The sequence below is a fragment of the Jaculus jaculus genome, chromosome 19 (assembly GCF_020740685.1).
Source record: "Jaculus jaculus isolate mJacJac1 chromosome 19, mJacJac1.mat.Y.cur, whole genome shotgun sequence".
Classification (NCBI taxonomy): domain Eukaryota; kingdom Metazoa; phylum Chordata; class Mammalia; order Rodentia; family Dipodidae; genus Jaculus; species Jaculus jaculus.
In genome coordinates, this window is record NC_059120.1 from 20,554,143 (window position 1) to 20,615,090 (window position 60,948).

A 60,948-nucleotide genomic window follows, 5' to 3' on the forward strand; every position below is an offset into this window, starting at 1 on the left:
GATAGAGAGAAAGAGGGAGGGAGGGAGGGAGAGAGAGAGAGAGAGAGAATGGGCGTACCAGGGCCTCCAGCCACTGCAAACGAACTCCAGATGCATGCGCCCCCTTGTGCATCTGGCTTACATGGGTCCTGGGGAAGCAAGCCTGGAACCGGGGTCCTTAGGCTTCACAGGCAAGTGCTTAACCGCTAAGCCATCTCTCCAGCCCTGATTTGGGTTTTTGAGGTAGGGTCTCTCTCTCTCTCCTTCTGATGTGGAATTCACTATGTAGTCTCAGGCTGGCCTTGAACTCACAGGAATCCTCCTACCTTGGTCTTCTCATTTATTACCCTCCCTCATGGGTCTCCCACAGGCCCACTCCAAACTTAAATTTTTCTTAATGCAAATAAAATCTGGTTCTTAGATAAAACAAATATGCTCAAAGCCAACCTAATAATCTACTTAAGCAAATATCTAGTATTCAAAAGATATGTTTTGGATGAATAAATGAGAGGAGTGAGACAAGAGATGATTGTAAAAGAACATTTCAGAAATAGTGTTTTGTGGGCTGGAGAGATGGTTCAGCAGTTAAGGTACTCACCTGCTAACCTTAATGACATGGGTTTGATTCTCCATACTCACATCAGCCAGATGCACAAAGTGGCGCATGCATCTGTAGTTCATTTGCAGTGGCTAGAGGCCCTGGAACACTGGTACTCTCTCTCTCTCTGTGTATCTCTCTGCTTGCAAATAAATAAATAAAATATAAAAACTAAGTAATGCTTGACAAATTTTTATTTGAAAATATCATGATGAAACCTAACATTTTGTATGCTAATTAAAAGAGGAAAAATAACCAGGTGTGGTGGCGCATGCCTTTAATCCCAGCACTACGGAGGCAGAGGTAGGAGGATCACCATGAGTTCGAAGCCACCTTGAGACTCCATAGTGAATTCCAGGTCAGCCTGGCCTATAGTGAGACCCTACCTTGAAAAAAAAAAAAAAAGGAAAATAACATGAAGAAATTATTCGGTATGATGGCACACACCTGTAATCCCAGCACTGGGGAGGCAGAAACAGGAAGATGATAGCAAATTCAAAATCAGCCTGGGCTTCATATGGAGTTACAGCCTACTCAGAGTTACATCGCAAGATCAAAAAAGTAAATAAATAGATAAAAATAAAAATAGGGACTTGGAAAATGGCTCTCTGCCTCTTTCTCTCACACTCTAATAAATAAATAAAATAAATATGTTTTCTATAGGTGGCAACAAATATTGGGGGGAACCCGAACAAATCAGTTGGACAAGAAAAGAGAGCCACTGCCTAGCACTAAATGAGTCATCTCGGTCACATCTGCCAGGGCTCAGGAAACGTGTCTTGCAAGGTTCAGGGAAGCTTGCAGAAGAGGGGACAGAAAGAATATAAGAGCCACAGAGTGATGGGAAGGTGTATTCTGAGGCATTGTCTTCCTTCCCAGCCCACAGAAACTGACTGGTGCATTCATAACTCCACAGCGAATACCAGTAACCCCACTGAGGAAGGCCCTCGGTGCAACGGGGGCAAGAGGAGAAAGAATATAAGCATGTAACCTGATGGGAATATGACCCATATGCAAGATGTCCTTACGATAAAGTTCTCAACTAAAAGAAATTATTTAAACAAAGAAAAAAAGGGCTTAGCGGTTAAGGCGCTTGCCTGTGAAGCCTAAGGACCCATGTTTGACTCCTCAGATCTCACTTAAGCCAGACACATGTGCAAGGTCACACATGCACACATGTCTGGACTTTGATTACAGTGACTGGAGGCTCTGGTGCACCAATTCTCTCTTTCACCCTCATAAAAAGGCCAGGCTATTGGGTGTGCATCCAAACAATATATAAAAAAGAGCTCAAGGCTAGCCTCACCTACTTAGTTTCAGATTTAAAAAAAAAAAAAAAAGCTAACAATAACCTTTTTTTTTTTTTTTTTTTTTTTTTTTTGAGGTAGGGTCTCATTTTAACCCAGGCTGACCTGGAACTTACTCTGAAGCTCTAGGCTGGCTTCAAACTCATAGCGATTCTCCTACCTCTTCCTCCTAAGTGCTGGGATTAAAGGCGTGCTCCACCACACTTGGCCCAATAATAACAATTTAAAACATTACTTACTTTTATTTACTTATTTAGTGTGTGTGAGTCTGGGCACCTGCATGCCATGGCACATACATGGAGGTCAGAGGACAGCATAGGGTTGGTACTCACCTTGTGCCTTGTTTGAGACAGGACCCCCCATTGCTGTTCACTGCTCCCTTCATGAGCTCCCAGAAAATTAGTCCATTTGCACCCCCATTCTTACAGAAGCTGCACGGGGATTACAGAAGCTTGCCAGAGCTGCCAGCTTTTACAAGGGGCCTGGGGATCCAAACCTAGGTACTTGGAGTTGTGTGGTAAGTGTTTAACCACTGAGACATCTCCCCAGCCACTAAAAAAACTATTTTTTAGTATAATGTTCAGTCATGTTAAGCACGTTCATGTTGCTACTCAACAAATCTTCAGATATTTTCATCTTTCAAACCAGAAACTATACCCAGTAGCAGGATCCCGTCTCCCTTTCCCTCTAGCAACCACCATTCATTTTCTGTTTCTGTGAGTTTGACATCAGATCACGCATACAAATGAAATCATAATTTTTTGTGGGACTGGATTTTTTCCCCACTTAGCATAATGCCTCTAGGTTTGTCCATGTTGTGCTATGTACCATGATTTCCTTCTTGCTTAAGAATGAGGAATGTGGGCTGGAGAGATGGCTTAGCAGTTAAGCGCTTGCCTGTGAAGCCTAAGGACCCTGGTTCGAGGCTCGATTCCCCAGGACCCACGTTAGCCAGATGCACAAGGGGGCGCACGCATCTGGAGTTCGTTTGCAGTGGCTGGAAGCCCTGGCGTGCCCATTCTCTCTCTCTCTCTCTCTCTCTCTCTCTCTCTCTCTCTCTGTGTGTCTCTTTCTCTCTCTGTCACACTCAAATAAATAATTTTTTTAAAAAATGAACAAAAAAAGGGGATAAGGAATGTGTTGCTGCATGTGGACTCCACACTTTGGTTTCCCTTTCATATCGATGAACATCTGGGTTGCTGTCCTGAATAATGCTGCAGCGAACATGGGTGGTGGTTATCTGTTTGAGGTCCTGCTTTTAATTCCTAGGGATATGCCCTAGAGGCAGGATGAATGGATCCTGTGGCAATTCAATTTTCAATCTTCTGGGGAGCCTGTATGCTATTTTTCACAAAGACTGTACCATTTAGTATTCTTGTCAACACTGTACAAGACTTCCACTACCTCCACGTTCTTGCCAGTATGCGTTACTTTCTGGGTTTTGTTGGCAGTCATATATTTTTTTCTCTTCTGTGCGTGCATGTTGGTGTGGGGTTGGTGCAAGTATGTGGGTGCATGTGGAGACCACATAACAACCTCTGGTGTGGTTACTCAGTCACCTTTTATTGAGACAGGGCTTTCTGCTGAACTAATTAATCTAGACTAGCTGGCCAGAGAGCCACCTGTCTCCACCTCCCCAAAGCTGGGATTACAGGCATGGACCTCCATACCAGGCCTTTACTTTTTTTTTAAGCTGGATTGTGAGGATTAAATTTAAGTCCTTATGTTTGCTGGAACTATCTCCCCTGTCCCTTTTTTCTCTTTCTGTATATTTTTAAAGTAAGTCCTGTTATGTAGGCCTGACCTTAAACTCAAAGTCCTCTTGCTTCAACCTCCTGAGCACTGAGATAGCTGTCATGTGCCACCATGCCTGAGTCATATGTAGTTTTCACTAGGTGGATTCTTGCTGGATCTCATCCTCTGAAAAATATGTAAGACTTTATTGACTCAAAGATTTGAACATCTGGAACACATGCAAGTAAGTCTCAAAAAAAAAAAAAAAGTAAAACTATTTTCTAGTGATGAGGAACCAGTATCTGAAAGCTGGAATTATGGGAAAGCATATCCAGAAATGAGAGTAAGGTTGGGGGTGTGACTCCATTGGAAGAGTGCCTGCTTCGCAAACACGAAGCCCTGGGTTTGAACCTCCACACTGCATAAAAGTGGGCATGGTGGTACACACCTCCAATCCCAACATTCAGGAGCAGGCAGAGTTCAAGGTTATCCTTGGCTACATGGCCAATTCAAGACCAGCCTGCTGGGTTATATGAGGCCCTGTCTCAAAAGAAGTATGTGTTGGGGGTGGTGCTGGAGAGATGTCTTAACAGTTAAGGCATTTGCATTCGAAGCCTAAAGAGCCATGTTTGATTTCCCAGTACCCACATAAGCCAGATGCACAAGGAAGCATACGCATCTGGAGCTTGTTTATAGTGGCTAGAAGCCCTGGCATGCCCATTCTCTGCCCCCTTTCTCCCTCTCTCTATATCACAAATAAATAAATAAATAAATAAATAAATAAATAAATAAATAAATAAATAAATAAATAAATAAAATATGTTTTTAAATGGTGGGGCCAGTCAGCATTCTGTTATGGATAGGCGAATGGCTTGAAAGGCCAACCACTCCCCTCCTTAAGGAAACAATGACAGAAAGGGGAAGTCATTCTCTTCTGTGCCATCGCCACTGTAAGTGACAAGAGGAAAAAGTACTGCAAGACTGAGGGGAATAAGGGAAACAATGTCGGGTACATATGATCAAACACAATAAACATGTACAAAAGTCAAATAAAACAAAAGGAAACAGTCACAGTGAGAGCTTTCTTTGGAGGTGCCAGCTGTGAAGCACAGTGGCGGGTGACTCTCCACTGAGGCAGAGTCGTCTCTGAGCCCATGGCTTTGGGAAGGAGGGACATGGAGCAGTGGGGGAAGGAAAGGGACAGCTGTGTAGCCAGCCAGATCAACCCTGGAGATGAACAGAGAGACAGATGTTGTAGCCTGATTGTCCTCATATCCAACCAACAACTGCAAATTGGAAATGATAGGCAATCAATGTGAAATAAGACAATCTTGTCTGCAATTGCTTAACCATTCATGGGGTCGCCATTACACAGATTAGCCAGGCCTGGTGGACACACCTATAGCACTCAGGCAGAGGCAGGAGAAGGACTGTTGTAAGCTGGAAGCTAGCCTGGTGACTATAGCAAGTTCCAGACCAGCCAGGGCTACACAGGCTACATAGTGAGACCCTGTTTCAGAAGACCCAATCAAGAGGCTGGAGAGATGGCTCAGCAATTAAAGATGCTTGCTTATAAAACCTGCCAGCCAGGATTCAATTCCTCACATGCACATAAAGCCAGACACTAAGTGATGCAGGGATCTGGTGTTTATTTGCAATGGTAAGAGATGCTGATACACACACACACACACACACACACACACACACACACAAATGAATAAAATTTATATTTAAAAAGATTAGGGGCAGGAGAAATGGATTAGCAGTTAAGGTGCTTGCCTGCAAAGCCAATGGACATAGGTTTGATTCCCCAGGATCCACATAAGCCGGATGCACAAGGTGATACATGCGTCTAGAGTTCATTTGCAATGGCTAAAGGCCCTGGTGTGTCCATTATCTCTTTATCTGCCTCTCTCTCTCTCTCGCTCTCGCTCTCTTTCCCTCCTTCTCAAATAAATAAAATAAATTTAAAACATTTTTTTAAAGATTAGACCGGGCTGGAGAGATGGTTTAACAGTTAAGGTGCTGGCATGGGAAGTCTAAGGACCGTTCAACCTCTTTCCAAATCCCACCGGTAAGCCAGATGAACAAAGGTGAGGCAAGTGCAAGGTTGCACATGCCCAATAGGTGGCGCAAGCGTATGGCGTTCGATCACAGTTTTTGAGGCCCTGGCATACCAAATCTCTGTCTCACTAAAAAAAAAAAAAAAAAAAAAAAAAAAAAAAAAGATTAAACAGAATTACATCTGTTTTTGATTCAGCTACTTAAATAATCATTATATATTTGAATATTGAAGCTACTATTCACATTTTTATATTACAAATCTTACAGTATAATATTTTTCAAGATAGTAAGCTGACTTTTCAACCATTCTTGAAATTTAAAAAAATTATTTATTTATTTGCAAGCAGACAGAAATAGAAGAGAGGCAGATAGAATGGGTACACCAGAACCACTAGCCACTGCAAGCTGCAGATGCATGCACCACTTTGTGCATCTGGCTTTTCATGGGTGCTAGGGAATTGAACCTGGGTCATTAGGTTTTGCAAGCAAGTGCCACTGAGTCATCTTTCCAGCCCCATTCTTGAGATTTTATGGAAATAAATATGTCAAAATAAATAGCATGTTGTTCACTGATACTCAAAGAATTTTTCCCATCAATATTAATGTGATATATTATCTTATAATATTTACCACCTTCAAGTATACGTATACTAGCAATCACATAATTTTATTTAGTCATCCCTACATCCTTATCAGGTAAACATGATTACTGAAAAACTGAAGTGCAAACAACCTGCCCAAAGACGTAGCTAATAAGAGGTTAACTGAAATTCAAAATGAGGCAAATTCTCTCCAAATCTCAGCTCCTTAAACTCCTGCACTAGGGAACATGGCTCTATTTGATACAGTGTTTTCAAAATATTTTTCCACATCTTTTTAGGGTCTCCAAACACAAAAAAAAATTTTTTTCAAGTAAGAGTTCAATTAGTTCCCTCTGGACTTGGTCCCTGTGGGAAAAGTTCAAGCAAACAAGCAATGCCAATACCTCGTGCAGCTGTAAAGAATAAACATGAAGACAAGGCATTATCACACGCCCAGGTGGTGGGGTCAAAAGAACATTCCCACACAGGAGATCCGGCTTGAGAGAGCAGAAGCTTGTGGACAGGGGCCAGGCCAGGTTGTTATGAGTTTCTTCTTGCACAACATCCCTAAGTCCTCTCTACAGAACAGAGATGCCTTCCAAGGCTCTGACACCACTCAGGAGCTGTGAATATTTTGAAAGAAGCTGCAATCCCAGATTCTGTAAGCAGCCAGCTAAGGACATCACTTCCCATCCCTCCTCCTTTCCCTACCCCTTCCCCTCTTCTTCCTCTCCCCTCCTTCTTTCTCTAAGAATTTAAAATTCAGGACTGGAGAAATGGCTCAGCCATTAAGAGCACTTCCCATATAAGCAGGAGGGCCTGAGGAGGCCTGAGAAACAGCTCCAGTTCCATCCCCAGAACCCACATAAGCAGCTAGGTGTGATAAACAAAATAAAATATTTTTTGAAAGGTCTTGGGAGATGGCTCGGTGATTAAAGGTGCTTGTTTGCAAAGCCTGTTGGCCTGGGTTCAATTCCCCTGTACCCACATATAGCCATATGCACAAAGTGGTGCATGTATCTAGAGTTTATTTGCAGTGGCAAGAGAGACCCTGGTGTACCCATTCCCTCTGTGTGTGTGTCTTTGCACTTGAAAATAAAATAAATAAAACAGCTGGGTGTGGCCACACATATCTGTAACCCCAGTCTTTGGGGGAATAAAGACTCCCCAGAAAAAAAAAGCAAGCTTCAGAATCACTGAGTCAGGTTCAAGTACGAATGGGCCAACAGTGGCAAAGGGGTACATCCTCTAGCCACCCAGGCACAGGCAAAGGGACCCGCATGAGCACATACAGGTGCATATACCATATATGCCTCCCACACTCATGCAAGAAAAGAATATAAGTTTTAGATAATGGTTTTGTATGGGAAATTCGGATTTATTAAGAGTTTTGAAATAAACCTTACATGCAAACAGAAGTTCTTATGCCTGGCTCATAATAAGTATAAACAATATGTCATTTCAAATTATACTGGGAGAAAAACAATAATTGAATAGCTTTCTGAACTGGTAATTAAATACATTTGGCAAATGTAAAGACTCAATGTAACCTTGAATATTAAAATGATAGTGAAACTCATGCTAACTTGGGAACATATTTTGAAGATGTATAGAGTATTCCAGTGCTTAAAAGCACTAGCTTTGATATTAACTTTAGCCTTAGATTTTGATTCCACAACTTATCAGTTGTATAACTTTCAACTTTCAAAACCTACAAGTGAGTTACCCATCGTGGCACATACATTCACGATGGAGAGACAGAAGGGTCTTGAGTTTGAGACCAGCCTAGGCAACATAGAAAGACTCTGTGTCCAAAAACAAAGAAAGAAAGAAAGAAAAAAGAAAGAAACTAAAATAAGTCTCTCAGTATGGTAATAAACACCTGTCATAATAGCCCTTGAAGATGGAGGCAGGAGGATCAGAGGTTCAAAGTCATCCTCTGCTACATATGAAATTCCAGGCCAGACTAGACTACGTGAGACCCTGCCTCAAAACAACAACAGCAGCAACACACACACATACCCAAAAGCCTGTGTTTGAGCACAGGGTTTCTATGAGAATTGAATATAAAATATGACAGTCTTAGCCTACTTCTAGCACCAACATTGTGCCAACATGTTATAGCTATTATTAGTTCATTGCCTTGGGGTCACTTCTTTTGGCATTAGTGCCTATAGAATAAGCCTATTAATATGGCAAATGAAGGTAATTTAGTTGACTATCCACTTATACTCTGACATAACGTAAAATCATCTTTGCATAATCCTCAGGATTAGTTGATTTATTTGACACTTGTCTCTAGGGCACAGAAAAATGTTAGTCATTCAGGCTTTCTAAATGTAAGATTCCAAAACCAATAAAGACTTACTACTCATTCAAAACAGATTCTAATAAGATTTTCTATTACTTAGGACTGTTTACCATTTACTCTTCCTTACACCAAATCAGTCATTCTCACCTCTACATTAAAAGCAGAAATCAAAGTTCCTTTGTGGGTGAGTGATAGAAATCCAACTCAGATGAGCTTAAACCCAAGGGAACACACTGGCTCCAGTAATTGGGAGCTTGTAGGGTGGATCTAGCTTCAGGCAGAGCTAAATGCTGCCAGAGCCTGGCTTCTATATGTGTTGGCCTCATTTACAGTCAGGCTAATGCAGTCCCTCCAACTTGAAGGGCCAGTGAATCCTTCTACTTTCCTGATAGCTGCAAATCTTAAAGAAACAAATCTTAAAGCAGACACGCCTTAGTTCAGACTAGGTGGAGCACTACAGTTATCCCAGTAAGACCACATGGCCAAGGTAGACTGAGTCCCCCCCCCCCGCAAAAAAAAATAAATAAATAAACATAAGTTCTGATTTCTGTCAGAGAGTTGGTAGAATGAACAAGTAAAATGATAGATATTCAGAACAGATAGTTTGGGTTGAGTTGCCTAAAACAAAGACTCCAGCTTGGTCATCATGACATCCATTAAAAAATGCATCTATTTCATGAAACCACATAAAAATGTTTCGAAAGGGAATTAGGGTGGACCGTTCTTGACTCATGATTATTCTCCATGCTAACTGAGCTCCACATGTGGTGAACATCTGCTTCCCCAAAGTAAAATGACCCTCAGATGTTCTGCATACTAAGCAGTGCAGTATAGTATCTGTATAATTACATGAAAAAAGGGAATGATATTTCCATATTGAAAAAGCAAATGAAACCATTATTCAATAATATTAGTCATGTACAAGTACATGAAAAAGTTAAAAAAAAATCCTCCCTATTAAAAAACAAGTTTGGTAATTAATAACTAACCATCTAAGATAAAACTTTTGCCAGTTTAAAAAAAATGAGTTAATGCCATAATAACTTCCCATAGTACTAAAAATAAAATAAAAGGAAAGGAAAGCATTGCATTATTTGCAATAGCAAATAACTATGGTTGGTTTGGTCAGTTTTTCTAAGTGAAATGGCATCATATTTGCAAGAGAAAAGACCTTATTTGGAATATTTTTAAAAAATACAAAAAGGAAAATCCTAACTCTCTGCTTCATCTCAAAGCTGAAATGACTTTTAAACTGATTTCATTCTTCTTTCTCTTGGCAGAAGAGGTGAACCAAGGCCTTTCAAACCCCAGGGTTCTGTGGAGACCTCACCGAGCTCCGCGAACATGATCTCATTCTCCAGCTTGGTTGTGCTCCAAATCCCGAAACGAGGGCAAGTTTAGGATCTGGGAGGGGGGAAAGGATAAATATTTATATAATACAACTTTTAAAAAATCCCATGACGAACAATTTTAGAGTATACATACATTGAATATATACATGCACCACACACACACATATTTTTTGCACTTAGTACCTGAGGATATACAACCCAAATAGGGCATAATGACAGAATACTTGCTGGCTGTGGTGGTGCATACTGGTAGGAAGTTGTTGAAGAGATGGATACAAGAGCATCAGGAGTTCCAGCCTGGGCAACACATTTATTTTGGGTTGGAGAGATTGTTCCATGGTAAAGGATGCTTGCTTGGAAGGTATAATGGCCTGGGTTCATTTCCCCAGTGCCCATGTAAAGCTAGAGCAACACATGCATCTGGAGCTTGGCTGCAGTGGTAGGAGGTCCTGGTGAACCCATGTCTTTCTCCCTCTGTCTGTCTGTCTCTGTCTGTCTCTGTCTCTCTCTCTGTCTCTCTCTCTCTCTCTCTCTCTCTCTCTCTCTCTCTTTCTCTCTCCTTACAAATAAATAATAAAAAGTTTTTTTAATATTTTATTATTTGTTTACTTGAGAGATAGAGAGAGAAATAGGCAGGAAGAGAAAGAGAGAACAGATGCCTAAGGGCCTCCAGCCATTGTAAATGAACTCCAGATGCATGCACCCCTTTGTGCATCTGGTTTACATGGGTCTTGGGGAATCAAACCTGGGTCCTTTGGCTTTGCAGGCACGTGCCTTAACCACTAAGCTATTTCTCCAGCCCAAACCCAATTTTTTGTTTTGTTTTGTTTTTTAAGGTAGGGTTTCACTCCAGTCCAGGCTGACGTGGAATTCACTATGTAACCTCAGGGTGGCCTCAAACTCACAGCAATTCTACCTCTGCCTCCCAAGTGCTGGGATTAAAGGCGTGTACCACCAAACCCAGCTCCAAAAATAATTTTTAAAAGAAAAGAAGTTAGAAAAAAAAAAACACAAAGGCTTCTAAAACCTATTCAAAGGAAACATACACACAAAGCAGATGAGCCATCAGTAGATACTGTCCCTAGAGTGATGCACCCCCAAGGTTGAAATCTCATCTAGAAGACCTCAAATCCAAACATTTGCTGATTAATGAACATGACTGGAAGGGAGACGCTGCATGGATGAGAGTTTCTGCAATGAATGAACATCTTTTGGTGACTCTCTAGAGCCTGTTCAAAGAAGAACGGACTTGGGCTGGAGAGATGGCGTAGCGGTTAAGCGCTTGCCTATGAAGCCTAAGGACCCCGGTTCGAGGCTCGGTTCCCCAGGTCCCACGTTAGCCAGATGCACAAGGGGGCGCACGCATCTGGAGTTCGTTTGCAGAGGCTGGAAGCCCTGGCGCGCCCATTCTCTCTCTCTCCCTCTATCTGCCTTTCTCTCTGTGTCTGTCGCTCTCAAATAAATAAAGAAAAATTAAAAAAAAAAAAAAAGAAGAAGAAGAAGAACGGACTTGACTTGGGATCTGGAGATCTGAACGGGGCTGTCTCAGGGCCCCTCAGTCCCACATACCTGTGCAGGAAGAGCACTAACCACTGTGCAATCTCTCTAGCCCAATAATGGATTTTATATGTTCCATTATACCTGGTAATTAGGTAGAATCACTACATGATAATCAAAATTTTGTGTTGTTTTGAGACAGGTAGTCAAGACTGACTTTGAACTCACTGCGCAGCTAAGGCTGTTCTTGAATTCTTCATCCTTCTGCCTCCACCTGCCAAGTGCCTGCATGAAAGGTATGCGCTACCATGTCAGCATAACAGACTAGTACTTTCTTTAATAGTCTCAAGACTTCACTAAATTCTGAGATTTTCAGTGCCATACTGGTGTCATTCATATTTAATTACATATATATATATATATATTCCTTTAGAGATTACAAGCTTCTCTCTTTCCTTCCACTGTTCTGTAGTCTGCCCATGTGTTGTTCAATTTGCTAGCACTAAGCGTTACATACTGGGTGTTTAGAAAGGATCCCTACGTGAATGACTATGGTCTGAAGATGAGGCTTGGTTGGTAGACAGCTTGCCTAGCATTTGTGAAACCCTGGGCTCTATCCACAGCAGCACATACAACCATGCATGTTAGTGCACACTTATAATTCTAGCACTTGGGAGGTAGAGGCAACAGGATCAGGAATTCAAGGTTATTCTTACTATATAACTAGTTTGAAGCTAGTCTGGGCTACATAAGACCCTGTCTCAAAAAAAAAAAAATTAAAGCCATGAAAAGTTACACAAAAGAGTAATCTTATCCTGGTATCTGTTTGTAGCAAGCATTTACACTACTGTCAACCCTTCCCCCCCCCCATACACACACTCACACACTCACACATACGCCCATTTCGTTCTAAGGAAAAGTAAGAGAAGAGCAATTTCAATAGCAATAAGAAACAAGGATCTGAGGCTGGGATTATACAGGATAAAACTAACTAATTAAAAATAAATTCAGGAGCTGGGCGTGGTGGCGCACGCCTTTAATCCCAGCACTCGGGAGGCAGAGGTAGGAGGACTGCCATGAGTTCAAGGCCACCCTAAGATGACAGGGTTAATTGCAGGTCAGCCTGGACCAGAGTGAGACCCTACCTCAAAAAAACAAAAAAATTAATAAATAAATAAATTCAGGGATGGGGAGATAACTCAGCAGTTAAAGGTACTTGCTTGCAAAGCCTGATGGCCCAGGGTCAATTCCCAAGCTCCCATGTCAGCCAGCATTCAGTGTTTGTTTGCAATGGCAAGAGGCCCTAGCATGCACACATACACACATGCACACACATGCAAATAAAATAAAGAAGATTCATTTTAAAAAGATATGATAAATAATAAGCCATAAGGAAATTTATTTTAAAATAATTTTTGATATGCACATATTTTTACCATTTATGAAAGACAACAGCAAGTTTATATGCTTACAAAAAGATATTACCTACTTCACTCAGATCTTTTGAACTTTACTTTTGTTGAAGTGTCCTCTGCTTGGACATTACGCCAAAACTACCTTAATTTTAACTAGTTTGTGATTTTTGACATAAGATTCTATTTTGTTTGAGATATACCCTTCTTATATAGTCTTGTAGAATGTGGACACTTTGTTTCTCTGGTCAGAAAACTTCTAATAAGTAGTCATTTATGCTCCAAACAATTTTACTAGACCTCATGCAATGAGGTCTTAGACATATGAATGAAAACTTGGAAAAGACATGAATAATAATACAATTCTAACCCTGGATTAGCTGTTGCAAGCATTGAGTGTTTTCCATGCGCCCTTTTTTTTAAAACTCTCTGATTACTAAAAAAACTTCTTGCTAAGTTTCAACTGCTGACTCAAAATATCATTTGAGACACAAAAGTAAGCAGTTTGATTTATTTGTATTTCTACATTCACAAATACACAGAAATACAGCATGTATCATATAAACTCTTTAGAGGAAAGAAATGTGTTCACAGTGGAATGTCTCTGATGTTTACATTAAATCTATGTAGATCCTAATCTCCTCACAGGGTCTTAAGACTTCCTTTCTCTCTGAGACAAAGAAGAATCCTTGATTTAATGCTTAGTTTGTTCATTAATCATGCTTGCACTGTTTAAAGAAATAAAGCCCAATATATTTTACAAGGTAAAAACTGCTGACTTTGTTTACTTAAAATATGGTCGAATCAAACACGAATGAATCACAGAAAATAAATTTCAATGATCATGATATAACAGATTAAAAACATACTCTGTCTGTGTTAATAAAACTTTCAAAGGGATTGCAACAAATTCTGTCAAAGCCTTAGAAGTTTCTGTTTTGGCAGTTAAAAGAGAAGAACATAAAACATTTTGTGAATTTTTTTTTTTCTTTGTGGATAATTAAACCCAAGCCATGAGGAAACAAATGTACAGATGTACACCATATTTCGTCACTCCAAAGACTAGAGCCATAGACTGGAGATTTCCTATTTGGAAGAGACATTTGAACTACATTGGAGACATATTACTGACTTTTCCCCTAAATTTTGGCAATTTGATCAAGCTAAGCTTCTACGGTTTGTTTTTGTTGTTGTTGTTGTTGTTGTTGTTATGGTTTTGTTTTGTTCTGTTCTGTTCAGGTTTGTTTTCCTGAGATGAGCTCTCACAGATCCCAGGCTGGCTTTGAACTCCTCTGTGTATTTCTTTGAATTTCTGATTCTCCAGCTTCCACCTCCCGAGCGCTAGGATTACAGGCATGTGTCACCTGGTGCTAGCTTTTATCTTTTTCCTCCTTTCAAGGAAGCCAAGCATTTTCAGATAATCAGCGCACATTTTTTTTTTTAATTTTTTATTTATTTGAGAGCGACAGACACAGAGAGAAAGACAGATAGAGGGAGAGAGAGAGAATGGGCGCGCCAGGGCTTCCAGCCTCTGCAAACGAACTCCAGACGCGTGCGCCCCCTTGTGCATCTGGCTAACGTGGGACCTGGGGAACCGAGCCTCGAACCGGGGTCCTTAGGCTTCACAGGCAAGCACTTAACCGCTAAGCCATCTCTCCAGCCCATCAGCGCACATTTTGAAGGTGTCTAAATACTGTTTCTATATACGTTATAAAAGCATCCTTGCATGTTGTCATCTTTGGGATAGGCAGTCACAGAGAAATTCTTCATGCTGGTTCTAACAAGGACACAGCACCATTTTTTCCATGGGCTTGAAATAATTTCTGTCAATTTCTTTTTTTTTTTTAATTGTTTATTTTCATGTGTGCACGTGAGCATACCAGGGGCCTCCTGACACTGCAGATGTCAGATGTGGACACTACTTTTTGTTCAGTTTACATGAGTAGCTTGGGAATTGAACCCAGGCTGGCAGGCTTTGCAAGTGAGCACCTTAACTGCTTGAGCCATCTTCGCAGCCCCAATTTCTGTTGATTTCTTGAAGTTAGGTACTAATCCTCATAAGTGAAAACTATTAGATAATATTCTCCTTCCTGTGTTCAAGAAATGAGCTTTCTCCAAGAGAGGAAAACTCAAAATCAATATTATTACTAACACATTTCAAACCTAAAGTACCACATGGACAGCCAAGTGTGGAAGCTCATGCCCGTAATCCCAGCATTTAGGAGGCTGAAGTGGGAGGATCAAGTATGAAACTACTCTGAGCTACACAGTGAGTTCTAGATTAGCTGGGGCTATAGAGTAAGTCCTTGTTTCCAAAAGAAAAAAAAATATATTTAAAAACCAAAGCAAACAAAAATAACTACACAAAATTGACCCGCCTTGAGAATTCTTATAAATCATCTGGTAACTCAGTAATTAGTGGTAACACATGTCATGTCATCTGTTCAGCCAGAGACCATGCTGGATGCAAGGGTCCCCACCAAGAACGAAGGTGCCTGCCTTCATGGAAATTGAAATCCAGTAGGGAACAGACATAAATCAAATAATCCCTCAGTTCACCTTCTCATAAAGTGAGCTCTGAGGGTATGGTTATGTGGTTAAGAGTTTTCCTCTAGGCTGCTTTGGCCCTCTCGTGGAAGGCTGTCAAGCAGAAATGATTAAGCTTCAGGGTCCCAGGGTCGGGTGACGGTTCTTTTCTACTTGGTCTGCCCAGCTTAGGTCCCCAGCTTCATGCTTTTGTTCTCATACTCCCATCATACATTGCGTCAGAACCTGAGTTGAAGAAGACGCTGAATGGGATGTTTAACATCCTCACTAAGTCAGGGCTGGTGACACGTGTTTTTAGTCCCAGCACCCAGGGAGGCTGCCATAGGAGAATCACTGCAAGTTCAAAGCCAGACTGAGGTTACAGAGTGAGTTCCAGGTCAGTCTGGGCTAGAGCGAGCCCTTACCTCAAAGCCAAAACAAACAAATTCTTTAAAATATAAAGGGAGGGGCTGGAAAGATGGCTCAACAGTTGAGGAGCTTTCCTGCAGAGCCTAGTGACCCAGGTTCAATTCCCTGGTAACCAAATAAAGCCAGATGCACAAAGTGGCGTATGCATCTGGAGTCCATTTTCAGTGACTGAAGGCCCTGATGTGCCCATTCTCTCTGTCTGTCTCTTCTATCTCTCTCTGCTTGCAAATAAATAAACAAAATTATTTAAAATGTAACGGGAGAGATGGGGAGATGGTCTCAGTAGTTAAATGTGCTTGCTTTCAAAGCCTTGCAGACTGAGTTCAATTCCCCAGCACCCACATAAAACCAAATGCACAAAGTGGTGCATGTGTCTGGAGTTTGTTTGCAGTGGAAAGAGGCCCTAGCTCATGCGTACACAGTCTCTCTCTTTCTCTCCCTCCTTCTCTCTCTCTCTCTCATAAATAAAAAAATAAAAACATTAAATAAATAAAAGGTAAAGGGCTGGGCATGGTGGTGCACACTTATTTTGGGAGGTGGTGGCAGGAGGATTAGGATATCAAGGCCACACTTGGCTACATACCAAGTTTAAAGCCAGCCTGGGATAGCTGGAGACATCTAAAAAAAAAATTTTAATAAGCCAGGTGCACATCTTTAATCCCAGCACCCAGGAGACAGAGGTAGGAGATCACTGAGAGTTCAAGGCCAGCCTAGGACTATAGAGTGAGTTCCAGAACAGCTTAGGCTAGAGTGAGACCCTATCTTGGAAAAAAAATATACACTGCTGTCTTCCAGACACTAAGAGGATAGGGAGAGGGGATTATGATCATGATATATTGTTTATAGGTATGGAAATTGTCAATAAATTGCTTAAAGTGGGGTGGCTGGAGAGATGGCTCAGCAGTTGAGGTGCTTGCCTTCAAGTCTAAGTACCTAGGTTTGATTCCCCAGAACTGACACAGAGCCAGATGCACAAGGTGGCTCATGCATCTGGAGTTCATTTGCAGTGTCTAGAGGCTCTGGTGTGCCCATTCTCTCCCTCTCTCTCTCTCTCTCTCTCTCTCTCTCTCTCTCTCTCCCTCCCTCCCTTTCTCATAAATAAATAAAATTATTTTTTTGTTTTTTTTTTATTTATTTGAGAGTGACAGACAGAGAAAGAAGAAGAAAGAGAGAGAGAGAGAGAGAATGGGCATACCAAGGCCTCCAGCCACTGCAAAAGAACTCCAGATGCATGAGCCTCCTTGTGCATCTGGCTAATGTGGGTCCTTAGGCTTCATAGGCAAGCACTTAACTGCTAAGCCATCTCTCCAGCCCAATAAAATTATTTTTAAAAAACAGCTCAAAAAGAAAAAGATTGTGAATTACCTCCCCAAAAATATTCTTTTTAATACCTAAAGGAATGAATTACTGCATTCTCTAAGTATTGAAGGCCTAACGCTAGTAAACAGATGGACAAACTATTTGAGAAGTCAGAGTAGTACTGTTTGCCCGGAAATTATACTACCTGTTGGGCACATTCCTCCCATAATTTCCATCTTTTTTTAATATATTATTTTATTTTTTTGACAGAGAAAGAGGGAGATACAGTGAGAGAATGGGCATGCCAGGGCCTCCAACCATTGCAAGTGAAGTCCAGACGTGTGCACCGCCTTGTGCATCTGGCTAACATGGGTCCTGGGGAATCAAACCTGGGTCCTTTAGCTTTGCAGGCAAACGCCTTAACCACTAAGACATCTCTCCAGCCCATTTCATTTCCATCTCTTTTTAACATGTAGTCAACTCAAGTAAGAAAGGTAAAAATAAAAAGGGGGTAAAATATTGATATTTTTCCTACAAATAAATTTGAAATAGCTCATGTCAGTCTGGAGAAATGGCTCAGCAGTTGAAGGTACTTGTCTGAAATAACACATGCCACTGTTTACAGAGCTTCTTTGGCTCTATACTAAGGGGGTGCATCAGTTTCTATGGCTTAAATGTAATCTAGGGGCTGGAGAGATTTTCAGTGGTTAAAAGTGCTTGCTTGCAAAGCCTAACAGCCTGGGCCCAGTTCTCTAGTACCCACATTAAAGCCAGATGCACAAAGTGGAGCAAGTGTCTGGAGTTTGTTTGCAGCAGCAAACAAAAAAAAGTCCCTAACACATTCATCCTCTCCTTTTCTCTCCCTCCTCTCTCCCTCCCTTCTTGCAAATAAATGAGTAAAAATATTTTTTAATGTAATCTATTCATCAACAATGGCCAGTATGCATCTTCCCTCCTAAGCCCTCTCCTTAGAGCTCCTCCATTCAGCTATTAATCGCCTGCCCTTCTCTGCTCAGATGTCTCCTAAACATCTCAAACTTAATGCGTCCAAACTGGAACTTTCCTCTGTTAGCTTTCTATGGCTGTGGTAACAATAAACCATAAAACACCATAAACATGGTAGCTAAAAATGACAGATTTTAGCCGGGCGTGGTGGTGCACGCCTTTAATCCCAGCACCCCGGAGGCAGAGGTAGGAGGATCACCGTGAGTTCGAGGCCATCCTGAGACTCCATAGTGAATTCCAGGTCAGCCTGAGCTAGAGTGAGACCCTACCTCAAAAAAAAAAAAAAAAAAAAAGAGGAATTTTTTTTTTTCCTACCATCCTGGAGGACAGAAGCTTGAAGATGAGGCATCAGATGTCGAAGTTACTGCTCTTGCTGCTGGAGACGCAGCTCAGTTAGTAGGATGTTTACCTAGCATGATCAAAGCCCAGGATGAATCCCCAGAACCACACAGACCACATATGGTGACGTACGTCCTTAAACCCGGCTCTTAGGAGGTACAGGCAGGAGGAACATACGTTCAGTCATTCTCAGCAACCTGACAAGTCTAAGGCCAGCCTGGGCTCTATGGCACCCAGTCTAGTGGAAACCCCTTCTCGCCTCTTCCTCTTTTTTTAAAGTTTACAGAGACATCTCTTTCTTTTTGTTAATGTGGATGTATGTGCGTGTATGTTCATGTGTATGCAGGTGGACATGTGTGTGAGTGCATTTCCATCTGTGTGTGTGTGTGCGCGCACACGCGTGTGTCCAGAGAGAGAGAGACCAGAAGACAACCTTGGGTGCTGTTCCTCAGGAATGCTTTCCACTTCCTTTGATACAGGGTCTCTTATGGGCCTGGAGCTAAACTAGCTGGCCAAAGAGCCCTGGGGATCCCGCTGTCTTCTATAATTCTCACTGGGATTACACTTTTCATATTTTTTAATATAGATACTGGAAATTGAACCCAGGTCCTCATGCTTGGGAGGCAAGCCCTTGATCAACTGAGCCATATCTCCCGTCTTCTCTCTTCCAGCTTCTGATGGCTGCAGGTATAACTTGTGGCTGTATTGCATCCATTCTTGTCTCTGTTTTGTCTATGTCACTCTTATAATGATACTTGTCCTTGAATCTAGGGCTCACCTAGATAAGCCAGGAGAATCAAATTTGGAGATTGCTTTTTCCCAAATAAGGTCACAGTCACAGGCTCCAGAGAGCTACAGCATACAGATGTCTTTTGGGGGCCATTCCAGACATGTCCCACCATGCTCATTTTATGCGGTGCTACGGCTTGAACCCAGGGCCTCATGCATGCTAGACGAGCACTCTCCCAGCTGAGCTACATCCCCAGCCCTGGTGCAAGGTTTGGATGATCAGTCTTAACAACACACTGCAGAAATGACTATAAAGGTTCAGCTCGTTATTCTGAGGACATTAGGACACTGGTGTTTATTTAGAGAATATTTGGTAGGGGCTGTCACTATAGCTCAGTAGTACAGTGCATGTGCCAGGCCCTGGGTTCAACTGGTAGCACCAAAAAAAAAAAAAAAAAAAAGAAAGAAAGAAAAACAGAGCTAGAGAGATGGCTTAGCGGATAAGCGCTTGCCTGTGATGCCTAAGGACCCCGGTTCAAGGCTCGATTCCCCAGGAACCACGTTAGCCAGATGCAAAAGGGGGCACCCGCATCTGGAGTTTGTTTGCAGTGGTCAGAGGCCCTGGCATGCCCATTATCTCTCTCTCTTCCTCTCTGCCTCTTTCCTGCTCTGTCTGTCACTCTCAAATAAATAAATAAATAAACAAAAAAAAATTTTTTAAGCAAACCACATAGCCAAATGTCCAATAAATGCTGTGTTGATTATTTGTTTTTTTCCCAGCAAGAAAACTGAGGGCTGGGATGGCGGCTTGGCAGTTAACAGCTCTTGCTTGCAAAGTCTGCCAGCCCAGGGTTCAATTCCCAAACTGCCCACATAAGAGGCAAAAGGTGGTTCAAGCATCTGTCATTCATTTGCAGAGGCATGTCTACACACACTGAGGTGGTTTGAATGTAAATGGCCCCTTAGCATAAGGTATTTTTGGATTAAGCTCCCAACCTAGTCTCCAGCGGGCACAGCCCTGCTGGAGCAGGTGTGTCGCTGAGGATGGAGCTTGAGCTCAGCCCTAGGTGTGCGTTCAGAGCCAGCCTGTGCTGGCCGGGGCTGGCTGTTGTCTGCTATGGATGCATGATGACGCTTCCCCTGGAATCTGTACGCCTGAAATAAACCCTTTCCTCCCATAAGCTGCTTCCGGTTGGATGTTTGTCCCAGCAATGAGAAGGTAACTACAACACATGCGCACACAAGTGCAAGCATGTGCATGCAAGTAAAAATGACAAGAAAAGGAAGCTAGGTGTAGCATGTGACTACAGATACCCAATGAGCACAGCTAGCAATGAGCACGGGACCTGCAGCTTACAGCCCTATTCTTCCCCCAGTGTCTGTGACGGTAACAATCACCTTGCCAGCAGAGACTTGAGTTTCCAAGCTTCCGCCATGACCATCCGTCATCCGTCGTGTTATCTGCCTGCCAACTGCACTCATTTTATACGTGGGGAAAGTGAAGCTGGGAGGGTTTAATTGCTTGCTGCAAGTCCCACTACCAGTAAGTTGCTAAACTAAGGCCACACCCAAGAATTTAGCCTCTGCAGCCTAAATTCCTTCTCACTTTTCAAGAGGCACCATAGCACAGCACAGCAAATGATGTGAACTTTGTAGAATTACATTTCTGCGGTTGGAAACCTGTGTTAAAATGGCAATAACTAAGCTGGGCGTGGTGGCGCACATCTTTAATCCCAGGACTCGGGAGGCAGAGGTAGGAGGATCACAATGAGTTCAAGGCTACCCTAAGACTACAGTGAATTCCAGGTCAACCTGGGCCACAGTGAGACCCTGCCTCAAAATAACAAAAACACAAAAACAAACAAACAAAAAGAAAAAGACACTAATTAGTTGCTTATGATAAACTTAGATCTGGGCACTTGGGAGGCAGAGGTAGGAGGATTTCTGTGAATGTGAAGCCAGCCTGGGATTGCAAAGTGAATTCCAGGTCAGCCTGGGCTAGAGTGATACCCTACCTGGAAAAAAAAAAAAAAAAACACAAAACAAAAAGAAAGAAAGAAAACACCATTACCATCACCACCAACAACAACAAAGGCCAAATAATCAAACTTAGACAAACTACTAGTAATATTTAATGAATGTAAGTGATAGTTTACATACAGGATATTTTTCTGCTATCTGCTTAGAATTCTTCCAGGTACATCTATCCTGGACTCAGCATGTGTGCAGGTCCTCTAAGGCTAAGGTGAATTTTATACTCCAGCTCTTCAGAGAAAACACATGCAACAAAACCCAATCCATGAAGGGGAAGAAATTTCCAGGTACCCAGAGTCATGTGACCAAGCACCCTGCTACTCCCGGGATTGTCTGCTGGGACACTGCAGACACTTCCTAAGTCCAACTGGTTTCCTCCTTAAACTCATTTGGAAGTTCAGCCAAACCCTAAAAGGGATGCATTCCAGGATCCATCACAAATCAAAAGGTTACAAAACATTTACAGTTTGGTCACATTATTTTTTCTTGTTGTTATTGTTATTGTTGTTGTTGTTTTATTTATTTTATTTTATTTATTATTTATTTATTTATTTATTTTGGTTTTTCAAGGTAGAGTCTCATTAGCTCAGGCTGACCTGGAATTCACTATGTAGTTTCAGGGTGGCCTTGAAGTCACTGAAATCCTCCTATCTCTGCCTTCTGAGTGCTGGGATTATAGGTGTGCGCCACCATGCCCAGCTAGGTTTTTTGTAGTATTATTATTATTATTATTATTATTATTATTATTATTATTATTGGAGGCAGAGTCTCACTTTAGCCCATACTGACCTGTAACTCACTCTGTACTGCAGGCTGGCCTTGAACTCATAAGTTCCTCTTACTTCAGCCACCCAATCGCTAGGATTACAGGCGTGTTGCCTCCCCCAGCTTGGTCACATTTTAAAAGCTGAATTTGTGTTTTCAGATTACTTTTCTGGGCAAATTTAGAACTGACAGGTTTCTGAGAGAATTACCTTTCCCTTTTGAGAAGAGCCATGGGGACAGAAACTCTGCTTTTAGCACTGCTGTTCATTCTCTTGAGCAAGTCTCGTACCTTCAGAGCCTGTTTAAGAAAGCAAATGAATAAATATACTTGCCTTTCCTACCTCACATAACGAGACAGGGTTTGTTAAAGTACTTACTCTGTAATAAAGCACTCTTCAAATGTGAAGTTACTACTGCCCCCAAATGGTGAGAAAGGAAGGCCGCATTGTGAAGTCTGTGTGCATATTCTGCCACCTAGTGGTCACAAGAGGACATTATTTTTTAATATATTTTATTTATTTGAGAGACAGAGGGAGAATGGGTGCACCAGGGTCTCCAGCCACTACAAATAAATTCCAGACGCATGTGCCTCTAGCATCATCATCGTCATCATCATTATTACTACTGTTATTATTTTGGTTTTTCGAGATAGGGTCTCATTCTAGTCCAGGCTGACCTGGAATTCACTGTGTAGTCTCAGGGTAGCCTCGAACTCACGGTGATCCTCCTACTTCTGCCTCCCAAGTGCTGGAATTAAAGGCGGGTGCCACCATGTCCGGCTTCCCAACATACCTAGTTTTGATTAACCCTCCTCTCACCTCCTCCTGTCCTCCATCCTTTGCCCTCTCCCCATATAGACCACTCTATCCCCAGTATTCTGCCCTCTACTTACATATCTATTATACCCGCCCCTAAAGCTCCCCGCTTTCCCCATCCCTCATGGACCCCTTGAGGTTTCATATGAACAAGCCACCCCCAACAACCCCACCTGAATTGGCACACACACTTCTACACTAGTCATTTTCAACCCTTCCTCTTGATTTTTTTCATTGAATTCATCAATATAAACACTATAAACTTCATTGAGAGCAGGATCTTTGCTGTATCTAGGTTTTTCAAACAACACCCTGTAGTTACTTTCATGTTGAATGAATACATGCTGGGAAAAATAATTGTCACCCTCCCCCCGCCCAAAAAAATGGTGTTTTAACTGGGCATGGTGGCATTGATCCCAGCACTTGGGAGGCAGAGGTAGGAGCATACCTGTGATTTCAAGGCCACTCTGAGACTACATAGTGAATTCCACGTCAGCCTGGACCAGACTGAGACCCTACCTCGAAAAACAAACAAACAAACAAACAAAAAACTATATATGTTGGGACTGGAGAGATGGCTTAGGAGTTAAGGTGCTTGTCTGTGAAGCCCAAGGACCCAGGTTCAGTTCTCCAGAACCTATATAAGCCAGATCCACATGGTGGCACATGCATCCAGAGTGTGTTTGCAGTGGCTAGAGGTCCTGGTGCACCCATTTTCTCTCTCTCTCTCTCAAATAAATAATTTTTTAAAACTAGGTATGTTATGAATAAGCCATTTGGAAAACTACTTCATTGCTAGTTAAATAATATATATGTTAAAAGAGAGTTTTGGCCAGGCATGGTGTTGCAAACTTTTCATCCCAGCTCTTGAGAGGCAGAGGCACGAGGACCACTATGAGTTCGAGGCCATCCTGAGACTACATAGCGAATTTCAGGTCAGCCTAGGCTAGAGAGAGACCTATCTCAAGAAAAGAAAGAAAAAGAGTACCCTGTGTGTGGATAATCCTATGCTTAGAAGCCATATATTGTTAAAAGAAATTTTCAGTGGCAGGGATGCGATACGTTTGTTGGTCAGGGAGATCCCTGATGCCCCACCCCCCAAAATTACAAGCTATTGTCAAGGCTATTAGTTGCCCACCAGAACTAGATGGTAAGACCCTATTGCTAAGACACTACATGCTTGGGCTGCAGGCCACGGAGAAATCAAACTGAAGCTAAGCTGGAAGTCTCCTCCTTGTCAGGATGTTGGAAAGAACTAAGTAGCCTATTGGGGGAGAAAAGTCATCAATAGTCTTAGTCAGCAGTGGACCCTACAACCTTTACCCCTGGCCAGTCAGGCCAGGTGTACCAACTGCTATGATGCTGGCTTGTCTGCTCTGGGGAAAATTGACTGCTCTTTGAATTTGAAGCCTGCTCCATGGGAGTGAATTCCTGCCTGGGACTGAAAACCGAATCAAAAGCCCAACTGGGGGGATGGCTCCGCAGTTAAAGGCAACACGCCTGCATAGCCTGTTGACCCAGGTTCCAGTCCCCAGTATCCATGTAAAACCAGACGTACAACACAAGGCACATGCATCTGGAGTTCATTTACAGCAGAAAGAGACCCTGTCATGCCCATAATATCTATGTCTAAAAAAATAAATAAACAGATTTTTTTAAACTAATCAAGGCCTTGAGAGATGGCTCAGTGATTAAGACGCTTGCCTGCAAAGCCTAACGACCCAGGTTTTACTATCCCCCAGAACCCGTGTAAAGCTAGATGAGCAAAGTGGCAACATATCCGGAGTTCATTTACAGTGGCTAGAGGCCCTGGCACATGCGTTCTTTCTCTCTCTCTCTCCCCTTGCAAATAAATAAACAAAATTAAAAAACTAAACGAGGGCTGGATACATGGCTCAGCAGATAAGGGACTTGCCTGTACAATGAACCTGCGTTAGACTCTCCATTACCCAGGTAGAGCCACATGCACAAAGTGGTGCATGCGCCTGGAGTCTGTGAAGACTGGAGACCCTGCCGTGCCCAGCTTCTCTCTCTGTGGTGGTCTTTCTCTGCTTGCAAATAAATAAATAAAAATGCTCTTTAAAAATGGCACAAAGGAGCTGGAGAGATGGCTTAGCGGTTAAGCCTTGCCTGTGAAGCCTAAGGACCCCGGTTCAAGGCTCGATTCCCAAGGACCCACGTTAGCCAGATGCACAAGGGGTCGCACGCGTCTGGAGTTCCCTTGCAGTGGCTGGAAGCCCCTCTCTCTCTTTCTCTGCTTCTTTCTCTCTGTCTGTCGCTCTCAAATAAATAAATAAAAATAAACCAAAAAAAATGACATAAAGAAGAAAGGAATTGCCTATGGGGTCAGCGCGAGAAGGGCCCACATGGCGGTGCCAGCCACCTGCGGCTCCTGGGCATCGAGTCCCGGGTCTGCGGCAGCCGCAGCGGGCAAGGGCAGCGCCACCAGCTTCCAGAGGAAGGGTCCCAAAGCCTGTGGGATCCACGGCATCAGCCCTCGACTGCTGACCATTGCGGGCACGCGACCGTCGCTGCGGGAGGACTACTGCTGGCATCCGCCGGGCTGCCAGCCCTGGACCAGCTCTTAGGTGGGTTCAGGATGGAGATCCGGGCTCCGGCGAGGGAAAGTTGGGGAGGGTCCTGTCGGGGACGCCGCGGCCCCCGCGTCCCGTCCCGTCTCGTCCCGCCCAGCCCCTCACGCCTCCCCTCTCCCTGCGCAGACGGGGACCGAACCGCCTGCTCCAGCTAGGGATGGGGCAGGAGGGTGGCTTTGCGGATTCCATAGAGCGGTGCCCACCCAAGTTATGATGGGGTCCCCGAAATGATTCCCAGCGACAGGGAAACGTTGACATACGGAAAGTGTTTGGCTTAGGATCCTCTTTGATCTATGGAATACATCATTTTACCCATTCTGGCTGGGCTAACCTGTAAACTGTTTGTCATTGTGAGAAAGAGGCATTTTTAGAAAATGGTTTTTTAAAAAAAAATTATTTCTCCCTCTTCCATCACTAGACTTTTTATCTCCTTAAATCTTAAACCATACTGACTTTAAGAAAATAGGTGTTTCCAGGCGTGGTCGCACACGCCTTTAATCCTAGCACTTGGGAAGCAAAGATAGGAAGATTGCCAGGGGTTCAAGACCACCCTGAGACTACATAGTGAATTCCAGGTCAGCCTGGGCTAGAGTGAGACCCTACCTCAAAACACCAAAAGAAAGAAAGATGTTAAACGTATGTTGACTCTAAGTAGTTAATGCTAGTCCTTGCTACCCCTCTCTTTATTAAATATGATCATATGAATATTTATGTAGATATTATACATACATATTAAACATATATATGTGTATAAGTATTAGGATTTCTTTTATAATCTCTAGAATTTTTCATGAAAATCCCACTGAGACTGCTTTTTGAAAGGATTTACTAGATTAAGTTAATAAGACATAAATTACTTTGTTTGAATTCTGATTCCTTAAAACTGTTGTCTCTTTCGTTTCATGATTTTCTTTCATACAGTTTGTCATGTGTTTGTTCAGTGCGGTACAGTTGCATAAATATGACACCGTCATTGTTTGTTTGCTCTTATGCTTCACTTGATATTTTTCTCTGTAATATCTCTAATCTACTTCTCAAGTACATTCAGTGGAGAAGACAAGAACCTACCAGAAGTATGGATTTTGATTCTGTTGTTTCATGTCCTTAGCAAACCCTGGTTGTTCCTTCATTAGTGGAAGTGTTGTTTATATACTTCATTCAGGTCTACCGTCCTCTTGAATTGCACGATACTAGAAACAGAAATGACTTAAAATGCATAGGTAGCAACTATTTATTTCACTACTTCCCTTGTGAACTTCACTTGGTGTCCTGCTTTTGAACTTAAAGTTTAAAAATAATGGCCAGTTTTAATGAAGCATTATTCAGACAGAAATTAATGTATAAATGTTAGTATCACTGCCCTATACAATCGAGTCAACCCTTCTACTAATCCCACTACTCTTTGGATGTCTGCATTTATCTTAAGTGAGGATTTTCACTTAGTACTAAATAAAGCCACCAAGAAAAGACCATAATTCTGACATTATGTCTTCAGTGATTCAATAAAATAACAAATTAGGCCTAACACAGCCTGGCAGCACTTAGGGTTTTTTTTTTTTTGGTTTGGGTTTGGGTTTTTTGAGGTAAGGTCTCACTGTAGCCCAGGTTGACCTGGAATTCACTATGGAGTCTCAGGGTGGCCTCGAACTCATAGCAATCCTCCTACCTCTGCCTCCCGAGTGTTAGAATTAAAGGCATGTGCCACCACGCCTGGCTTACTTAGGTTCTTAATAAATTCTTGATTGAATAAAAAATAGTGTCAAAAAATGTAGCAGGGTGTGGCAGCACATATCTTTAATCCCATCACTTGGGAGGCAGAAGTAGGAGGATTGCCATCAGTTCGAGGTCACCCTGAGACTCCATAGTAAATTCCAGGTCAGCCTAGGCCAACCCTATCTCAGAAACAAACATGAGATTGTGAAGTGTGCAGAATGGAGTTTGGCATTTGAACTCCAAAAAATGAATCAGAAATTGAATAGTAGAAATTTTCTCAAAACTCCTGACCATGAGGGCTGATCATTAGGTTTAAATTTAGTGGTTTCGGCACTTACAGTGCAGCTGTTGTAAAATTTTAAAACTATCAAGGAATTTTGAATCAAATTAATGATTTAACTGTAGTACTTTTAAGAACCCACCACAGGCAGAACTCAGTGCACCCACTGTGGGTTTCTATAGAGAGATGAACACTAATTTTTCAGATTTGTTTGGGGAGTAGAGGACTTTAGTATTTGTAACAAGCTTAAGCTAAAAATTAGATTTCATTAAGGTGAATGAAATAATAGCAATTGTGAAATTTTGTAATATGTTTGCGTGAATGCAGTTAATTTTAACGTACAGAGAAATTGAAAAGGTTGTTAAAATAGGAGTTGCTACATTTGGAACAATAAACAGGTCCAAAAGTTAAAAAAACAAAAAACAAAAAAAAGCATCAAGGAATTTACAAACATTATTTGCAATTGGATCCGAAAGGTGCTAAGAACATTTCTATGATTAATGGCACAGTTGCACTATCCACACACTATTAGGAGATAGGTTGCCAATATTCAAAATACTAAACCCCTGTGTGCAACCTGGAATTTGGGAAGTGGCTGCACAGGGATCAAGGAATTCAAGATCCTCCTGAACTACATAGACCAGCTTGGGCGTTGTGTAAAATATATATATACACGCATATACCTCAAAACAAAAGTGCAGGAGATCCTTTGAGGCTTTGACTCCCAAAGCCACAGCTTTCTGCGCGATGGCCTTCGTTGTCGCTGCCGTCGCTCAAAGCCTCGTGGGCAGGCCTCACACTCACGCCTCTCTAGTGGTTTACGGCTCCGGCGAGGTCACATGACGGGCCCTGACCAATCAGCGCGCGGCTCCCCGGCCAGCGACTATAAAAGGGCCCTTCTCGGCCGGCCCGTCAGCAGTCATTAGGGAGCCGGCGGTCTCTGGCGTGGGGACGACGGATAGTGTGTCTGCTCTGCCTGCACTGCTTCATCTGGTGCAAGCCGACGGGGGTGACCCAGCTAAGGTCTTCTGAATGAGGTAGGACAGCTTCGAGGGCGGGCCTGGGCCTGGGCTCGCCTCCAAGCCTCTCCCCGGGTGGGAACAGCAGTTTTACTCTCCCCTCCCCGCGCCATGGCACAGGGCCGTAGGCCTAGACACGGCTTTCCTTAGGGCTTCGCCAACTTCATGCTCGTGACTCCCCCGTGGACTGTTCCCCTCCCCGCTTTTGTTCCTTCTTATGCCTAGTTTTTCTGTGAAGGAGGGGTGTCAAGAGGGAGGTTGAGATGGGAGGCTCCAGGGGCAACGGCCTTCTGTCCATCTTGAAAAAGATGCCATCATTCTTTCTTCCGTGTTGGGTTGATCGAGTGAGTCCAATGCAACCTCTGCGGGGTGGGTGGGGGGCAGGGGGAGGGGGCGGGGAAATGCAGCTTTAACTTGAGCTGAAGTCGCTGTTGTTTTTATTCGGGGTTGCAGACATTTGGGATGGGGAGACCCTGGCCCTGGAGTTGATCCAATCATTTTGTTATTGGAATATGCTAAAACCTTCTGCTGGCTCTGCCTGACCCCAGGGTGTTGGTTGAACTATGTTAACAGAAGAAGGTACAAGTATGTATGTGCAGGTTACTTAGGGCCAGTGTGGCCAGAAAAGCATCTTAACGGAAGAAGTGCCCCAACTAGATCTTGAGGAACAAATACAAGTTAGGCTAAAGAGTGATAAGGGAAGCGTCTCATAGAGAAATGTTTCAAAGGCATTCCTTTGTGTCCAGGGTAGGATAGGGACAATCCTTTAACTGTATATTTGGCACAAGTATCACCCTATGGCACAGGCTGGTCTCTGTTTCAGCCTCCCAAGTGCAGTCATCATTGGTGCTTACCACCATGACTGGTAAGAATTGCAATTTTTTGAGTGTCAGAGTATAACATTGGGTCAATGATGTAGCAAGAGATGAGTCCTGTGAGGTGGGCAGGGGCTTTTCTTTTCTTTTTTTTTTTCAAAGTAGTATCTCAATCTAGCTCAGGCTGACCTGGATTTCACTGTGTAGCCTCAGGGTGGCCTCGAACTCCTGGTGATCCTCCTACCTCTGCCTCCTGAGTGCTGGGATTAAAGGCATGTGCCACCATGCCTAGCTTCTCACAAGGGGCATTTTATAAAGTAATTTATGTACCCTGAAAGATGGTGTGTTGGAGTTTGGTCTTAGCAAGTTGTTGGACAAAAACCATGACAGATTGGGTGTGGTGCCAAGCTTTAATTCCAGCACTTGGGAGGCTGAGGTAGCAGGATCACTGTGAGATCCAGGTCAGCCTGTGAGACCCTACCTCCAATAGATAAATAAACAAATAAAAACAAAATAATCTAGAACATTGACATTGCATAGTTTGGGTGGAAAGTGACCAGTGATCAAACAAAAGCTGTGGGTTTAGAGAATGGAGAGAGACTAGAAGCATAGTAAACACCCAGAATATGTAGATTTGTATTTAGCAGCCATATTTATATGAAGGTATTTGATACCTTGGAGTGGCTGAGTTTAGGTGGAGTTTAAAAGGAAAGTTGGCAGGTAATCCTATCACTGGGCAGTTAAGGAAAAAGAGCAACCCCTACACCTTTACACAGCAAGTTTGAGGATAACTTGGGTTGTTTGAGACCCATCTCAATGCAATAAAAAAAAATGAAGGCAGGCCGGGCATGGTGGCGCACGCCTTTAATCCCAGCACTTGGGAGGCAGAGGTAGGAGGATCGCTGTGAGTTCGAGGCCACCCTAAGACTCCATAGTGAATTCCAGGTCAGCCTGGGCTAGAGTGAAACCCTACCTCGAAAAATCAAAAAAAAAAAAAAAAAAGGAGAAGAAGGAAGAATCATGGGCAACATTAGTGGATTAATAATAGATGAAATTATAAAGAGGATAACTTAATTTGGAAGCACATCCTGACCATCATGTTTATTTCCTAGCATTCTGTTCTTACCCCCACACTAACATTTACTGTATTGGTCAAAATAACAATAGATGAAATTATAAAGAGGATAACTTAATTTGGAAGCACATCCTGACCTTCATGTTTGTTTCCTAGCACTCTGTTCTTACCCCCACACTAACCTTTACTGTATTGGTCAAATTATAATTGCCCATTTAAAAGTCTCTGAAAAGAGTCTGTATTTCCAGTTCCTAGCCTAGAGCTTGGCACCATTGTTGGCGCTTTATAAATATTTGATAAATAAGCAAATAGAATTTGGAGAACAGTATCCTGGAAACCTGAGGAGAATTTTAAGGGAGTCACAGTAACAGTCTAGTGACACATGTTACTGAGAAGCCAAGGACAAGATAAGGTTCAGAAAGAATCCACTGGACTTAACAAATCAATATGGCAAGTTCTAACCTAGTGTTAACCATGTTTTAGAGGAATGAGGAGGAAAAACCAGGGGGAAGTAGGCAGTAAGGGCAATGTAGTAATTTTTTGTTCATTTTGGGAGTGTGCTGGTATGAGGTATGTAAGTAGAGATTGAGGCTACAAGGAGTAATGGAGTAAGGGAAGAATTCATTGTCAGACTCAAACAGGAACATTTAGGGTATTTCAAATCCTGGGTTTGAAGAGGCATTAATGACATCGTGTAAGATCCAGTTATTGTGTCCTGCAGGAAAGAATTTTTATTTATTTTTGGTTTTCGTTTTTCATAGTAGGGTCTCACTCAAGCCCAGGCTGACTTGGGATTCACTGTGTAGTCTCAGACTGACCTCAAACCCAGGGTGATCCATCTACCTCGGCCTCCTGAGCACTGGGATCAAAGTCTGGGGTCATCACAAAAAATACTTTCTAAATTGGAAAATGCTTAATCTTATATTACTGAATAGGGATAACCAAACCTCCAGTCCAGTAAACCCTGAGGAGGCAATCACATTCATTTTTGCCATGCTCAATCCACCTGCAGCCCTCCGTCACAGAGTACTTTGTAAAGTTTATTACAATTGTCAAACATACAGAAACCAGATCAAATCGTACCGTGATTAGATATGCTGAACACCCAGTTCTGTATCTTGGCCATTTGAGGTGCCCTCTTTGGGAAAATAAATCTTTTCAGGTTTTGTGACCATTTATTAATTTTTTTACTATTGTTGTGTACATTCCTTATGCATTTTGGGTGTGAGCCCTTTTAAGTGTATAAGGACTTGCAGATATTTTTCTCACATTTGATGGAGCACCCTTTCATCCTTTTTTATTTTTTAATTTTTTTGTTTATTCTTATTTATTTATTTGAGAGCGACAGAGAGAAGAGAGAAATAGAGCATGGGTACACCAGGGTTCCAGCAACTGCAAACAAACTCCAGACGCGAGCACCCCTTGTGCATCTGCCTAATGTGGGTCCTGGGGAATGGAGCCTCCAACCAAGGTCCTTAGGCTTCACAGCACTTAACCGCTAAGCCATCTCTCCAGCCCCAACTTTTCATTCTTGTTCCTTGTTTCCTGGCTCTACAGAGTTGTTTTATTTCTCCATATAGTCCCACTTACTTACTTTTGCTTATGGTGTCTGCTTTTGGTGTCATACACCCCCCCACAAAAAAAAAATCATTGCAAAGATCAGTGTCACAGAGCTTTTTCCCCTGTGTTTTCTTATTTTAGTTCCTACATGTCAGCCATTAATCTGGTTTGAGTTAATTTTCATATTTGGTGTAAGACGGGGTTCTCACTCTTGCATTTGTACTTCTAGTGTTCCTAGCATCATTTACACATTAGCTGAGTTTATACACGTGGGTTTATTTCTGGGCTCTATTCTATTCTATTGGTCCATGCATCTGTTTTTATTTTAGTTTGTTTTGATTTTCTGATTTCATGTCAGAAGGGTAATGTGCCAGCATTGTAACAAGGTTTGTAGGAGACACATTTCACCCAATAGTGTGACTCATCATCATACGAATGAACTGGAAAGGGATCTAATTTATTTGAGAATAGGTCTTATACTCAGACCGGCTTCCAACCCATTATGTTATTGAAGGTGATCTTGAGCTCATCTTCCTGGGATTACAAGGCATGTTCTTCCAGGTTCCCTCCTTACATATATACACACACACACATATATACATGCACACATATATATGCTTCGTTTAAAGGAAGCCAGGTCTGGTGGCGCATGTTTGGCATCTCAGCATGAGGAAGTGAAGGATCAGACAATCAAGGCCATTTTCAACTACATGGTAAACTCAAGGGTAGCATGGGATACCCAAAACACTCTCAACAAAAAATTTTAGAGGCGGGGGGATAACTCAGTGATAGAGTGGTTGCCTAGTATGTGTAGGAGACCTTAAATTTAAGCCTTAGCACTGAAAAAAAAGAATAAAACAAAATCCTTAGCAATAAAAATCAATGAGGTAAAGATTATATGCTATAATCTAGAAAATACTAATGAAAGAAATTAAGAAAAGACAAATAAAAAGGTATACCCTCCCATGTTCACAGACTACACAAATTAATATTGCTAGAATGTTTACATTACACAAGTGATCTACAGATTCAATGCAATCCATATGAAAATTTCAATGTCACTTTGTAAAAATAGAAAAATAGAAAACAAAAATCTTAAGAGCCTAGCATCCCAGCACTCAGGAGGCAGAGGTAGAAGGATCACCAAGAGTTTGAGGCCACCCTGAGACTACATAGTGAATGCCAGGTCAGCCTGGGCTACAGTGAGACCCTACCTCAAAACCAAAGAAAGGAAAAAGAAAAAGAAAAAATATTAAAATCCATACAAATCACAAAAGATCCATAACAGCATTACACCCCTTCTGATTTCAAACAATATTATAAGGCTATATTAATCAAAATAGCTTGGTGCTGGCATGAAAACACATTCATGAGCCAGACCTGATAGAACTAAAGATAAATAAATTACTTTGTTATAATTAGCCTGAAAGATGGAAAAAACTAATTGAAAAAAAAAAACTTTCCTCCCTTCATTAAATCAATAATTATTTGATACCTACATACTAATAATACCTTTACCATTCCTTATTGCTTGTTTTTATATTTTTATATTTTTATTTACTTGTTTGAGTGAGAAAGAGGCACAGATATTGAGAGAGAGAGAAAGGAAGGGAGAGAATGAGTGCATCAGGGCCTCTAGCCATTGCAAACTTCAGATACATGTGCCACCTTGTGCATCTGACTTATGTGGGTCCTGGGGAATTGAATGTAAGTCCTTTGGCTTTTCAGGCAAGTAACTGCTGGGCTCAGTTACTTGTAACTGCTTATTTTTATTAGGAATCTGTAGTCTTTTCCTGTTAAGACTTAAATTTGTTTATGAAAAGCAGAAGGAAATTCTGTATAATATGGAAATAATTTAAACCATCTAAGACTAAGACACACATGAAAACAAGTTAATATTTGTTTAAAATATGATTATGGATTTTCCCCCCAGTCCTAACGTGTTTTTGTTGTTGTTGTTGTTTTTCTGTTTTTTGTTTTGTTTTGTTGAGACCTGGACTCAGAAAACAAAACCCATTTTCTCTTATATTTACCACTTCCGCTGTTATAAATACCAATTTGTAAGGAATAGGTTTTTGCTCTGTTTTGTTTTCAGGACATGTACTTGTAGACAACATTAGAATACCAGGGTTTGAAGGCGTTTAGAATGTCTCTGCCAAGTAGACAAACAGCTATTGTTAACCCTCCTCCACCTGAGTACAGAAACACTAAGAAGAATGGGCGCTTGACAAATCAACTACAGTATCTACAGAAAGTTGTCCTCAAGGCTCTATGGAAGCATAGTTTTTCTTGGCCTTTTCAACAGCCTGTGGATGCCGTGAAGCTCAAGTTGCCTGTAAGGATCTTAGATTATGTTAACTTTTTAAAAAATGTTTCATTTTATTTATTTATTTGACAGAGAAAGGGGGAGAGAGAGTGAGAAAATGGGTGTGCCAGAGCCTCCAGCCACTGCAAACAAACTCCAGACGCATGTGCCCCCTTGTGCATCTGGCTAATATGGGTCCTGAGGAATCGAACATGGGTCCTTTGGCTTTGCAGGCAAGCGCCTTAACCACTAAGACATACTTCCAGCTGCCTATGTTAACTTTTAAAAAGAAAACTTCTGTAAATGTCTTTAATAATAAAAGCAGTCTTTGGTATTACAGATTATATTTAGCAAACCTTGGATTATTCAATACCACTAAGGAATATCCTTAATGGGGCTGGAGAGATGGCTTAGTGGTTAAGGCACATCCCTGCAAAGCTTAAGGACCCAGGTTCAATTCTCCATGTCCCACGTAAGCCAGAGGCACTTGGTGGCACATGTGTCTGGAGTTTGTTGGCAGTGGCTAGCGGCCCTGGTGTACCCATTCTCCCTCTCTCTTTCTCTCTTTCTGTGTATGTCTCCCTTTCTCTCTGTCTCTAATAAATAAATAAAATAAATCTTTTTTAAAATATGAATAACCTTATTATTTTCCCCTCAAAAAAAAAAACTTGAGCAGGGAAGATGGCTTAGTGATTAAAGTCAATTGTTTGAGAAGCCTGTTGGCCTGGGTTCAATTCTTCAGCACATACGTAAAGCAGATGCAAAAAGTGGCACATGCATCTGGAATTTGTTTGCCATGGCAAGAGGCCCTGGTGTGTTTATACTTTCTATTTCTGTTCTCAAATAAATTAATAAATACAATCTTTTTAAAATGAAGCTTACCTTTTTGGGCATATGATTATTTTAATAGTCTGTGATAAATTGTACATGTTTTGTGGTTATAATAGCATATTTCACTTGATCTTTTATTTTGAAACAAGGTCTTTATGTAGCCCAAGTTGGCCTCACACTAGCTCAGTCCTTCCTCTGCCTCCTGAGTGGTAGGATTACAGGTGTTTGCCACCACACGGTTTATGCAGTGGTAGAGATCAAACCCAGGGCCTCATGCATGCTATGAAAGCACTCTACCAACACAGCTACCTCCTTATCTCCCACTTGACCTTTTGATAAAGGGTAAAAATCACCTTTTCCATAAAGGATCCCTTACACAGCTTGGCAGACTTGTTTGTATCATACCCAAATTCGGCTGTTTTATCTAGTAGCCAAAGTATTAACTAATTTGTGATATAGACAGTAAATAGGCAGTAAAAATAGACAGTAAATAGGAGCTGGGATTGTTTTTAACCCTAGATTTTTCAGATTTAATAAATACTATTTTCCCTACAATGACCTTCCCTTTTTATTTTTTAGAGAAGACCTTCTTAAATCCTGTCTTTGTAATCTTTATTGGCTTTTTCTTTCATCTGAAATGTAATGTTCTAACATCCAGCTTTATTTAATTACTAAAGATTCTGGCTTCCAGATTATACCCCTTTAAAGGTACCCAGTTGCACTCCGGATATCATTTATGAAATTGTTTTGTGGGTCAATAGTTGTAGTGATGCCATGTGTGTGGTGCTGGGGACTGAACCCAGAGTCTCAGGCATGCTAGATAAGCACTCCTACCACTGAACTATTTCTATTTGTTTATATATTGTGGTGTCAAACCCAGAGTTTTTGCATGCTATGTAAGCTCTCTACCACTAAACTATATCCCAGCTCATTTTTTACTAACATTTATAACTTCTTCAAACTATAGGATTATTATACTATTATAAAAAACCCAATGGATTTAAATACAATTAAGAAGCGGTTGGAGAATAAATATTATGTGAAGGCTTCAGACTGTGTAGAAGACTTCAATACAATGTTCTCAAACTGTTACTTATACAACAAGGTATGTAGGCTTCTATCACACTGATTATCTTTTGCTATTATGTGTTATAGAGTATGCAAATAGTTGTGCTGATCTTAGATTTCATATCCTGATTAGGGATATTTTTATGTACCTTGGGAGAGAGAGGAAAAATTTGAGACAGGGTCTCACCATGTAGATGTAGCCCAGGCTGGTCTCAAACTTGGGATCCCTGTCCTCAGCTTCCAGAGAGATGGGAGTAGAGGCATGTGCCAACATGCCCTGTTTATATATCTTTTTGTTTTTGAGCTAGGATCTCACTCTAGCTAGCCCAGGATGACCTGGAATTCACTATGTAGTCTCAGGCTGGCCTTGAACTCACAGTGATCCTCCTGACTTTGCTTCCTGAGTGCTGGGAATAAAGGCGTGCACCACCACGTTCAGTTGGTGTATCTTTAGGCATAATGTTTCTCACTGGATTTCATAAACCAAGTCAGTGTTGAATTGACACTTTATTTAGTCAATTGAAAACTCAATCACTTCAAACATCAGTATTTTGCTCAGAAATGAACAATTTTGACTTAGCCTATTTAAGTAGAAAAGTCTAAATTCCCATACCTTTCTTTAAAAATATACTTTAAGGGCTGGAGAGATGGCTTAGCGGTTAAGCGCTTGCCTGTGAAGCCTAAGGACCCCATTTCGAGGCTCGGTTCCCCAGGTCCCACGTTAGCCAGATGCACAAGGGGCCGCACGCATCTGGAGTTCATTTGCAGAGGCTAGAAGCCCTGGCGCGCCCATTCCCTCTCTCTCCATCTGTCTTTCTCTCTGTTTCTGTCTCTCTCAAATAAATAAATAAATAAATAAATAAATAAATAAATAAATAAATAAATAAATAAATAAATAAATAAATAAAAATATACTTTAAGCCAGGTATGGTGGCACACGCCTTTAATCCTTGCATTCGGGAGGCAGAGGAAGAAGATTGTCATGAGTTTGAGGCCACCCTGAGACTACATAGTAAATTTCAGGTCAGCCTGAGCTAGACCAAGACCCCACCTCAAAAAACATAAATAGATTATATTTGAGACAAACCGACAAGAGAGATGGAAAGAATGTACGCCTCTGGCCACTACAAATGAACTCCAGATGCATGTGCCATTTTGTGCATCTGGCTTGACATGGGTACTAGGGAATTGAACCCAGGTCGTTAAGCTTTGCAAGCAAGTGCCTTAACTGTTGGGCAATCTTTCCATACTTCTAATACCATTTTATAATACAAGATTGATTACATTTACTTCTCTAGTGTTTGGAAAAGCATTCTAGTTAGTTTTCAAAGTTGAAGGGCATGATGTTAGAATTTAAACTGACCATCTTACTGATTTCTAAACTTAGAGGAGATAAACATTCGCTGAGAGTGCAGTGCCATATTGTATTAAGTAGTCATCTTAAATTAAAGAAATTGCTCAGTGACAATATTTTTTAACCTTATGGTATATCCAACCCTTCTTGTTTCTAGCCTGGAGATGACATTGTTCTTATGGCACAAGCTCTAGAGAAGTTGTTTATGCAGAAATTATCTCAAATGCCCCAAGATGAGCAAGTTGTTGGTCGTAAGGAAAGAATGAAGAAAGGTAAGCTAGAAAGTAGTCTGTAGTCTCACTGCCTCATGTAAGTGTATGAATGTGAAAGAGAGAGAAAGAAAGACAGTGTGCTTGTGTGTGTGTATCAACCTAAACATAAAAATCATATTCAAAAGACACAGACATCTAGAAGTCCTTTAATATCAATTCTGTCAGAACAAAGTATTTAAACAGTCTCCTAAACCTTAGTCACAGGATGACTGTCATGGAAGGTGGAGAGGTGTCACTGTTAATGGTCTTAAAGCTAGGTTTTCAATAGCATAGTGATACCCATCTATGGGACATCCAGGAAACGATCACTGCTGTGATCTTTGTGGATTTTGTATCCATGCACCTATGGATAAGAGGACATGAATTGCCTAAAAGTCCCATAAGCTAGGAATTAAGTATTATTATTGGGTCTGAGGATTATCCTTTTTTCTAACTGAAAAAATTTAGAGAAAAACTTTGGCATACAGTACTAATTTTTGAACACATGGCCTCGCACATGATAGGCAAGCCTCCTACCACTGTACCACACTCCTGCATCTTTTGTAATTAGCATTTTGAGACAGTGTCTCACTAAGTGGCCCAGGCTGGTCTTTGCCTCCCAAGTAGCTATGATTACAGGCCTACACCACCATACTTGCTTAGAGTAAAACATTGTTAGAGCTAACCATATTGTTACATGAAGAGTTAAGAAGTTAACTAAATAGTATTCAAATGGAAAAGTAAGTAAACCAGGCATGATGGCATGAGCCTATAAAGCTAGAGCACAGGATCACAAGTTCAAGGTTATCTTCAGCTACTTAGCTAATTTGAGGCTAGACTGAGCTGCATGAGACCCTGACCCCCCCCAAAAAAAAACAACAAAAAAGGAAATAGGTATTTTTAAATTTAATTTTCCCAGAATTATGCATTAGTTATTTTGATATTTAGGGATTTTACACTTCAGGGGTTTTGATCTGTCAGGATTTCAGCATTTGGGCTTACAGTTGTATACATGGAGTGTTTCAAAGATTGGTGATGTGTTGGACTTGCTTTCCAGAAAATCTGAACTAACTGAATTGGAATAGAATGCTGAGAAAGAAAGTGGTGTTGTACAGTTACTTAAGTGTTTGGCTCTTTTTCACTTTTCACTAGACATTCAACAGAAAGTACCAGTTTCTTCTGTTAAAGAACAAACATCTTCCAAAGCAACAGGAAATATATTCAAGCAGCAAGAAATTCCCTCTAGGTTTCCAGAGACTCTACTCTCTCCCTTAAACATGGTACAAGAAGCTCCCCTCAACTCTGACCCACAAACTATGGTCCAAGTAAGTCCATTGTGCTTTTATTTTATTTGTTTATTTATTTTGGGTTTCTGAGGTAGGGTCTCACTCACTCTGGCCAATGCTGACCTGGAATTCACTATATAGTCTCAGGGTGGCCTTGAACTCACCATGATCCTCCTACCTCTGCCTCCCAAGTGCTGTGATTCAAGGTGTGCGCCACCACACCAGGCCTAGTTTTATTTTCAATATTGTACATCTTAACTTAAAAGTATTCAGAAACATTTTTGCTATAAACATGTCTTTGTTTTTCTATCTTTCATGTGTAATTTGTACAATATTCTTTGGATGGATATATTCTTTGGATGGAAATATTCTTTGGATGTAATAAAGAAAATATGAGAATTATTTGCTTTACCTATAAAAGAGGAATTAAGCTTGGGGGGAAAATTAAAAAGAGGAATTAATCTTTACTAACATACAGATGAATAAAAAAATGTATAAATATATATATATGTATATATATATATATAATCAGTAATGGCTTCTTTTAAAAAAAACATGATTATTTCATTAAGTGTAGTTTCTTGTGGCATTGTTTTATTTAGGCTACAAAGGGTGTGAAGAGGAAAGCAGATTCAACAACCCCTGTAGCTTCTGTAGTTAAAGAAAGTAGTGAATCTTCTCTGACACTTAAAGAAAGAAAATCAATGAATATGCCAATAAAAGAAAATGTACTGAAGAATGGTATTCTGGAACCTCAGCAATGTGGAATTGTAAAGAGCACTAAAGTAACTGAACAGCTAAGCTACTGTAGTGAGGTTCTTAAAGAATTGCTTGCAAAGAAACACCTGCCATATGCACAGCCTTTTTAGAGTCCCGTTAATACTAATGCTTTGCACCTCCGTAACTACTATGACATTGTCAAAACTCCAATGGATCTTAGCACTATCAAGGTAAATATTACCTTAATAAGAGGAGTTTATTTTCTTGATTATAAAAGTATTGCCTCATTGCAAAGAAACTTAAAATCCAGAAAATTCTGAAGAAAACTACATTACCAGAATTCTGCCACCTGAGATTAATCATTGGGACATTTTTAAATATTTTAATTTTCATGTAAACATATCTATTATTCTTTATCACAATATTCTAGTCACAGTATATAATATAGTCTGTACTTTGAATTTTCACTTACTGTGGTCAGTTTTTGTAACTTATTCTTTAAGAATAATTTTCACATATAGGATGCTTCATGAATTTCCATGTCATCCTTGCAAAAGCGTCATGCTGATCTTTTCTATATTGTCCCAATTTTAGCACACATGCTGTTTCTCCATACTACTGTTTCATGTATTTCTGAAGCCCTTTCTCTTGTCTCCACTATGGAGTAGAGTATTTTATCCTTATCTTGACACTTACCTTTCACAGAGTCAGTCATACTTAACTACTAGTCCATTATCTTACCCAGAAGTCAAAAATACTTTTTCCCTTTATTACTTTCTATATTCTCCTGTGTGTCTCAGTTATTCCATAGGAATGCTTGCTTAGGAGAGGTGCTTAAACGATTTTTCTGAATGGTGATCCTTCTAACTTTTCCTTAAATTAGGAGAAGATGGATCAGCAAAAATATAAAGATGCATATGAGTTTGCCGCTGATGTTAGACTCATGTTCATGAACTGCTACAAATACAACCCCCCCAACCACAAGGTAGTGGCAATGGCTAGAATGTTTCAGGTGAGGTTTTACTTTCGCACTACATTTTTGGTCTAAACAAAGTATCAAAGAACCATAATTCAAGAGATGAATAGTACTTGTATCTCTTAAAAATACTAATTTTTTTTTTTGATTTATCAAAGTAGGGCCTCACTCTAAACCAGGCTGACCTGGAATTTACTATGTAGTTCCTGGCTGCCTTGAACTTACAGTGATCTTCGTACTTCTACCTCCCGAGTGCTGGGCTTAAAGATGTGAATCCCCACACCTGGCCAAAATTACTAAATATTTTCTAAGTTATGCTTGAGTTATTATATTATTTAATAGCAAATCTTTTCATAAAGCTACTTATTCTCCAGAGAGAATGGTAAGTTGTTAGTGAAAGGGAATATCTGATAGGGTTCATTAGATTCCAAGTCCCACTGGAGAGTAGATCCACGTTTTTCTCTGTCTTGAATTACCGAAAGGTAGAATGTGACATGGGTTACCTCAGCTGCATGGCATTTGAAAGGATCCCCATATAACTTGAAAGCACAAATGCTGATTAGAAATGTGAAGAAAAGTTGCTGAGGTTGATGGCAGAGAAGCATGCATCTTAAAGAATTTGGTGAATCTTAAAGAATATTGCCCAAAATATGATGGTGTCATATACTTTTTGTTAAAAGATATTGTTGCTACTTTAAATCAGAAATGGAGAAAGCCTTACTAGTGTATTGACACATGCCTGTAATCCCAGCACTCTGAATGCAGGCATGAGGTTGTAAATTCCAGGCTTTCCTCGACTTCATAGTGAGTTCCAGGCCAACCAAGATCACAGCAAGACCCTGTCTCAAAACAAAACAAAACAAAAAAACATAAACAGCTGCATCTTCCATTTTAGGACGTTTTTGAAATGCATTTTGCCAAGATCCCTGATGACTGTATGGAGAGGTCGCCTTCATGTCACCTGACACCAGACCACACGAGAGACCGGGGAAGAGAAAGCAGTAGTGAGGCTTCCTCTGAAGAGGCCTCATCAAAAGATTCTGAAGACGAAAAAGAGCAGTGTCTGGCAAAGCTTCAAGAACAGGTGGCTGCTTGTATAGTACACGTGTTCTATTCATTCTGCAAGCTGCTATCTATTTTATAAGTAACCATCCTGGAAACTTAAAGCTCTTTTACTTAAACGAGCTTTACTGGAGCTTTGCTTACTTATTGGTACATTGGTCACAAGAATCTTTCCTACTCAAATATCTATGTGCTCCAAGTTTTTTGTTTATTTTCTTGTTTGCTTGATTATTTTTGATACAGGATCTCATGTTAGCCCAGGCTGGCCTTAAACTCACTATGTAGCTGAGAATGACCTTGAACTGTCTTGATCCTACTTGCCTCTTACCTGCTGGGATTATAATGATGTACCCCCATGCCCAGCAAATTCTTTCTTTTTTAATTTTGTTATCTATATTCCTAATCACAATGAGTGGTTGGTTCTTTTATAAATCATTTATGGGGCTGAAGAGATGGTTAGCAGTTAAGGCACTTGCCTACGAAGCCTAAGGACCCATGTTCCACTCTCCAGATCCCCTGTAAGAGAGACAATGGGTACACCAAGGCCTCTCGACACTGCAAATGAACTCCAGACATTGTGCCACTTGGTGTGTTTGGTGTGTTTGGCTTATATGGGTACTGGGACATTGAAAGCACTTTAATGACTAAGCCCCCACCTTTGTTCTTTTTGTGATAAAATGTTAACCAGCCTGAAAAGTTACTAATTAAGACCTGGGCTAGTGAGATGGCTCAAAGGTTAAAGAAATTCCATAGTGCCCACCTAAAGTCAAATGCACAATGTGGTACATATGTCTGGAGTTTGTTTAGTTACAAGAGGCTCCTGGCACATCCATTCTCGTTCATTCATATTCATTCTCTCTCTCTCTTTCTCTTAAATAAAATAAAATAAAATTTTTTAAAAAAAAAAAAAACTTAAGACCTGAAAATCCTGTCATGGGATTTATTTATTTATTATGTTAGAAATCACATCCAAGATCTTTCACAGGCTGAATAGAGCTCTACTACTGGGCCAAGCCTTTCTGGTCCTGTTTTAGGTTGAGCACATAACAGTGTTTGAGGTTTTTCTTTTAACATATTTATTTACTTAAGAGAAAAAAAAAAAGAAAGAAAAGAGGAGGAGGGGACGGGAGGGGAGGGGAAAACGAAGCAGATAGAAATAAAATTGGTGTGCCAGCTGCTGCAAATGAACTCCAGACACCTGTGCCACCTTGTGCATCTGGCTTATATGGGCTCTGGGAAATCAAGTCAGGGTCCTTTAGCTTTGTAGGTAAGCACCGTAACCACTAAGCCATCTCTCTAGCCCAGGGTTTGAAGTTTTATGTATGTCCTTCAAGATAATGAATTTCTAAAATGAAGTAAGAAAACTGGGGAAAATATAATATGAAATTAATTCCAGAACAATCTTGATTTTGGAGTGCTATGATTTTTATAGTGTATTTTATTTAAAGCCACAAATGTTGAAAAGTTTAGTTTTTATTTGTTTTACTTTCTCAGCTTACTGCTGTTCATCAGCAGTTACAAGTTCTTTCCCAAGTACCTTTACGTAAGCTGAAGAAAAAGAGTGAAAAGTCTAAAAGAGCAGCAATAAGAGAAAAGGTTAAGAACAAAGATGAAAATCCAAGAAAAAAACTTAAGCTGATAAAACAAAGGGAAAAGTGTAAAAGCAAGTAAGTATCTTTTTTATTGAGATAGGGTTTCACTCTAGCCCAGACCTGGAATTCAATGTGTAGTCTTAGTTTGGTCTCTACGTTGGCCCCTAGAATGCTGGGATTAAAGGTGTATGCCACCATGCATGAAAAGCAAGTATCTTTTATATGATTATTTAAAGAATTATTTAAAGAATTATGTGACCACCCTTGCATTTGGGACCTCACAGTGACCATCTTTATCTGCACATTACCTGCACAGTAGTAGGTTCCTCAACATCCATGATGGATGTGGAGGAGGGCACAAGGTCCCCATCCCTCCTAAGGAGTTATTGGCAATTAGTGGAGCCACAGGTAGGATCCATATACTCTGGTAAGTAACCCCCACCAATGCTCATGTAGGTAACTCTAATTAAGCTAGTGAGTTACACCCACCCACACACACACACACAAATCATCAGAGTAGGGGAGGGATTGGCTGGGAAGTAGTTCAGTGGAAGGAGATGAGGAGTGGCATTAAGAGAAGGTAATGGGAGCGGCTCATGATCAAAATACATTATATACATGTATAAAATTGCCAATAATAATTATATGAAATGAATTTGGCGTGATGTGTAGCTTGTGCTAGACAGCAATTTGCATGTGTAAGGCCATAGGTTCAATCCCCTATACCTAAATAAAAATTAATTCAAATGTAATAAATTGTGCTAAATACAAATTTTGTTACAGTCAACCGAAGAAGAAACCTCCTTTAAAACCTGAAAGTGAACATTACGCTAAGCCTATGAACTATGATGAGAAGAGGCAGTTAAGTTTGGATATAAATAAACTCCCTGGAGATAAACTTGGCCGAATAGTTCATATAATAAATTCAAGAGAACCCTCACTTGGAAATTCCAGTCCAGATGAGATAGAGATAGACTTTGAAACACTACAACCATCAACGCTAAGAGAACTACAAAAATATGTTTCAGCATGCTTGAGAAAACGATCTCTCAAACCTAATGGTATGTATGTCTGCATAGTAAGAAGCCCTTTGTGATTTGTGTCCATTATTTAAAAAATATGTTTTTTATTTGGGCTGGAAAGATGGCTTAGTGGTTAAAGTGCTTGCCTGTGATGTCTAAAAGACCCAAGCACATATGATAGTGCCTGAAGCACCTGGTGGAGAGAATAGGCACACCAAGGCCTCTAACCACTGCAAACATCCTCCACATGCACGTGCTACCATGTACATCTGGCTTACATGGGATCTGAGGAACCAAACCTGGGTCCTTAGGCTTTGCAGGCAAGTGCCCTAACCATTAAGTCATCTCTCCAGCCCTTTTGTGTCCAGTTTTCACTAAGTTCATTGTTTCACTCCTAAATCACACAGCTAAGAAAATACTGAAGTCAAAAGAAGAACTTCATTCACAGAAAAAACAGGAGTTGGAAAAGCGGTTATTGGATGTCAACAATCAATTGAATTGTAGAAAGCAGCAAACAAAACGTAAGTGGCAGTCCTTACATGTTCCTAAATCTGTTTCTGTTGGCATATTAATGTGCTTTCCTTTTTTTTAGCTGAGAAGACACAAACATTGCAACCATCCAGAGCATTTGCAGGTGTGTCCCGCCTAAGTGACAGCAGCAGCAGTGGCAGCGGTGGTGGCAGTGGCAGCAGCTCGTCTGAGTGTGACAGCAGCAGTGACGCAAGCTCCTCTGACAGCGATTCCGAACCAGGTTAGCTGTCCTCTCTGCTGATACATTTTTTTCTAATACTGAAATTTACTGTGTTCAAAGGATTATTTCCTTACCTATGATTTAGATGCCACACTTAATTATTTAATTACATGTAGATAATTATTTTCCTTAAATGACATTGTAAGAAATGAAATTTCATACTATACATATGACTTATGGATTTCTAAAGTTGAAAAATAAGTTTACTCCTAGTGGAATAGTCTTCTAGTAAATACTAGGTTTTAAAGTCAGAAAACATGGTAATAAAGTGCTTTTGTTCACTTATTGTAGACATTAAAAATATTACTCAAAGGGACTTTTCAGTATGGTCTCCAGTTACATAACAGTGCTATGGTATGTTCTGAGTTGAACCATCATTTTATTAAGAAACCATTCATCCTAGAATTTGTAGAGCCTGTTTTTTCACTTTATTGGTTTCTTTCCCATAGAATAATGTCTTCTAGCCATAGAAAAATAGTAGTACCTTACTATCGTGTAGAGTTTATCTTGTAGAGTTGTATCAAACTTAGGTCATTCACATTTTCAGTTTGCCCATTAGAAAGGTCATCACTGCCCCTAAGGTACTGGCTTGGTAGTGGTGTGCCATCATGATTAGCCAATGGCAAATTGCAGAATATGGAACACTTTTGTGCCTAAAATTTGCCCTTTTTTGAGTTCTTTTTGGAATTCAGTCCTCTTTTTTTGAGGGGGTGTGTTCTGAGGTAGAGTCTCACTCTAGCCCAGACTGACCTGGAGTTCACTATGTGGTCTCAGGGTGGCCTTGAACTCACAGCGATCCTTCTACCTCTGCCTCCTGAGTGCTGGGTCTAAAGCTGTGCGTCAACACACCCAGCTCATTCAAGACAAATTACCTAGAGCTATCAGACCATTTGTAAGAGAGCATCCAGTGTGCAGTGCGGAGTCAGGGCCCGCTGGTGGATTGTGCCATTTGTAAGAGAGCATCCAGTGTGCAGTGCGGAGTCAGGGCCCACTGGTGGATTGTGCCATTTGTAAGAGAGCATCCAGTGTGCAGTGCGCAGTCAGGGCCCGCTGGTGTGTAGTGCAAGCTCTTTCCTCTGGTTGGTGTGGTGCTGATTGCTGCTCTTTGTTTTTGCATGTCTCAAGTTCATAGTGACAAATGATTTTGTGAAAATAGCTAAAATTTTTATTTTTTGGAATATACCATAATAATTAATTTTAAAATTAATTGGGGGCTCTTATTGTACATTATCAACTTATATTTGACTTTTAAACAAATTTTAATTTCACCTAATAAAGCAATTGTAGCCTAGTAAGTTAGAGCACTTTGTCTTTTATTCATAGGATAAAACTTTTCTGAAACTATGAGCTTAAAATATTTAATTCAAATAAATCAATTGATGCTTTGAGTATTGGAAGAATTATATATAGATAGATAGAGAGAGAGAGAGTTAGTTTTTAAATAAAATAAGATTTTCGTTGAGGCAGGGTCTCACTATGTAATTCCAGGGTGGCCTGGAATTAACTGTAGACCAGGGTGGTAGTGCTGGGATTACAGACGTGTCCTTCCATGTCCAAATCTTAAAGACTATTCTAATATGTGTCTTGAAGAAAAGAATGTTAATCATCAGCTATGTGTTCTTAAAATGCTATATAGTAGCTGGTTGTTATTTTTTTGAGGTAGGGTCTCACTCTAGCCCAGGCTGACCTGAAATTCAATATGGAGTCTCAGGGTGGCCTCAAACTCTCGGCAGTCCTCCTACCTCTGCCTCCCAAGTGCTGGGATTAAAGGCATGCGCCACCACGCCTGGCTATATCTGATATTTTTAATTTCTAACTTTCCAACAGAAGGAACTTACCCTCACAATTCAAATCTTAAAACACTGCTCAATTTTTATTTTTTAACTAATATTTATGGTTGACATCAACTTTCTCAGATTAAAAAATAATTTGTTTTGGTTTTGCAGGAATTGATTACAGGCCTGCCACCACAGGCCTGACTAGGAGTTGTTTTTACATATATATTATTAAAATAAAATAAAAGTAACAAACCTCCCTCACTCAAGTACACAAGGTTTTGCTGTGTCAGGCAAGCATTCTAACTACTCAGCTATACATATGTTCAGCCCCAATTTTTCTATTTCAACTATGTTATGAATAGTGTGCAGTTTGTGACACTAGGTCAATTTGGTGCTTTTGTTGTTGTTGTTTTGTTTTTTGAGATAGGATCTTACTCTAGCCCAGGATGAGCTGGAATTCACTCTGTAGTCTAGGGTGGCCTCAAACTCACAGCAATCCTCCTACCTCTGCCAAGTGCTGCGATTAAAGGCATGTGCCACTACACCTGGCTTTCAATTTGTTTTTTAACTTGACATTGTGGATTCTATTTTGTTTGAGATAGAGTCTCACTATGTGATCCAGACTGGACTTAATATCTTGTTCTTTCCGCCTCTGGGATTATAAGCATCTGCTACTATACCTAACTTGTCATTTGTTTTTGAAATTTCAATTATTTTTGAACAGTCTATTATTTTATTGGAAATAAAACACTGCATGTGTATTATAAATTGCAAATGTAAAGTCTAATAATGGGAGAATTGTACCTTTTTATATAATTAAATGAAGTAATAGGATCCCTTGTCTTTCATGTTAACATCATTTTTACCCATTAAATATTTTAAGGCTCTTAATTTTTTCCCTGAGAATAGTAATTAATAGGATATCTTGTCCCTCATGTTAACATCAGTTTTACCCATTAAATATTTTGAGGCTCTTAATTTTTTCCCTGAGAATAGTAATTTTATATTATAAACAGAAAGACTATAGAAGGGAAAAAATACACAAGTCAGACCATCTCAATGCAATACTTCCTGTAATATAATCTAAACATCTACTATTTTTAATTATCACATGACTGCTTCAAGGAATAGATGGCAAATCCGTGTTGATTTTCAGGATTTAGGGAAATGAGGTGATTTATTAAGAAATGCAATTTTTGGATATTAGATATATTAGCACAAACCTTACCCTCCCTCCTCCGTCATCTAACGAAAATGAAGCCCAGCAGCACACACTGACACACCTGTAGTCGCAGCATTCAGGAGGTTAGACAAGAAGGTGGTGAGCTTGAGGCCAGCAGGGGCTAATGGTAAAACCTTGGCCCTCTGTCTCAAATAAAAAACAACGAAACAGTAACTTAACTGAAAATATCTCCAGTATTTTATGGCTTGAATATTGACTATGATTTGTCCTGCACTAATAAATCATAGATTGTCATGATTCTGAGAGTTCAGTTAATAGGTTTGTGCTTATTTATTCAGCATAGGAAACATAGATATAATTTAATTTCTTCAAAATTTTAAGAGGCAACTTTTCTGAAAGCTTTGGGAGCATATTCTTTGCTGATACAAAGAGTAATCCTTAGTAATATTTTTTAATCTACCCTTTTATACCTGTCATCCTGGATTTTTATAGCCACTCAGATATGATTTCTTTTAGCCAAGTCATAATTTTTTTGTACTTTTTTTATTTTTTGTTCATTTATTTATTTATTTATTTGAGAGTGGCAGACACAGAAAGACAAAGAATGGGCACGCCAGGGCCTCCAGACACTTTAAACGAACTCCAGACGTGTGCGCCCCCTTGTGCATCTAGCTAACATGGGTCCTGGGGAATCAAGCTTCAAACTAGGTCCTTAGGTGTCACAGGCAAGTGCAAGGATAAGGGACAAGTAACTTATAATTGGCTGGTTCTTGATAGTAAAGAAACTATTAAACACTTCCATGAATATTACCAAAATATTCATTAGAAAGATTAATTTTCTTAGTATAAATCCAATTGCTTTTTTTTTTTAATCAATAGAACATGGTTTGGCTGATTTGTTTGGATAAGTCATTTTTTTTTAAATTTTTTATTTATTTATTTGAGAGTGACAGACACAGAGAGAAAGAAAGATAGAGGGAGAGAGAGAGAATGGGCGTGCCAGGGCTTCCAGCCTCTGCAAGCGAACTCCAGATGCGTGCGCCCCCTTGTGCATCTGGCTAACGTGGGACCTGGGGAACCGAGCCTCGAACCGGGGTCCTTAGGCTTCATAGGCAAGCGCTTAACTGCTAAGCCATCTCTCCAGCCCTGGATAAGTCATTTTAATATTTCAGGACTTGCTTTCTTTCCTAGAGAATAAGGGCTTCCAGTCAGTCATCATCTTACACTGGTTCTTTTTAAAAAAAAATACTTTATTATTTATATATTTGAGAGAGAGGGAGAGAGAAATGGAAAGATAATGGGCATGCCAGGGCATCTAGCCCTGCAGATGAACTCCAGACACATGTGCCACTTTGTACATCTGGCTTACGTGGGTCCTGGGTAATCAAACATAGGTCCTTTGGCTTTGCAAGCAAGTGCCTTAACCACTAAGCCATCTCTCCAGCCCCTTACACTGGTTCTTTTTCATGAAAGTATGATTTTTCTCCTTTAAAAGTCCTTGGTACTTATTTCTGCTGTGTATGGCATCATAATCAGTTGTGGTTTTTTGCATTATGAAATTTTTATTCAACCTCATGGAATTTTTATTCCAAATTGGCTTGCTGATATTTGGTATCTCTGGAACAACTGTTAGTTGAAGGCTACTAAATAAGCTTTATAAACTAATCTCTTCTATTTGAGCTCTTTAAAAAATTTCTAGTAAGTTTTTTTTTTTTTTTTTTTCAAGGAAGCTCTAGTCCAAGCTGACCTGGAATTCACTATGTAGTCTCAGGTGGCCTTGAACTCAGGGCAGTTCTTCTGCCTTTCTCCAAAAGTGCTGGGACTAAAGGTGTGCAACACCATGCCCAGCTTTTCTAGTAGGTTTTTTACCAAGTTAAAATGAGAATTTTATGATACAATTTGAGTTTTTTAGAAAGATGCAAAATTCAAACATAACATATGTAATATACATTTAGTTAGTAGTGTGTGTATGCTATTCCATTTGGCCACCTTAAAGTGACACACAGGTTATCTTAGTCCCCAAGAAATTAGTTGGCAAAGTACATGTTGTCATAATTGTTCTCATTTAATTGATGTTTGCCACAACTGTGGAGTCTTTGTTTTTATTAAAGTTTGTCTCAAATTTAATAGCAAAAATATGTACCTATGCTTTTAATTCCAAAGGCTAGAAATTCATGAATAAACAATTAAATGCAGTTAATAAGTACTGTTTTTAGAAGACAATTATGTGAGACTAGAATGGGAAACCAGAGTGTTGAGTTATGGGATGTCATAATTTATAATCTATAAGGCATTTATGAGTCATACTATATAGAGTAGGTAGTTTTGTTATTTTCAGTTAAAAATTGTTTTTGTTTTTGCTTGGGTCTTTTGACATGTTAATGTTTATAATTCTAAGTTTTAGTCCAAATTATAAGGTTTTTCTTAGCAGAACACTAATGTACTATATCATGTTTTTATTATATTTAAGGAATTTATATTGTAGGATTTTTGTAGCTAAGTGCATTTTAATAATTAATATAGATGAATATGAATAGAAGTATATACGTTATATTAATGAAGTGTGTTTTTGTTTTTCTGTTCAAAGCTGAAACTGTAATTTCTCCCTTAAATGTGAAGGCTACCTGGATCTGTATCCTTAGTCGTTCCCATCTGTTTCCTAATCTCCCTCTTCCACCTAACCCCAGCACTGACGTGAATCTTAGCTGAGTGGCATTAAGATGGTTCATGTCATTTTAAGTACTTGAATTCTTTAAAGTGCAGCTTTGAGTGGCATTTAGCAATTTTAACAGTGTCCAGCCTCAAATATTTTAGGAGAGGAAAGAAAAGTAACACATCCAGTGGAAATTGATGACATTTCAGGAGACAGAAGGTAATTATTAAAATTAGAATATTTAAAGTTTAAATAATATTTGGTGTTGATCAGCCCTGGTGCCCTGGAGCAGTAGCACTCTGGTGTTTATGAAAGTTGGCTTGGAGTGCTGGATCATGGCAGTAACTATGAGCCTGCTGCTTTTTTATATGACCTAGGCTTATGATAGGGGAGACGAGCAGCAGAATCAGTTGTAGAATAAGCAAAAAGGAAACAATCACACCTTGGCAGAAAGATGTAGCTTTTCCTTTATTTTTTAATTTTTTTGTACATTTTTATTTACTTATTTGAGAGTGACAGAGGGAGAAAGAGGCAGATAGAGAGAGAGAGAGAATGGGCACACCAGGGCCTCCAGTCACTGCAAACGAACTCCAGACCTGTGTGCCCCCTTGTGCATCTGGCTAACGTGGGTCCTAGGGAATCGAGCCTCAAACCAGGGTCCGTAGGCTTCACAGGCAAGTGCTTAACCACTAAGCCATCTCTCCAGCCCAGATGTAGTTTTTCATATCTACTTACACTTCTGATTTCAGCTACAGATACTTGTTTAACTTTTTTTAAATTTTATTTATTTGAGAAAGAGGAAAAGAGAGAGAAAGAGACAGATAGAGAGGGAAAATGGGCATACCAGGGCCTTTCAGCTACTGCAAACTCCAGACACATGAGCCACCTTGTGCATGTGGCTTACATGGGTCCTGGGGAATTGAACCTGGGTCCTTGGCTTTGTAGGCAAGTGCCTTAACTGCAAAGCCATCCCTCCAGCCATAGCTACAGATATTTCTAAGGGTAAAGAGGTCCTACAAAACTCAAAGTTCCAAATAGCTTGGAAGTAAGGAGAGTGTTAGTATAGTAAGGAGAGTGTTAGTATAGTGCTAAGCAAGCAGAGCAGACATTACCATAGAAATCAAACAGCTTCCTTTAGAATAAAAGACTGTACCCTTTCAGAAAAATAATTTTCTCTTATAATAAATTCTTTATTATTTTAATTAAGTATCTTGCAGTTATATTTATGGCTATGTAGTAAAGAGTGATTTAATATATTTGGTACTACTTGTTTGAAACTTGATTATCTCAGTTTTATAACTTGTTCCCTTTAAAACTATCACCCATGGAAGCTCTTTACTGTGAAGTTAACATGTATGTTTTTTGCTTGAACAAAAACAAGTTAGAACTTTCTGAGTGGATGTTTGTTCTATATGGCAAAGAAAATATCTTTTGGGGAAAGAATATTTTCTTATTTAAGAATAAATGGATACCCCTTTAGAAATTTTGGCTAATTCAAATAGGGCAAAAGCCTATGACTATTAAGAATTTATTGGTATAAGAGATAGATATAAGGCTGAGGAGATAACTCAATGGATAAAACATCTGCCACACAAGCCTGAGTACCTGAGTTTGTATCCTCAGATTCCATGTAAAGCCAGAAGACATGCAGTCTTTTGTAATCCCAGCATGCCCGCAGCAAGATGGGAGGTGGAGATGAGAATCTCCAGAAGCTCACAGAACAGCTAGCCTAGTAAATGTAGGTAGCAATGTACAACAGATGAGAGATCCTGCCTTAAGCAAGGTGGAAGACAAGGATTGACTCCAGAAAGTTCCTCTCACCTCCATGTGCACATTCTGATGCACGCACACACACACTGAGTATATTAAAGGCATTCATTTAAAGTTGTCACTTCATTTTTTTTGTAAACTCTAAGAGTATTATTTATTTTCTTGACAAATAATAATTACATCTATTTAGGGTATTTACCATGTTTGTTATATGTTCCTATGTGTAATTATTCAATCAATATTATTAACATATCTACCACTTTAGATATTTTCTATGGTAAAAATATTTGAAATCTACAATTATTAGCCTCATTCATATTGCATGCAATATATCTCCTGAATTTAACTGAAAATGTATACTTTGACATCCTGTTACTGGGGAGTTGAGATCCCCTGTGCAGGTTTTCAGTCTCATGCCAACTTCATTTCTAATATGAAAAACTTGCCATTTACTAGGTTTCTATAAGGTGAAAATTTTGAAATAATTATTTTTATATATTTTCAGCAATACGTCCTAAATTTACTGGAGTAAAAACGAATGACTTACCTCCCAAAGAGAATGTAAAGGTAAGTTAAATCTATCTCTAGCTTTATACATATTCTTTTCTTTTTTGGAAGTGCTAGGGATAAACCCAAGGCCTTGGACATGCTAGGCAAACACTTTACCAACTGAGCTACATCTACAATTCTTTAACATTATAGTTTAAAACCATATGTATGTTATACTTTACTGAAATAAGCTTTCCTTAAACCTTTTGGGGAAACTGGGGAGATTGCTCAGTGGGTAGTGTCTGCCATGCAGACATGTGAACCAACCTCTATCACCAGTGTAACATCCAGGCATGGGGTATATGTCTATAATCCCAGTGTAAGAGATGTGTCTTTGGGAGAATCCTCATGGCATGCTGCGTAGGTAATTGAGCTAAATTGGTGAGTTCTAGGTTCAGTGGGAGAAACTATCAAAAATAAGATGGAGATGAACTGAACATGACACCTGACATCAACCTTTTTGGCCTACATACACATGTGCATACATGTGGACACATACCTATACACACATATGGACATACACCTACACACTTAACCCACACTGCGTACAGTTATACACCATACACCAAGAAGAAAACCTTTGAGCATGGCTAGGCATAGTAGTATAACTATAGCCCTGTCACTTAGGAGGCAGGAAAAGGATGATCATGAACTTGAGGCCAGCTTGAGTTATATAGCCAGTCTTGAAAAAAAAAAAACACATTTGTATTATGTTTACATCAAAAAGTTGTTACTTTTCATCTCCTCAACTCAAGTTTCCAAAATCTAGGAGGTGAAAAGTAGGTAGGGTTTCTATAGCAATTAAGTTCATAAGTTTTGGCTAATTCTTGTAAGCTACATGATGACCAAGTTAACCATTGTTTATTAGTTGCCTCATCTATAAGAGATCTATTGTTATTTTGTGTGATTTAGGTAATATGTATTCAAAAGGCATGTGTAAACTATCATATGTTGGAGCTGGAGAGCCGGCTCAGTGGGTAAAGCGTTTGCTGTGCAGGCGTGAGCACCAGAGTTAGGACCCCAGCCCCAGCAGGAAGCCAGAGGCAATCACATGTTTTGTAAGCCTAGTGCTTTGACAGTGAGGGTTAGGGAAGAAGGACAGTCCCAGAACTTTCCAGATCAGCTAGCCTGCTGTGTGCTGCAGCAAACAACAAGAAACAACAGAAGGCAAGGACCAACACCCTGAAGTTGTCCTTTGATCCCCTACACACACATGCTCACTCACACGATGCACACAGCAGAAACCACACAGTAAACAACATGAGATGAAAGTTCTCGCTAATTTTTTGCTTACTTTTGTGTTCTACTCTTTATGATGCCTCTTGTGTGGTTAGAACTCTGAAAGATTATGTTATTTACCTTTGTCTACAGACACAGTCTTCTGTGCAAGACACAGCCTCTTCTGAACCTTGTGCTTCCCAGCAGACCACAAAGCCAAGTGGAGCACAAGCGAATCATCATCAACCCACATGTGAGCACCATGCTGTCAACCACCTGCACACTGTGGAGACCATGGCCCCTGTGCGGAGTCAGACACCCTCAGGTGAGAAGTTCACAAGTAAACAGCTGTGACTGAGAAACAGAGTCCCAAGCCTGTGTATGAGGTTACTACAGCCATTATCAATGTCACACATCTGAGAAATCCTGAAAAATCACCTAGTAAGGTCTAGGATAGACATGATCATTGAAGCACATTATTATAAATTATCTGCTTTATACCCATAAATATTCATTATAGCTATATAGCATATGTGTGTGTGTGTGTGTGTGTGTGTGTGTGTGTGTGTGTGATTTTTAAAAGCCTGTCCCTGTTCAAGCCTATAGTAGCAAGTTCTTAGCTTATGTTGGGAAATGCTGCTATAACAATGTCTGTGTTAGAATGGTAAGCTGCTATAAGAAAAAGGTATTTAGCAATGCTCTGGGTAAAAAAGCAAGTATATATCAAAAATTATGTCTTTTTAGAAGGAAATTATCATCAGTATGAGATGTTTCAGAATATTAAGTGGAATTAGGATTGAAAAGAAAGGATTAAAACTTGAAGTGTGAGGGCTGGATGGATGGCTTAGCAGTTAAGGCATTTGCCTGCAAAGCCAAAGGACCCAGGTTCAGTTCCCCAGGACCCACTTTAGCCAGATAGATGAATAAATGAACAAGGGGGCGCATACATCTGGAGTTCATTTGCAATGGCTGGAGGCCCCAGCATGCCCATTCTCTCTCTATCCCTCTTTCTCTGTCAAATAAATAAAAATAAAATACTTTAAAAAAAACCTTGCAGTGTGAGGCAGGAGAATCACTGTGAGTCCCAGGCCAGCCCGAGACTACATAGTGAATTCCAAGTCAACCTGGGCAAGAGCGAGACTGTACCTCAAAAAAAAAAAGCCCCAAAACTGAAAGTATGAAATGTTTTGCTTTTGCAAAGCTTTTTATGTTAGCCACTGGAGTTGAAATTACTATAGCAGAGAGGTAATAGAATCTGGATAAGAGCTTAGTTCTGTGGTAGTAGGTACCTTTAACAGAAAGTTGTTCTGAGTTTGGGTGGTTTTTTTTGGGGGGGGGGTTTATTTTTTTTGGTTTGGGTTTTTGGTTTTTTGAGGTAGGGTCTCACTCTAGCTCAGGCTGACCTGGATTTCACTATATAGTTTCAGGGTGACCTCAAACTCATGGTGAGCCTCCTACCTCTGCCTCCTGAGTGCTTGGATTAAAGGCGTGTGCCACCATGCCCGGCTATTCTGAGTTTTTTAATTCAATATATTAAATAGGCGTGGTATATTGTAGAATAATGGTAAAAATAACCTTATCTCTGGCCAGAGGGAAGAAAGATAATTAAAAACAATGGTGAAAATGCAAACAAGGTGTTTGTATTTTAAGAGAACACATGATCTGTAAATATACAAGAATTGAATACCTAAATTTTCATAAAGAAATCAGTGTGCTGTGTCATGTCAGGCTATATCTCCCCTGTAAAGAATATCACATAACATTAGGTAAAAATAATTTGGATGACACTGGAATTTGACTGTTCCAACAGTAGGTGGCACTGTGCCCAAGGGAAACTACAAATTCTATAAACTATAAAATTTACATAGCAATTTATTTTTCTAGAGTTTAATTTCAATGCGAATTAATTTTTAGTTTACCTTAGTTAATAATTATCTTAAATTTTAAACAATATTTTAGCATTAGTTCCCTGCAATCCTGACATCTATATCTCCATGTAAAATGGAAAGTTTTTCTCAATAAGATGAAGTTACACAAAAGATTGCTAAACTCATTGTTATAACTTACCATTTAAAAAAAATTTTTGTTTATTTTTATTCATTTATTTGAGAGTGACAGACAGAGAGAAAGAGGGAGAGAGAGAATGGGCACGCCAGGGCCTCCAGCCTCTGCAAACGAACTCCAGACGCGTGCGCCCCCTTGTGCATCTGGCTAACATGGGTCCTGGGGAATCAAGCCTCGAACCGGAGTCCTTAGCCTTCACAGGCAAGCGCTTAACCGCTAAGCCATCTCTCCAGCCCCAACTTACCACTTTTTATCTCATGAAATTCTCCACTAAATTTATATTGAATTTTTAAAAACAAATACTACTATTGTCTTACCAATATGAATTCATATGGCAAAAAAAGGTAAATCAGGAATTTTGCCAACTTGTAGGGAAAGTGAGCAATTTGTATAAGTGAATATAAAATGACTGACACTGTAAAAATAATATGACCTAAGAGGAGCAAAAGTGAAATGTTGCAAGGAGATAAAGAAGGCAGAATTACCTGACCTGTTTGCCAAGTGTGCATTTCCCAGAATAAGTATCATCGGACCTGAGCATTAGAGAAAAAAAGATTACTTCCCTATGTTTATTTAGGACTGACAGCCATTCCAAAAGGAAGGAACAGAATATGTATGAAGCTGTTTATGATTAGAGCTTTGGTTAGATCCACAGGAATGTGGGAAGATACCCATGGAATGGTAGAGGAGTTACAGATCAGACAGAACCTTGGGACCAGATTTGTGTCAAATAAATAATAAATATTTAAAAGTCATTTTATTTGTATGGTGTCTAACATGGAAGGAAATAGACAGAGACTGAATAAATGCAATTAAAATATTTACCTCATGTCATTGTAAAACTGTGTGCTTCTAGGTAACACTAAGCAAGTCTTGAATGGTCACACTGTGATGCTTACATCTGCCAATAATAACACAGCAGCGCAGGAACCAGAGTATCAAGTTCCTGTGCAGAAGGTAAAATGTTACTTTTTTCTCATAAATTTTGAAAAGGGGTTAAAGTTGAGAAGGAATCACAAGCGAGACTTTTTAGCCCTAATTTGAATAGGATTGTGAATCTCTAAGCCTAGTGCTTGGCTTCTAGATTTTCAGGAAAGCACATGAAAGCAGCACTTGTCTCCATGGTCTTCATGCGTGCGCTGGAGAATTCTGTAATGCTGGCATCTGCCTGGTGCCTCAGATCTTCTCCTTCCATTTTTGTACTATCGTGGTAGTCAGGGGCATGCATGCACACGTACTAGGTGTTGAGCCCTGGGCTTTCTTTGCACTAAACTACATATCCCTCGCTTTTGTCCCAGTTTTTAAAAAATGTGTCATAAAAACGTCCTTTAGAATCTACAGGAGGATTTCCTTGTGAAGTCTTGTGTATGCTTAATAGCATGCACAGATAGATCAGCATTCTTTCAACGTATCTTCTAGATGTTTGGGACACATTACATTTGTCATCTACTGTTGTTGCCATTTGAAACTAATTCTCAGGAATTATGAAGGGGAGATACATATGTGTGTGTGTGTGTGTGTGTGTATTGTTTTAAAGATATTTTCTTCCTTCCAAAATTTGATGTCTGTAGACAGACTGAATCAAATATTTATTTATGTTTTTATCTTAGGATATAAAGATTAAGAATGCAGACTCTTGGAAGAGTTTAGGCAAACCGGTGAAATCATCAAGTGTGCTGAAATCCTCAGATGAGCTTTTCAACCAGTTTAGGAAAGCAGCAATAGAAAAGGAAGTAAAAGCTCGAACACAAGAACAAACACGAAAACATCTGGAATATAATACAAAAGAACCAAAAGTATCCCAAGAAAATCAAAGGTCTGTAATGCACTGGATTAAAGAAGGTCTTGGGAGATATAGAGACATATTAAGTGATTGTCAAGTGACTGTGTTTCAGATAATTAATAGAACACAGAAAAATTATAAGACAAGTCCATGTTTTGGTATTTTTCCAAATGATAGTGTCTACTTGAAGAAGATAGAAATACTCAAATAATAAAGCTACTAAAGATACATATATTGTCAAATTATGACATTATTTCCCAAAAAAATATGTTTTAAGTTATTTTTTTCTGCATGTAGAAAGATAGTGCCGCACATGTTTAATCCCAGCACTCAGGAAGCAGAGGTAGGACGATCACTGTGAATTCAAAGCCAGCCTGGGACTACAGGTTAGCATGGGCTAGAGTGAGACCCTACCTTGGGGGAAAAAAAAAGAAAGAAAGATATTTAGTGATAGTTATATGTTTGTTTACAGTTTTCCAAGCCTCTTCTTTTTTGATGTTCATATTGATAACTGTGTAAAATTTGACATATCAAAAATAAAGTTAAAGGGCTAGAGGGATGGCTTAGCGGTTAAGGCATTTGCCTGCAAAACCAAAGGACCCAGGTTCTATTCCCCAGGACTCATGTTAGCCAGATACCTAAGGTGGCACATGCATCTGGAGTTCATTTGCAGTGGTTGGAGGCCCATTCTTTCTCTCTCCCTCTTTCTCTCTGTCAAATACATAAATAAAAATAAGTAAGTAAATAAATAAAGTTAAAGGAGCTGGAGAAATGGCTTAGTAAAGGGCTTTCCAAAAAAAAATAAAAATAAAATTGGGCTGGAGAGATGGCTTAGTGGTAAAGGAACTTTCCTGAGAAACTTAAGGACTCAGGTTCGATTTTCCAGATCCCACATAAGCCAGATGCACAAGGTGGCACATGTATGTGGAGTTTGTTTGCAGTGGCTAGAGGCCCTGGCATGCCTATTCTCTCTCCTCCCTCCCTCTCTCTGTCTCTAACATATATACATATATATATATATATTCTAAAAATAACTGTAGGAACCTGAGTTCAGATTCCCAGTATCCACGGAAATGCCCGGTAATCCCAGCACTCAGGAGGCTCATCCAGGAAGATCCCCCAAGTAAGGTGACTGGCTAGACTAGTTGAATCTGCAAACTCTTGCTAGCTTCAGTGAGAGATTCTGTCTCAATAAATAATAAGGTAGAGAATGGGCAAGACAGGCACCCCATGTGCCTTTGTCATTCATATACTCACACACCACACATACACAAAAAGTTACAACATAGTCATGACAGGAAGAAACCAGGTGCCTACTACATTGCTTTATATATTTTATTTATTTATTTGTAAACAGAGAGGGAGAAGTAGAGAATGGGCATGCCAGGGCCTCCAGCTGCTGCAAATGAACTCCAGATGTATGAGCCTCAGCGTCTGTTTTTTTTGTTTTTTTTTTTTTTTTGGGGGGGGAGGGTGTCCTGGAGGACTGACCTGGGTCATTAGCCTCTGTAGGCAAGCACCTTAACTGCTAAGCCATCTCTCCAGCCCCTGCTTTATATATATATTTTTTATTTTATCCTGTGTCTTTATGATAAGTTTTAAGGAATTTGAAACCTTATTTGAGCTTTAATATTTCTTTAAGGGAGCTTGGAAGTGGATTGATAATAGAAACATTTTCAAATCAAATGCAAAGCAAGTGCCATGGAGAAGAACAGAAAGAACTTCATCAGTCTTTGGAAGTTCAAGATCAAAGCAAGCTATGGCTTCTCAAAGACCGTAATCTAGCAAGGGAAAGAGAGCAAGAGCGGAGGAGGAGAGAAGCAGTAAGTGAATTTTAATTTACCAAATCTACCCTAAGGAAGGAAATCTTTAAAAGATCACTGCCTTTTATGTTCAAAAGATGAGATTCAGGCTCTAAAGTCACAACTTAAAATAACAATGTTATTGTCAAGAGGCAACATAATTTAGTACTGACATAACCATGGGGCCACTAGACTGCCTGGGTTCAGATTCTGGGTTCTGCTATTTACTAGTCTTCCATCTATTGGCTACTTATCTAATCTCTCAGTGGACGTGATTTCTTCATTCTTGAGTGGGGAATAATAATACCTGTCATTTCACCTGCTAGGGTGAAATGAATCATCGTGCATTAAGCAAATGAGAAAATGCCTGTTGTTCCCTGCTAGGGTGCTTTAATCCCACTTGGGTTTTTACACATGTGTGAGCTTTCCTGAGGGCCAGGCCAGCTGATTGACAAGCTTACTTGGATTAACACCTAAGGAAAGGGCCAGTAGTAATATGTTTTTGTAATGTTATGTTTTGGGTAGCTTAAATTGTCCTGTCTCCACCATGGAGAAAGAAATTCAGTTTGTGCCCTTATCAGTATGTTTATTTAATACAATATATTGAACAGAACCAGGTGGCATTTTATGAGAATTAAAAAATTATATACAGTCTTATCTTAAAAATTATCTTAAATAATTTATACATATTTTGTATGATCCTTTTAGAAATGTTATAATCATTTTAAATAGCTATAATAAAAGTATATATGTGTATATATATATATATATCAATTAATTTAAATGTTTTCTTTTTTTACAGATGGCTGGTACCATTGATATAACTCTTCAAAGTGACATTATGACAATGTTTGAAAACAACTTTGATTAAGACTCAGATTTTAAATTAACTGTCAACTTTAAATTGATGATACAAAGATTTTTAAAATGCATATGGTAAAAGAATTGCTTTCAGAAACCAAGATAACCATCATATATTGTATTTTGACTGCTCTAAAATGATTAAACACATTTCACTTACATTTTTAATAGCTACATGTTCAGTTTTAATGACATAATTTATAAGAAAATTTAAAATTTGGGATCTCCAAAGTAAAT

At 40.0% G+C, this 60,948-nt stretch overlaps 1 protein-coding gene and 2 non-coding genes across 3 annotated transcripts; 1 reads left to right on the top strand and 2 right to left on the bottom strand.

Annotated features, from left to right (window-relative positions):
- Positions 1-32,184: 32,184 nt before the first annotated feature.
- On the bottom strand, positions 32,185-32,284 carry LOC123456171. The gene has a single exon (XR_006634385.1). It is a non-coding gene; the product is annotated as a small nucleolar RNA U13 (small nucleolar RNA).
- A 1,694-nt stretch (positions 32,285-33,978) lies between these two features.
- Positions 33,979-60,721, top strand: Brdt (bromodomain testis associated). The gene is given in 17 exon segments (XM_004653770.2): positions 33,979-34,167; positions 35,936-36,073; positions 37,548-37,662; positions 38,794-38,966; positions 39,530-39,877; positions 40,531-40,659; positions 41,519-41,707; positions 43,180-43,352; positions 44,061-44,338; positions 44,707-44,820; positions 44,892-45,050; positions 52,940-53,001; positions 54,355-54,526; positions 57,122-57,222; positions 57,876-58,081; positions 59,691-59,871; positions 60,653-60,721. Coding segments are annotated over 17 exon segments (2,796 nt in total).
- On the bottom strand, positions 40,159-40,261 carry LOC123456130. Its single transcript, XR_006634348.1, has one exon. It is a non-coding gene; the product is annotated as a U6 spliceosomal RNA (small nuclear RNA).
- Positions 60,722-60,948: the final 227 nt, after the last annotated feature.